Genomic DNA, 72089 nt, shown 5'->3' with positions numbered 1-72089 from the left:
CCCCTTCCACTACCCCTTCTTCATTTCCCAGAGTTAGGTGTCTCTCATGTTTTGTTACCCTCACTGATATTTTCACTCATCTTCTCTCCTTTCCCTTTATTCCCTTTCATTAATTTTTATATTCCCCAAATGAATGAGACCATATAATGCTTGTCCTTTTCCAATAGACTTATGAAATCTCTCTTTTTAAGATTTTATTTATTCACTTGAGAGATAGAGAGTGGAGCAGAAGGAGAGGGGCAAGCAGATTCAGGACTGAGCACAGAGCCTGACAAGGGGCTCCATCTCACAACACTGAGATCATGACCTGAGCTGAAATCAAGAGACAGAAGCTTAACCAAGTGAGCCACAGGTGCCCCCTTCAAAATATTTTATTTTACTGTATTCATCTTTCTACTTCTTACGATGATGTGAGATGTTAAAGTGTCTACATGATGATAAGTGATTTCAATGACACAGGCATCATGATGTATGATAGGCTATTACTCACCTTCTGCCCATTTGTCTGAAGAAGGATCATCTGCTTCTGTACTGCCATCGACTGCAGGTAACCGAACCTATATAAAGCAAAATGTGGAGAAGGGGGAATTCCTATACATCAAGAACAACCAGTTTGTTAGTGTCATGGGTGTAGAAATCCCATCTCATAATTCTGAAGTTTAATTTGGTTTTTTCCAAGGATTTAGCAAAATTTCCAATTTTATTAGACTACCTTTTTATTGTGGAGTGACTTAATCTCTTCCTCTCTTTTTGAAAATTTCCTGGTAGGAGTTGGCATGTACCAACAAATATGATGGCCTCATTTCTTTCCTTAAACCAGTTTTTCATTAGCTTTGTAACAATAAAAACAAATTTCATTTTCACCTTTTATTATATGTGCCATTCATCCATTTTTAGTTTAGTCCTGAAAACCCAGGGGTACCTCTTTATTTTCCACATTACTGACTTTTTTATTGTACCTAATTCATCAGAAAATTTTTGGACCTGCAAAATGGCTTACTGGAGTTGAGATCAGCATGCATTCTACTGAAGCTTACTGGATTTGAAGCATCAGCTATCCAAGATCTCTCTCATGGAGCATCAGCTGAGGGCCCTATATTTTCATATTCCCAACAGTTGGTGTAGTCACGGGGAATAACAGAATAACTAAGCTGGAAGAGATTTTTAAAAATCATTTGATTCCAACCATTTGTGACATAGTCCAATATAATTCTTCCCAATTGCCATTAAACCCGTTTCTAAATTCTCCTGTTTTGTTGATCTTTCCAGTGAAATAGCTCTTGCATATTGCCAACCAATTGCTAAGTTCTCATCTTTATGCTACTCCATTTCTCAGCAGCATTAGACACAATTAACCATTATAACCTTCCTGGGCCACTCTGTTCTCTTGACTTCTCTCCATGACACTCTTCAGTAGCTGCTGCTTCTCATCTTACTTTTCTGGCTCCTTCTTTTATGTCTGATTTCTAAACATTGATGTGCCCTAGGGATCAGGCTTAAGCTCTTTTCTCTTTTCTCCGTAGATAATTTCATCTTGTCCTGTGGCTCTAAATACCATTTACATTCTGTTGACTCTCAAATTTGTGTCTTTAGCGCTGAATATCCAGGAACTCCAAATCATGTGATATGTCTACTTCCATCTATCAATCTAGACATCTAATAGGTATCTGAAATTTTCCATGTACAAAAAAACCAATTGGTTCTCACAATCCTTTTCCTTGCACTGTAGCCTTAGTCAAGCCACACACACAGTGGCAACCTTTGAATTCTTTATATTCCCGTAAATCCCATGTGAATATGCACCAGCAAAACATGTTAACATTACTAGCAAAACTAATCCAAAATTGTAGCAGATTTATTATGTGTAAATTACCCCCTAAGTATATCTCCAAAGAACAGCCACATGACACTCTTTCTCTAGGCCATGAAAAGTAAATGGTGAGTGGAGTGCCAACATCTTTTAGAAATGATTTGTGGAGAATTGTTTTCTCTAAAGCAAGGATATTCATGGTTTTAATTGTTGATGGAAATGAACATATCAACCAAAAATATCAAAGCTACTATAGATTAGTTATGGATACAAAAGTTCAGCAAAAATATGCACAATAGGATTTTGTCTCCATAGAGACACTATAGATGAAAAGGACTCCCTGATTTCTATGAGAATCTCCACGTCCCTAGGTTGTAGAGAACAAAGAAAGATATTTAACTAATAGAAACAAAGTAAGTATGGGTGGCTCAATAGAAATCAGCATTGGAGTGGCAACTAGGATTATCTAATGTACACATTTTTGGTGGTAGCTAAATAATTGATGGGATTCTGACTGAAATAATTGGGCAGCTCCTTGAATAAAGGAAATACTTCAACAATAGCAAGTATGTCCTCTAAATTTCCTCCTAGCCTTCTGTATAGGGACCTGTGACCAATTCCACCAGAACACTATGGTGGGAAAGGAAAATACTAAAAATTCTTGGTGACTTTGGACACTGAATTTCATCTTAAATGAGCATGAATGCCACAAAGGTGCTCAGTTAGAAGAGGAGATTGTAGAAAGTAATAAAGTGAGTGCTGACCTTGGTTCAAATATGCGTTAAACCTAGTACTCATTTCTGTGCTTTTTTTTTTTTTTTTTGAGCGAATGGGTGGGAAATAAATATACTGAATGTTTCGGTTTGAGTCCCAATGGCAAACAGCACACTCAAATCAGGATAATTCTAAAAGTTTTTATTTACTTTTAAACAAAGGGGCTAATTTCAAAGGTGTATGAAGGTTGTAGAGAAACACAAAGTGAGGGAAAGAAGGGCTAGCAACAGTGTGGTTGTTACCATCTCTAGGCTCAAAGGGATAAGGAGAAGGAGGGATTACCAGAAACTGAAGGTAAGATGAGAGTTTAGACGAGAATGCCTTGAGAACAGCAACTTTCTATCAAGGGATGTAGCTAGCGTGACCTGAACTCACAGGGAAGAAACCAGGAAAAGAAATACTGTGACTTCACACCTTTGCAAAGCATCATTAGTGAAAACCAATCCGACATCAGAGGAATCAAAATTTCATGATGTTATCCATACAGGTCAGCCTCCTGGGAAGAGATCAGGATAGAAAATGATGGAAAGTGAATCTGGAGGGGCAATATTGGGCATATTCAAAAACTGACAGACTCCTCACATTGGCCCCCTGCCTTAAGGAGAAAAGGACAGTGTGGAGCAAGGGAAGATTCTAGAGCTTTTTTTTTCTTTACAAAAACAATATATAAAACATAATATCAATACTTTAAAGTTGTAGTTTTGGTGATTCTTATTCACACCCTTAATTAACCATCTGGCTTGTCAGGGGCAGAAGATGGATGCATTTTGGAGATTAATAGATTATCATAAGTGCAGTCAACTGTTGATAAAATTGTGATTTTCTCACTGAAGATTTTATTTCTACCTCTGGTGAATGATAAGCAGATATTGAGCTTAAAAATGATGTTTTGTCTTGTCCAACATAGCTGAAAGACTCCAGAAGTGTGATTACACTGAACAGGGATAGTAATACAAATCATAGTCTAGTCTCAAGGATTTATGCCAAATAGAGCCACAGCCTGCAGAAATCTTGATTATCTCATCATGCTGTAAGTTATCACTTTGGCCGACTGATGACATTAAGCTGACAAGACCTAGAAAGCCAGAATTTGTTTGTGCCTTCAATGCCCACATAGGACAAGTATGAGTAGGAAATCCATGGAAATATAAGTTCCTACAACCTCAGTGGAACTTTTGGGGGACCAGTGAGGCTGTCCTCTCAAAGGGCCAAGTTGCTTCATCATTTATCACTTACTTTAAGAAACACACATGCTTATTAGACCACTTGTTATTTTGATGACAGAGTATAGCTTTGTGCAATTCAAAAAGGCAAAAATTCAATAAATAAATATAAAATATACATTTATCAATATTTTGAGGTAAAACAAAGGATTTCTTTGTGCAAAAAAATAGACTTTGTTTTTCTTTGCTTAGATTACTAACAGTGTTTTTTTTTTAATAACCACATTTAAGTTAAGCTTTTTTAAATTGGGTGAGAACATAGAAGCACTTGCAAAACAATTTAAGTGCAGAGATCTTTACAGACATAGATTTTCCCCCTAGTTTTTATTATTGTCTTACACCTCACTAATAATTTTTAAGAATTTAATTTTATTAAATACTTTCATACATTTGACTTAGTTTTTAAAGAATCAACTTTCTTCTCACATTCATATTTCACTAGTTTACATAATAGTTAATTAACTTAAGCAATTTCAGACAGAGGCACAACATACACAAGTAGGTATCAGAATAAATACAATGCAATTTTGGCAAGCATATAACAACTCAGTTAGTGGACATAAAATTGTATGTGTATATAAGAGCATTTGTTAACTCCACAAATATGTAAAAGTTAAGTGGAGATGGATTAAGAGGGCTTGAGTTTACCATATTCATGTGTGTACTTACTCAAATTATCTAACAGGGGATTTGAAAGACTACTTACTTTTAGTGGGACCAAGACCAAGAGAAGGGTACTGTGTAAGCAGCTTTACTTCTTAGCCCTATGGTTCAATAGATCCAATGGAACTGAAATTGTTTGTGACAGGTCAGGATACTGTATGGGTTCTTAAAGAACCCTATATTTTAGAGGTCCAACCAGCTACCTAGTGGTAGGCTAAATCATTGGACAGCTTCTTTCATTCTCCTGAGAAGAGATATTTATTTTGGATAATAATAAAAAAAAAGACACCAAAATAGACTCCCTAGTGCCAATGTACATATAGGAAAAACATGAAGTGTTGACCTAGGCTATATTAATAGAAAACAGGATGTTGATACACAGTAGGAACAGAGAGGAGTATGAATAAAACCCAGCTGGTTCCCTGGGGAGCCTCATGGTATCTGAAATGGCCAATAGTAGAAACTAAGGAAAGACTACTTTAACTCTCCAAAGTAAAACTACCAGGTCTTAGTAACGAAGATTGATCACTATCTTGAAGGCATCCTAATCTTACCAGCTTGAAAGTACTAAAGAAGTGTAAGCATCACCCCTCCAAAACAATTTAGAAATAGATGTAAGAACAGATGAGATCCTGGCTAGGAGAGTGTAAATATATATTGGGTATATTGGGAAGTCAAAGGTATACATTTTATGGAATATTTTTCATATTTCGCTACCCAACATTCAAACACCTTTTGATTTGAGAGGACTCCAAACTAGGCAGAAAGAAGGTTTTGTTTATTTCTTAGCTTCTATAGAAGATAATGTGGGGTATATAGTCCTACTCCTGGCTTTCTGGCAGTTAAACATAGACTTCAGATCTACTTCAGCTATAGAGATGCTCTAGCTTCAGATATTTAACTTTCAGGTTGCTGGAGAGGAAACATTTTTTTCTGCCTTTCTAAAATTCTTCCAGCTAGTCTAAGAATTAAGTTGACAAGAGACAGATAAATAGGAGAAAAACAAATTTAATTTCGTACATGCAGGAACCCCATATCCATGAAAGGTTTGAAGATGGAAAGGCAAAATGAGGTATATGTGTGATCCTGAGCTAAGGAATGGGATAAGGTCCTGGAACTTCAAAGGGGAGGAGGTCAATTCACAAGGCACTAAAAAAAACCAAATATTTGGTAAGTAAGAGTTCATTCAGCCATACATATGGGCCACTCAGATAAAATTTTTCTCTGGGAATAATTCTGGGAAAGACCCTCAGTTTAGATTCTTCAGTATAGTTAAGGGAGGGGCAAAAGTTTCTCTTGAGTCTACAGGATCTCAGATGCCTTCAGTTCAAAATAGTCCACATGCAAAAGTGGGGCATTTTGGGAATATTTGCTCTGAACCCATTCAAGGTTATGAAGTAAAGACAGGGATAGTTGTTAGTGTTTATTTTTGTGATGATGCCCAGTACTTGAGAGGCCAGCGGTATGGCAGTGAATGTTCAGTTGTTGCGCAGGGAGCATCTGAAAGTCAAGAAGCATCTAATTGCAGTGCTCCTTGACCTCCTATGGCCTTCGCTTACTTTCCAACCTTGCTTATTTGCATACTAGCTGATTCTTTGGGCTTTCTCTAAATCCTTTTATAAATTCCTCCTCTGGAATGGTCGGCCAGAACTAGATTCTTTTGTTTACAACCAAGAACTCTGATTTGGTAGTGTACTGTAAACACATACAAACATATTTTGCCTTTCACAACAGTCATAGATTTAGCACATTTATGTGGCAGGAATTCCAAATAAGCTGAACACTTTTTAAAAGATAATTTAAGCAAGCATAGAATTATAAGTTGATTTGAGATTTTCTTTCCCTTATTAAAGATATTCACCCAATCTATTCATATGCTTGCAAAACAACTACTCAAAACTATCTTTATACATTAGCTACTATTTTTACAAATGTTTGGAATTAATATTTACAAAGTTGGGTTGGAGTTTTCCCCTCTCAATATTCTGCTAGCATTAAATATATCATAATCTCAAAAATAAAAGTAGATCTACTGTTGCCAAAATAGCATATGGTATACATTCTTTTTTTTGGCATGTTGATTTTAAATCAGCCTATTTATTGAGCTACTACAACCTTGTCTTTGATTCTTTGATTTTTATTTGCATTGTTTTATGTCTAGTATATAAAGTTGGACATTGAAAAATGTTTGTTTACATTTCTTCTTCTGCAAATTATCTTTAAAGTTATATATGGAAAATTTTGTATAGGTTACACATATTTCCCCCATTTTATTAGCCTGTTAAACTCATTTTTATAATTTTTGCCATATAATATGAAAATTTTAAATTGTTATTTTAGTGAACACAGCAATCATTTTTTAGTATTTTTCTCCTTTATTTTTGATCTTGGACCTTGGTTACACTGCCACTACTCTTTGTCCCTTAATCACAGGGAAGTAATAACAGCTTCTTGCTGTTGCTATATTTTGCATTATCTTTTTGGTTTTACAGCTATGCCATCACAGGAAAAAATAAATTTCCGTATTAGATTTTCTTTGTTTAAAATTTCTAGATGGGGGGAGTACTTTCAATTAACTGGAAAATCTCGGAAATTTGTTCCTCTAAATAATACAAGAAATGAATTTAACTTGATCATTTTCTTAATTTGAGCAGTTGTTACAAAAAGAGTTAATCATCCAGTGTTATACTGAGAATTAGAAATGCCACTTAAAAAAAGACAACTGAATAAATCTGTTTCTGTACTTTCCATCTATTCCACTAGTGTTTATATGTATGCCCTTTATAGTTTGTTTATAATCTAATAATATCTGGAAGTTTTAAGATTTTCATTATTTGATATGTTTTTCAAAATTATCTTTGTTATTTTTTCCATTTATATTACTTTATTATGTTGTTTCATTATAATATCCTCTCAGAAAAATTACTATTATTTTTGTTAAATTTGATAAAGAATCCTTCAGGATATTTGTAAAAATGGCATTATTGTAGAAAGAACAAACATCTTTATAATAACCTATATTTGTAGCTAGGAACATGATATATTTTTCATTTACTCATTTTGTTTTAAATATTCTAAATTTTGTAAATTTTAATTATATAGGTTTTGCAGTTATTCCTATTTACTGTTTTTAGCTAAAAATCAATAAATTTTATTATATTGTCTACATTTATTAATATTTTAGAAAACATACTGAGAGATATTCGATTTGAAATTTAAAATACAAAAATGTGGAACTTATGTGTAAAATCTAAAAAACAAAACAAAGACACAAAGAAACACATAAACCAAATAAATAGACTCTTAAATGCTGAGAACAAAACCTGGTGGTTGCTACAAGAGTTGTGAGGGAATGGGTGAAATAAAGAGGATTAAGAGGTACAAACTTCTAGTAATGGGATAAATAAGTCACAGAAATGAAAGGTACAATACAGAGAATGTAGTCAGTAATATTGTAATTACGTTGTATAGTGACAGATGGTGTAATGAGTAATGTATAGAATTGTTTCAATATGTTATTCACCCGAAACTAGTATTACATTGTATGTTTTGTTTATTTGTTTTGTTTGTTTGTTTTTAAGATTTTATTTATTTGAGAGAGAGAGTGAGTGAGTGAGTGAGTGAGAGAACAGGAGCAGGGGGAGTAGCAGGGGGAGAGGGAGAAGCAGATTCCCCGCTGAGCAGGGAGCCCAATGTGGACTGGATTCTGAGACTCCAGGATCATGACCTGAGCTGAAGGTAGACAATGGACTGAGCTGCCTCGGTACTCCTGACATTATATGTTAATTGTACTTCAATTGACTTTTTTTTTTTTTTTTTTGAGCTACAGAAGGATATTATATATACATTTGAAAAGAATTTAAGTAAATTCATTAGCAAGTTAAAAATAATACAAATATATTTAAAAGAGCAAACTAACTCTTCTATCTCCCTCATTTAAATTAAGCAATTACTGGGCAGCCCCGGTGGCGCAGCGGTTTAGCACCGCCTGCAGCCCAGGGCGTGATACTGGAAACCCTGGATCAAGTCCCACGTCGGGTTCCCTTCATGGAGCCTGCTTCTCCCTCTGCCTGTGTCTCTGCCTCTCATTCTCTCTCTGTGTTTCTATGAATAAATAAATAAAATCTTTAAAAAAAATAAGCAATTAGCAAGATTTTATTGCATTTGCCTTAGCAATCTCTTTTGTTATTACTGCTATTACTCATATATTAAATCAAATCCCAGACCTACATTGCCCTTGCATACCTCAGTATGCATTCATTGTTAAAAATTATGAGCATTTTCTTAATATATAGTAATGCCATTTTCACACCTAAAAATGGTGTTATGTAATATGCCATCCATACTCAATTACTAGAATTAAAAGAAAAAAGAAAACGAAAACAAAAAGAAGCTTTCAAGAGTTGAAACACACATTGTATTAGTAATCCCTGCTGCTCCTTATGGCCTTTCCTCATGACCTAAAGAAAAAAAAATAAAATAAAATGCCATGTCATTAAAATACAATCTCAAATCTATTCTCTTATCCTTCATAGAAATCTGCGTGTATTAATAGTAATAAAAATTTGTTGAGCCCTTACAAAAATATTAAAAAATTAAATATTATATATATTTAAAGACTTTAATGTCTCAGGCGCAGTTTAGGTAAATGGCAAGATTGAGAAGAAGATACAAAGATTTCCCATTTACTCCTTACCCCCACACATGCATAGCCTCCTCCATTATTAACATCCCCTTCCAGAATGGTACATTGTTGCAAATGATGGACCTATACATCATCACCCAAAGTCCATAATTTATTTACATTATGTTTCATTCTTGGCCTTGTGCATTCTATAGTTTTGGGTGAATGTATAATGACATATATCCACCACAATGGCATCTTATTATATATTTTAAATATACAAAACACATAATTTATTCCCAAGTATGCATGAGCCAGCTCTATCAATTCTAACATTTCTCTATTTTTGACTTAAAATTTAGAAAATGAAAAAAATACATCACGTACTACTGAAACCTCCTACAGACCATTTGTCAATCACATTTTCCTTCCTCCTCTGCTCCCTGAAATAGTAACTCACTTGAATTTGTAGTTTATCAATCCTATGCATAATTCATACCATTACTTTACATGTACTTACTCACAATGAATATATTGTCTTGTGCATTTCCACAGCTTTTATGTGACATCATCTTATATGTGTCATTCGTAATGTGTCATTTTGTGCTTGTTTTCATTTCAAAAGATGTTTTTGCATTTAATGGGTATTATATCTTCATTTATGTTTGTAAATAGCTAAACATTATTATTTTTAAAGTTATTATCTGATTTTTTCTAATAACCTATGTAGCAAATTCATCGTCTGATTTTTATCTTCATGGCTGGCTTTCCTCATGAACATTCTATTTAGTTTGCTGATTTATTTGATTGAATTTTTGTACCTTTTCTCTTTCTCCCTCTTCCCCTACCTGTCAGCCCATTCCCTTTTTTCCTTTCCTTTTATCTCTATCTTCCCTGTAGGGGATCCAGAAAATTGCCATTGCTTTTACCTGGATCTTTGCTTCAGACCAAATCCTATTGTGCCTCATAACAGCATTTCAACCTACCCACCATCCCACAATGACGTATCCATTATTATTGCTTTGGGCTTTTGTAACAGAATCTGTGGAGCAAAGGCCAATGGAACATGCCAACTACAATGGTTTTGTCAAATAGAGATTAATTTTTCTCACATAAGAGAAATTCTGGACACAGGCTATCCGTGAAATCATAGATGTCTAAGCTTTTTCCAACCTTCTATTTCCCTATTGTTAGAATGTGATTTTCATCCTCAAAGACTCCAGAGAGCTCTTATATTTCCGTGCATCCTGAGGGAGAAAGGAAGTGAAAAGAGCAAAGGTCAATACAGCATACCAGCTACACTTGTAAATTAAATATTGCTGGAAATTCCACTAAATATTTTCCATTTATCTTCTTGGCCCCATTATGTGTTTGTGACAACGTTACCTCCACAGGAGTCTGAGAAGGCAAGTATTTTAATTGGACATATTTTTCAGCTGAGAAAAATTGGGAACATCTTAGTAAGGAAGGGGGGGGAGAGGAAACATTGGGTGCTAAACTAGCAGTAATTTGACAGAGATGTTGGGGCTATTGCAGATTTATCCTCCGGGCCAGGGGCAGCCTAGCTGGGTGCCTACCTAGGTGCCTACTCACTTGGCTATGTTCCCATCCTCTCAACTCTTTCAAGCCTATAGCTTCTTCTTCTTCTTTTTTTTTTTTTTTTTAAGATTTTATTTATTTGTTCATGAGACACAGAGAGAGAGAGAGAGAGGCAGAGACACAGGCAAAGGGAGAAGCAGGCTCCACACAGGAAGCCCGATGCAGGACTCGATCCCGGGACTCCAGGATCATGCCCTGGGCAGAAGGCAGGTACTAAACCACTGAGCCACCCAGGGATCCCTTTTTTAAGTTTTTAAAAAAGATTTTATTTTTATTTAAGAGAGAGAGTGTGTGCACCAGCTAGGGGAGGGACAGAGAGAAAGAGAAGCAGACTCCCTGCTGAGCTGAGAGCCTGACAAGGATCTCAACCTGGGGCTTGATCCCAGGATCCTGAGATTATGACCTAAACTGAAGTCAGATGCTTAAACCAACTGAGCCACCTGAGAGCCTTGGACCTACAGTTTCTTCTAAAGGAGAATTGGTAACTCCTGCTGGCAGGAGTTTTACATTTTTTTTTAAAGGATTGTTCAAAAATAAAAGAAGGATATGTGAAAGAGACCCTCAAAACCTAAGATATTTACTATTTGGTCCTTTGTTTCTTTTTTTTTTTAAACACTGACTCTTTTTTTTAAAATATTTTATTTATTTATCCATAAGAGAGGTAGAGACACAGGCAGAGGGAGAAGCAGGTTCCATGCAGGGAGCCTGATATGGGACTCAATCTTGGGATTCCAGGATCACACCCTGAGCCGAAGGCAGACGCTTAACTGCTGAGCCACCCAGGCATCCCCTATTTGGTCCTTTGTAAGAGAATTTTTTGACACTGTTTTAAAGCCCCAAGCTCAGGCTCCTGCAGGCTTTCCCCTCATCTTCCTTTTTAGTTAGCTATAACTACTAGATACGGTGGAATATTTTTATTTTCCTATTACTCTATAGGAATTGTGTTTTCTACTCTTACTTTCTTCTTTAGCTTGGAAGCCCAACATCCCTGTGACTTCATCCCACCCATTATATTATACACACACATCACATCTACACATATGTTATGTTTATATATATATGTATGTGTATACATATATATGTATATATGTAATGACAGTGGATGACTCATGTATCCCAGTTTTGAGTCAATCAGTAGATGGCATTTTGCTGGCTGCAGGAACTGCTTCAGTGGGTTCAGGGAACATAAGCTTAAGCTTTTGGTTAGTTAGGGTGGGCAGTATTCTCTCCAGCTAGACATAAAAGAGGAAATGTAAAGCTCAAATGCTTCTTGCAGACATCCCATGAGCAAGGTGAAGAGTCTTAGAACAAGACTGACATTGCGAGGGACAATGGAAGCAGGTGGAGGAAATAGGTGGAGGAAATAGAGTAAACCGATTACAAGTTCTTTTCTGCCTCTGGATTTATGTCTTTATTTATGTCCTTATTATTATTATCATTATTAAATTTTGCCACTCAGAGTGGTCCATGGACCAGCAAAATTACTATTGTCTGGGAGCTTGTTAGAAGACTCTAAGGCAAAAAAAAAAAAAAAAAAAAAAAGAAGACTCTAAGGCCCCATCCTAGACCAACCCAACAAAATCACAAACTGTATTTCATCAGAATCTCCAAGTGATTAGCAGACATCAAAATTTCAGAAGTATTTCTATAGCAGTGGCTCTCTAGATGTGGTTTGTGGATCCCTGAGGGTTTCTAAGGCCTTTCTGTAGAGTCTGAGAAGTCAAACCTGGTTTCATAATAAGACATAATTTGTCCTATCTACAGTACCCACTGCTATAGTCTTCATATTCTCAGTGAGAGGGAGTTTTTCTCCCTCTTTACTTTATAGTAGACCTACGCACTTTCTGATTTTTTTTAAAGATTTTATTTATTTATTCACAAGAGACACACACACACACACACACACACAGAGGCAGAGACACAGGCAGAGGGAGAAGCAGGCTCCATGCAGGGAGCCTGACGTGGGACCGGATTCTGGGTCCCCAGGATCACGCCCTAGGCTGTAGGCGGCGCTAAACCACTGAGCCACTGGGGCTGCCCACTTTCTGAGTTTTTAGCATAGTTTTCTCTTTCTTCTTATACGAGTGACCAAGTTCATACTGGGAAGAGCCCACTCCTAATCCATGGAGGTTAGGTGTGGATGACCACCTACCTTTACTTAATGCTTTCTTTCTCGGTAAGAAGAGATCATCTAAGTTTGGCCAATTAACAAATTTAGTTTTCCTATCCAGTGACTGATTCAGATTTTGGTATATGATCCATGTTGGTGCATTCAGAAGAAATACCAACACTTGGTTTTTCTGGCAATTTGGGAACAAGAAGCTCTCTTTTTCTTATTTGCTTTTTTTTTTTTTAAGATTTTATTTATTTATTCATGAGAAACAGAGAGAGAGGCAGAGACACAGGCAGAGGGAGAAGCAGGCTCCATGCAGGGAGCCTGATGCAGGACTCGATCCCAAGACCCCGGGATCATGCCCTGAGCCAAAGGCAGAATCAACTGCTGAGCCACACAGGTGTCCCTACCTTATTTGCTTTTTAAAAAGATAGTATTAAAAAAAATAAAAATAAATAAAAATAAAAATAAAATAAAATAAATAAAAAGATAGTATAGGCTAGCATTGCCAGTAGTTCCCTTTGGAGATGGTTTCTCTGTTATAGCCAGGTATAGAATTGAAGTCTAAAATAACTTTGCTTAGAATCATGAAACATATGCTATGTAACTGAAAGCCAAATCTATTTTGTGAAACAAAAGCAACGTATAACATTAACTAAAACCTTAGAAATTTACCAGTTCACGTTCATTTCCTTCCAGGTACTGGTATTGATTTTTACTTGTCTTTGTAATTGATGATATTGAAAACATTATTTTCCCCTCTATTTTCATGAGTTCTTGAGTGAAGTTTAGGTAGGCTTCATGAATATCAAATCCAGATGTTTTGAATTGAAGGTTCTAGCAGCCCTTTTTTTTCTTTTAATTTTCAGTACCTAGCATACTGCTTGCTTCATAGTCATTGCTGAAGTGAAAAAGGAATTTTGAATGCAGCTATTGAAACTGCAAATCCTTCCTTAACTACACTGAATTATTATGTTGTTAATTTTGTAAAGAGTTGAAAACGTTTTTTCAAGGTTAACATTCTATTATCCTACAAGGATCCCCAATTATAATTTGACTTCTAAAGCTTCAAAGAATATTATTAAAAACCTTATAGAAAAATGTTTCCTTAATATATTTATTGTGTACCTAATATATGCTGGGTCTTACCTTGGTTTGAATAAGATACAATCTACAATCTCAATACTCAAAAAAGGTCCTATTTGGTAGATAAGATGAACATAAGCATACTTTTAACTTGTGTTGTAAAAGTAGCAGATGCAAAACACGAAGTGATAAACTTTATCTGTGAAGAGCAGAGAAGTGCATTGAAGTGTGTGACAAGCAGAGCTAGAGGATATTATAGACGAAAGAAAGGCATATTCAAATGCACCAGCATTCGATGCACAAATATTTGAGGGGAACTGTAAACAGTTTAGAATTGTCTGAAAGAGGGATGATAGGAGATGAAACTAAAGAGAAAGGCTGAATCCAGATCAAGATTGTGTTTGTCATATCAAGGAAATTTGATGTTGTTCAGCTGACCACTGCTACTTACTTCTAAGAAAATCCACTTGAAAAACATTCAAATCCCTCCTAAATAATTTGAGATTATAGTATCTTGTATCTTCCTCCTTCTGTGGGAATCATTTATATATACAAATGGGATCCTTTCAAATGTCTTGTGGGGGACAGAGAGGTATTCCAGAAGCAATGGGGAAGTGGATGAGATGATAGACTTGAAAGGTAGGCTTAAGGCAGTGGCTGTGTGAATGGGGAGGTAGATAGGTCTTAAGAATTTGAGGGACGATAGGATCGAAGGAATTCTATAAATCATGGCTTTAATCTAACTTATTTACTTATATTTTAGTGAGAAGAAGGAAGCTTTAAAAATAATTACCCCTTAGGTTTTCATGGATATAAGCAGTGAACTTTAGATCTGATAATAATATGTTACTTAATTTTACAAATTAAAGTATATATACAAAGTATTTTTAGGCTATTTATAGCCCCTTTAGAGAATAATAAACATATTAAATAAAGGGGGAGGGGCTACTGCCTCATGAACTGCAATAGTGAATTTACAGCTTTCCTTGAGACTTTTGATTAAAGATGCCCACTTACTCCTCCACTTCACATTCAATGTCATACTCATATATAATTTTGTTTGTTTTTTGTTTTTTTTCTGTAAGATTTTATTTAGTTATTTATTCATTTAGAGAGAAGGGGGAGGGGCAGAGAGAGAGGGAGAAAGAATCTTAAGCAGACTCCCCTGCTGAGTGCAGAGCCCTACTACTCGGTGGGGCTCCATCTCACAACTCTGAAATCATGACCTGAGCCAAAAATCAAGTAAGGCACTGAACCAACTAAGCCACTCAGGTGCCCTGGTGTATAGTTTTATACTTTCTGAAATTGTCTAATATCTATTGGTTCCAATTTTATACAGAAAATATTAAATTAGTTTTGGTGATCCTGACTGTGACTTTTTCCTAAATTTCTTCTGTCTTTTGTTACCTTCATTGTAATTTGCATTTTTGATTTTATAACTTGGTTAGTTGGAGTAATCCTTCTCAATTTCTTTCTTTCTTTCTTTCTTTCTTTCTTTCTTTCTTTCTTTCTTTCTTTCTTTCTTTCTTTCAGATTTTATTTAGGGACACCTGGGTGACTCAGTGGTTGAGTGTCTGCCTTTGGCTCAGGTCATGATCCCGAGGTCCTGGGATCAAGTCCCACATCAGGATTCCTGAAGGAAGCCTGCTTCTCCCTCTGCCTATGTCTCTGCCACTCTGTGTCTCTCATGAATAAATAAATAAAATCCTTAAAAAGACAGAGAGAGCACAACAGGGGAAGCAACAGAGGGAGAAGCAGGCTCCCTGCTGAATAGGCTGCCCCATGCCAGGCTCAATCCCAGGATCCTGGGACCATGACCTGAGTTGCAGGCAGACACTTAACCAACTGAGCCATTCAGGAACCCTCAATTTCTTTTACATCATGACCATGTTTTTATACATACAATGTATGTATACAGAACATGAAAGGCAATAGATAAGGCTGCTTGCTTTAGGAGACCACAAGCCAGGTGCTGTAGCCTACCATACCTTATCAGGCCACTCAATGTTGGCAGGAATTGCTATCTGCTCATGACCCCATAGGCCATTCACACTGGTTGGAATGCTCTGAGTTGTGGAATGGGACTTAAAGAGCTCATTACTATAGGATGCACACCTGCACTGTTCAGCAAGTATTGTGATAGCACTTGACATATCATGTAACACAAATGCCAACTGGCTCTAGGAACAGTTGCTAGTGGTCCCATAGGTTTATGAAACTCAGGATGACTTAACAATCATTACAGAGAACATGACTGAAAGCATTTATTTTATTGATGAAAGCTCAGTACTGTGTTGAATAGCAGTGGTGAGAGTGGACATCCCTATCTTGTTCCTGATCTTAGGAGAAAGGCTCCCAGTGCTTCCCCATTGAGAATGATATTTGCTGTGGGCTTTTTGGAGATGGCTTTTAAGATGTTGAGGAATGTTCCCTCTATCCCTACACTCTGAAGAGTTTTGATCAGAAATGGATGCTGTATTTTGACAAATGCTTTCTCTGCATCTAATGAGAGGATCATATGGTTCTTGGTTTTTCTCTTGCTGATATGATGAATCGCATTGATTGTTTTACGGGTGTTGAACCAGCCTTGTGTCCCGGGGATAAATCCTACTTGGTCATGGTGAATAATTTTCTTAATGTACTGTTGGATCCTATTGGCCAGTATCTTGTTGAGAATTTTTGCATACATAGTACTGGAAGTCCTAGCCTCAGCAATCAGACAAAAAAAGACATTAAGGGCATTCAAATTGGCAAAGAAGTCAAACTTTCCCTCTTCGCCGATGACATGATACTCTACATAGAAAATCCATAGTCTCCACCCCAAGATTGCTAGAACTCATACAGCAATTTGGTAGCGTGGCAGGATACAAAATCAATGCCCAGAAATTAGTGGCATTTCTATACACTAATAATGAGACTGAAGAAAGAGAAATTAAGGAGTCAATCTCATTTACAATTACACCCAAAAGCATAAGATACCTAGGAATAAACCTAACCAAAGAGGTAAAGGATCTATACCCTAAAAACTATAGAACACTTCTGAAAGAAATTGAGGAAGACACAAAGAGATGGAAAAATATTCCATGCTCATGGATTGGCAGAATTAATATTGTGAAAATGTCAAAGTTACCCAGGGCAATTTACACGTTTAATGCAATCCCTATCAAAATACCATGGACTTTCTTCAGAGAGTTAGAACAAATTATTTTAAGATTCGTGTGGAATCAGAAAAGACCCCGAAGAGCCAGGGGAATTTTAAAAAAGAAAACCATATCTGGGGGCATCACAATGCCAGATTTCAGGTTGTACTACAAAGCTGTGGTCATCAAGACAGTCTGGGACTGGCACAAAAACAGACATATAGATCAATGGAACAGAATAGAGAACCCAGAAGTGGACCCTGAACTTTATGGTCAACTAATATTCGATAAAGGAGGAAAGACTATCCATTGGAAGAAAGACAGTCTCTTCAATAAATGATGCTGGGAAAATTGGACATCCACATGCAGAAGAAGGAAACTAGACCACTCTCTTGCACCATACACAAAGATAAACACAAACTGGATGAAAGATCTAAATGTGAGACAAGATTCCATCAAAATCCTAGAGGAGAACACAGGCAACACCCTTTTTGAACTCAGCCACAGTAACTTCTTGCAAGATACATCCACATCCACGAAGGCAAAAGAAACAAAAACAAAAATGAACTATTGGGACTTCATCAAGATAAGAAGCTTTTGCACAGCAAAGGATACAGTCAACAAAACTAAAAGACAACCTACAGAATGGGAGAAGATATTTGCAAATGACATATCAGATAAAGGGCTAGTTTCCAAGATCTATAAAGAACTTATTAAACTCAACACCAAAGAAACAAACAATCCAATCATGAAATGGGCAAAAGACATGAAGAGAAATCTCACAGAGGAAGACATAGACATGGCCAACAAGCACATGAGAAAATGCTCTGCATCACTTGCCATCAGGGAAATACAAATCAAAACCACAATGAGATACCACCTCACACCAGTGAGAATGGGGCAAATTAACAAGGCAGGAAACAACAAATGTTGGAGAGGATGCGGAGAAAAGGGAACCCTCTTACACTGTTGGTGGGAATGTGAACTGGTGCAGCCACTCTGGAAAACTGTGTGGAGGTTCCTCAAAGAGGTAAAAATAGACCTGCCCTACCACCCAGCAATTGCACTGTTGGGGATTTACCCCAAAGATACAGATGCAATGAAACGCCGGGACACCTGCACCCCGATGTTTGTAGCAGCAATGTCCACAATAGCCAAACTGTGGAAGGAGCCTCGGTGTCCATCGAAAGATGAGTGGATAAAGAAGATGTGGTTTATGTATACAATGGAATATTCCTCAGCCATTAGAAATGACAAATACTCACCATTTGCTTCAACGTGGATGGAACTGGAGGGTATTATGCTGAGTGAAGTAAGTCAATCGGAGAAGGACAAACATTATATGGTCTCATTCATTTGGGGAATATAAATAATAGTGAAAGGGAATATAAGGGAAGGGAGAAGAAATGTGTGAGAAATATCCGAAAGGGAGACAGAACGTAAAGACTGCTAACTCTGGGAAACGAACTAGGGGTGGTAGAAGGGGAGGAGGGCGGGGGTCGGAGTGAATGGGTGACGGGCACTGGGTGTTATTCTGTATGTTGGTAAATTGAACACCAATAAAAAATAAATTAAAAAAAATAAAAGCACTAAAAAAAAAAAGAAAGCTCAGGAACATTTGACAGGACATTGTAAATGCCCAATTCTTTTATTTCATAAATGAGAACATATGAGATTAAAAAAATTGTGTCTTGACTTGAATAGACATTAAATGACTGGACTATAAGCTCTATGAAGTCAGGGAATTTTGTTAACTGCTCTATGCTGTTGTACTGTAGAGATCGTAGCACATGGCAGAAGTTTTCTAAAATTCTGTTTCATGAATGAATGAATTGGCTAGGGTCACTCAGGTAATGAAAGCCAAAATGAGAATTACAATCTTCTATCTCCCAGTTCAATGATTTGATCCACTGTGCCTAAGACTGTATGTCACATTGTTATCAATGCTCTGTGAACAATCCATTATGTGGCACAAAGCACAGAGGGTCATGAACACATCCTAGAACTGAATATTTTAAAGATTTACCTGCTGTTTTGTAACACTTCCTATCCATCATATTTATAAATCAAACATGAAAAATTTGGGTTGCCATAAAACTTATATTTATCTTAATATATTTCTGTAAAGAATGTTAAAAACAACAAAGTTGCTCTTCTATGAGCTTTCACAAAATTTTTTCTCCTTTGGTAGTTTATAGCATTTTGCCAGTTTGCTTGAGTCATCGAATGTATTTAGATTTATCTTTACTTCCTACTAATTAAATAATGAAAAGCAAAACTTTAAATAAAGTAATTACTAATGTATCCTATATGCATTAAAATTAGAGTGAGCACCATCACTGAAAGTTTATATCACTCACACATTCATTAAACATTCATTAACCTCACCTCAGGTATAGGTGTCCTTGTTTACATATTTCAGATTTGCATATATCTGCCCTGAACAAGATTTCAAAAATGTTTATGGCCCTATGACCACCTTAATTATGAATCCCCAGGCAGATGTTTGTGAAATCCTTACCCAATGTGGCTTTTCCCCTCTTCTACCAGGTTTTTATTCAGTTCAGTATACAAGGTGACACTAAGATAGGACAAATGAAGTTTCAGTGTGGGTCCCTCCATCTTCCCCTTGTAATTCCTGACCTGGTAGGTACCAAAGCCAGAAGGGACCTGAGATAAGAATGCTGGGTCATATGGAAAGCTGCTATGTTTCGCCTGACTGATGGGGAAAGGAAAAGGCTTCGATTTTTCACAATCTAAATGACATTCTCTTTCTCTAATGTATGGTCTTAAGCCACTTTTTGAGAATTGTGTTTCACAGAAAGACCCCCAGACCAAAAGATATTTCATTCTTTGATAACGTTTTTGGGAATATTCATATAGAAATGCTACACATGATCCTGGGGTAAGGCGGCCCCACTGGAGGTGTGTAATCTGGCAACTGGCCTTTGGGTTTGGTGTAGATCCTTACTAGTTTCTGTTAGTACCAAATATTTTCCGACAGATCACCAATATTCCAGGTCAGAGATGGATGGACAGTGAGGCACCTTATATATGATACCCAATTCTTCAATGGAGATCTGATCAATCTTATTTAACACATAGATACAAAGGATATAAACTCTGTTTTCTTCCATCGCATCAGCGAGGTCATCTACTGTGCATCACTGTGCAGAGCCATACCGGCATTACTAATTTTATATTCAGCCAGAATGCTATTCATACTTTCAGCATTCAGCTCACTCTGAAGGCAAGTGATAGTGAGATTGATGCCTCCCTTATCCTTCTTTTTAAAACCAATGTTAGGGGTTTGCTGTTCAAGTGAAAGCTAAAGTCTTCCAGCTTGTTTTCAATTATCTTATGTCCCAGTGGTTTCAGGACATCCAGAACAATCAGGATCAAGTTATATTCTCAGGCCACTGCAATGACTTCCTTTACTTTTTCCATTCTTGGCACCTTCATTGATAACTGGGAGATCCAGAATCTGGGTCCTGGCACTTTTGTATCGATGACACCAGGATCTGTGGTGGGATAGTGAACTCAGGCTGTCTTGTTGAAATATACCCCTACCAGGTTACTGAGCAGTGTTGATTTCTCCACAGATGGAAAATCCACAATATATTTGAGCATCCCTATGTCCTGGTCACATCAAAATCTTCTCCTTGCCGGTGACCACCACCTTTTGGAGTAATGAGTTCTCTGCAAAGCTTAGAAAGGCAAGCCTTAATCAGATTTAGGTGGGACATTGTGGCCTTGTTTTTCTTGAGGTTAAGCCATCTCAGCTTTGATCTCTGTGATCCTGATGAAGATGCTGTTCCTGGTGGCAAATCTTGGGGGTTCCATGGTCTCCACATTGTATCCTGTCACACACCTGGCGCAGATTGACCACATCCATCTGGTGCTAATGCAGTGCACAGACGAGATACTTCCTACGTCTAGGGAGAGTTCCACGTGGGAGGTTCCCAGAGACACAGCGTGGAGCCTTCTCCTCTCCACTCCCCTCAGCCAACTCCCCATTTTTTAAGGTTGTTGTTTCATTTCTTCATTAAGGAAGGGGATGCATCATTTACTGTGGACCTTCATGCTGGCCCCTCTGTGCACACAGGTTTGTATTGCTGAACTCTGCACACTGAATAAAACAAAACAGAAAGACAAGTTTGTTGCAAAAGTTTTGACCTGAAAACTGGGAAACTCAAGGCTATGGGAGTTGTGAGTTCTGAGTTGCTCACAGACTAAAGGGTTGTTGTTGTTTTAAGATTTATTTATTTGAGAGAGAGACAGATCTGGTGCATGAGCGTGTGGGGGCAGGGGCAGAGGGAGAGAGAGAATCCTCAAGCCAACTCCTGGAGGAGCAGGGAGCATGAGTGCTGTCTCCATCCCAGGACCCTGAGATCGTGGCCTGAGCCAAAACCAAGAATCTGTTGCCCAACCAACTGAACCACCTGGGTGCCCCCATACTAAAGGGTTTTAATAAGGCAAATGCAGAATATATTTGGCTTTTTCACCTGATTGCCTAGTGGTCTTCTTCTTTATTTGGATCAGGGTAGCCTAGTCAGTAGAACAGGAAATCCAAAGATGAGGTGTAACAGACTTGGTGTTTGGGGATTGGCTTGGCGTCCTTTGCAGATTTCTGAGAAGAGCTGTAAGTTTCTGTAACTAAGATAAATTTGTTTTATTTTTGTTTAATGTAACTGCACTGGCCAACTTAATTTTGTCCTTAACATATAGGGCTCCACTTTTGTTTTAGTTCTATGGTATACACATGTGTATATACACATCTGTAGGAGGCCAGAGCTCTGATGGGTTGAGGAGATCTACCTCTTTTATAAATAAGTGTATTAGGAAGAGGCTGATTCTAACAGATGGGTGGCTGTAGCCTCACCCTAGTGGGAAGCCAGCTCTTTCTGGATGCCTGGGTACAGCTAAAGCACTGAGGGTTGGGTGGGGGTGGGGGTAACTGGATGGTGAGAGGAGCTTAGGAGAACATATCAGCTTCCATCCCTCTCACCCTTTCCTGGACTGGTGGCCAGACCTAGCCCTGCCCCTGAGGCAGGTCACTGGGCTCTATGGGGACAGGATCTGAAGACTCTGAGCGCTCCATGGGACCACTCCTTGAGCTCTTCTCCATGCCATACTTGTCAGAGTCCATGACTCTTCATTTTTCATGATAATTTATATTAATCAAAAAATTTTGGGGGGGAATGAGAAATTGAATCATTGAAATAAGAATTGATAGCAACTTGGCAGAGAGATGTGAATTATACTGCTGTCCCTTTCTTTCTCCTCTAGACTGTAGTGTATAGAAAGCAGGTACTAAAGTGGTAATTAGCAATTGCCACATTATCTGTGATTTTTGAGATATTATGGAAAAAAGGGAAGATTACAGAATTTAGAGTAGAGAAAAACTAACAATTTGGGTTTTTTTAAAAAAGATGTTATTCTGAAAATTGTAGGTTATTAGATTTGTAATTAATACCAGAGAAGAGGGGGCACCTGGATGGCTCAATGGTTGAGCATCTGCCTCTGGCTCAGGTCATGATCCCAGGCTTGTGGGATCAAGTCCTGAAAGGGGCTCCCTGGAGGGAGCCTGCTTATTTCTCTGCTTCTCTCTGTGTCTCTTATGAATAAATTAATGAAATCTTAAAGAAAGTGCTAGAGAACAGTTTCAATTTTGTTGTGAAAGGGACAGTTTATTCACATAAAGAACAGGGTGTATTGATTAGTAGGAGTTACTATGTGGTAATTTAGAATAAATTTTGCCAAAAAAACCCCTTAATTTCAGGATTTGGTAGGGTTTCACTGGTATACCAGAAACAACATAACATGTTCTTAGCTAATCACTTAACAGGTTTTTAAAACATGCTTGAAGGAGAAATAAAAACATGCTGACAAGATGATTCTTGAGAACTTTAAGCTTTTTGTAACAATGTAACAGAAGATTCCTACCTAGAAGTTGCACATTTCCTGTTTGAATATTATTACTGACTTAGAACACAGAGGCACACTTATAATACTAATCGACATTCATCTAGCAGTGTAAAATTAATAGCTAATGTAACTTGGAGTAGAATTAGAATTCAGAAATATCTCTAAGAGTTGGAAACAATGGGCTCAATCTGATTAGAAAGCATTTATATGACATGTCCAGAATAGACAAATTCACAGAGACAGAAAGTAGATGAATGGTTACTAGGGCTGGGGGAAGTGGGGAGTGGGGAGTGATTACTAGTGAATGGTTTCTATTTGGAATGATGAAATGTTTTGGAATTTGCTAAGGATAATGGTTGCATAATTTTGTGAATATACTAAAACCTATGAAATGTACACTTTAAAAGGGTGAATGTTATGGTAAGTGAATTATATCCCGATAAAAAGTTTAAAAAGACATCTATGGCTAATAAACTGGGAATAGAACAAAAACTTATGAAAAACAGAAGGAGAGGATCCCTGGGTGGCTCAGCGGTTTAGCCCCTGCCTTCGGCCCAGGGTGTGATCCTGAGGTCCTGGGATCGAGTCCTGCATTGGGCTCCCTGCATGGAGCCTGCTTCTTCCTCTGCCTGTGTCTCTGCCTCTCTCTCTCTGTGTCTCTCATGAATAAATAAAATCTTAAAAAAAAAGAAAAGAAAAACAGAAGGAAACTGAACACAGCAAGAGTTTTTATTTTGCACAGGTAGCCAGGTAAGACTAGTAAGACTAGTATTCAAAATAACTTATGCATTAAAAGATGGATAAAAGTAAAAGTATATTATCTCCATTATTGTTTAGCAATGTTTTAGATATCCTAACCGGGACGTATGTTTTATATGTTCTAACATGATATATATCATATTTAAATACTGGAAAAGAGAAGGCAATGCTATATTCAGTGCAAATGGTTTGTTTTTCTACATAGAACACACTAAGGATTTAAAATGAAAACATTTATTTTATTTTATTTTATTTTATTATTTTATTTTAGCATAGTTGACACACAATGTTGCATTAGCCTCAGGTGTGCAACACAGTGATTTGACAATTTGACACATTATGCTATGCTCACCACAAGTGTAGCTACCATTTGTCACTGTGCAAAACTATTACAATATCATTGACTACATCTGGTATGTTGCAGCTTTCATCCCCATGACTTATTCATTCAAAATGAAAGTATTTAGGGATGCTTGGGTGGCTCATCAGGATGCCTGGGTGGCTCAGCGGTTGAGCATCTGCCTTCAGCTCAAGGCATGATCCCGGGGTCCTGGGACCGAATCCCGCGTGGGGCTCTCTGCAGGGAGCCTGCTTCTCCCTCTGCCTATGTCTCTGCCTCTCTCTCTGTGTCTCTCATGAATAAATAAACAACATAAAAAAAGAAAGTATTTAAATTTCAAATTGAAAGAATTAAAAAAGGTAGCTGGACAAAAAAGAATTGTTTTTAAAAATCAACAGCTTTTCTGTATGTTATAAACAAACCAACATAACAGAGTGTTAAATGGAAAAGAAAGCTCATTCACAGTAACAATCTAAATAATAAAATACTCAGGAGTTAAATTCATAAGATATGTGCAAGGATGATACTTGACACATCTCAGGGATGGATAATTATAGGAAATTGATTGAAAACAATTTTATGATACAGAGGTTTTCGAGGTAGAGAAGATATTTTTAAGGTAGAGAATCCAAAACTTCTATGAGATTTACAAATGGCTTTAAGAAACAAGAAAGTTCACATATCACTGTCCATGAAGCAGCACTGTCTGTAACAGTGTAATGAGAATACATTGAGAAAGAAGCAGAGGAATAGCTTGATAGACAAATAAGTTGTGAGAGAAAGATAAACAGAAGCCTATAGAAGATCAAAACCTCAAGAACTAGTGTATTAAATATTTGGTTTGTGATAGAAGTGACACCTTAAACAATAGAAAAAATGAATTATTAAACAAAAGATTTTCAAGAAAATTATTTAGAAAAAAAATATTTTCTATTTCTTTCCTGCCCCAAATTTCAGATTTATTAAAGAGTTTCTAAGGGCACCTGGGTGGTTCAGTCAGCTAAGCATCTACCTTCAGCTCAGGTCGTGATCTCAGGGTCCTGGGATTGATCCCTATATCAGACTCCTTGTTTAATGAGGAGTCTGTTTCTCCTTATCCTTCTGCCCCTCTCCCTGCTTGTTTTTGCTCTCACACATGTTCTCTGTCTCAAATAAATAAATAAAATCTTTTAAAAAGTTTATGGAAATTAAATCTTAGAAAAAGTATTCAAAGGAAATATAGGTTAATTTTTACATAATGTATATCTTGAAGAAGAAGGCCTCAAACCATTATTAGAAATGAATATTCTTTTGAATACAGGAAAATATAGGAACTTTACATAGAGTATAACAGACAAATAACAAACTTGGAAAAGCAGTGCAATATATATGACAAGGCTTAATGTCCTCAATACAGAAAACTCTCTAAAACACTTCAAAGAGAGAGATCGAAAGAAAAGTGATCAAAGGCCAAGAAAAGGCAATTTCTAAGAAGAAATTAGAAATTATTAGAAATTAGAAATTAGAAATTAAGAAATTATTTGTAAAATTTGCCTTTTACAAATAACTGGTAGACATATAAAATGTTCAAATGTACTAATAATTGAAGGAATTCAAATTTAAATAACAATAATATAGCACTGGCTAATATTAAAAAGTCTGATAATACCCAGTCTTTAAGTTGGAGTTAGGAAATAGACTTTTCCATTCATGGACTGGTGATTGGGGTCTAAACTGCCATTCTGTTTCTGAACGGCAATTTGCCAGTATCTATCGAAAGCCTTAGAAATGTGGGTGAACTTTGACCTAGTAATCACTGTTCTCAGAATATATCCTAGGGAAATCATTATGTAAATACTCACAAATGTATATTTGAGAAATGTCTATGCAGCATTTTTTATAATGGTGGGAATTTTAAACAGTATCAAGTAGGTTAAATGAATTACGGCTGTGGCAAAAGTAATTTCCCAAAATCGTCATAAAAATATTTCCAGTCCCACATGCTCTTCCTTAACCTTACCCTTCCCCCATTTACAGATGGAGTCTATTTTGCCTCCCCCTGAACCTGGCTAGGACTTTGTGGATCTCTCATTGACTAGAAGATGATGAAAGTGATGTTTAAAGGCAATATGACGTCCATCTGGCTCTCTTTTCGAGTTTTTGTCCCTTGAAACCTTATTTGTTCTGTTTCTATGTCATGAGGAAGCCCAGACTCCATGGCAAGGTCACTTGTAAGTGTTCTAGTGGAAAGTCAGTATTTAATCATGTAAGTGAGTGAGATTTCAGATAAAACCAGCCTCTAGCCTTTGAGCCACTATAGCTGATTCTAAGTAGAGCAGAGACAAGTCGGTTGAGCTCTTCCAAACTCTAGATTTGTAAGCAAAAGAAAGATTGTTGTTTTAAGTCACTACATTTTGAACTGGTTTGTTACATGGCTATAGTACCTTGTACAGTGTTGTTACATCTGAAACTAGAGTATTGTGAAGCCATTTCAAATGAAATATAGATGGATAAATATTTATCTTAAAAATTTTAAAGACATTTACAAAGTTACAACTTGGAAAAACTTCATAAGATCATAGAATATATATAATTACGTTTTGTATGTGTGCACAAAAAAATGCACAGAAATATCCAACAGCTAGCGTATGTATGCATAGAAAAAAAAAGAGGTTGATAAAATATTTACCAAAATGGAAATACTAGTTGTCTTCACATGTTTGGAATAAAGGGGATGACTTATACTTAATTTTTATTCTTGCTCATCTTGCTTGCTGTATTTTCTAATTTTTCTTAAAGTGGATATTGATCATTTGTTCAATAAGGATGAAACAAATTTGGACTTGATCAACTGATGAAGTACAAAATATAGAGGAACCTGGCTCAGAAGCTGTTCATAAGAAAAAGACAGGAGTTTTCATTGATTACAAGTTCAAAATCAGCCAACAGTGTGCTGTAACTGCCAAAATGTTAATGGAAAATTAGGAAGCAATTACAAAACTTGAGAGTCCGAAGCACTAGAGGCATAAGTCCTTATGAGACACACTGAATGGGGGCGCCTGGGTAGCTCAGTCAGTTAAGCCTCTGCCCCAGGTTCAGGTCATGATCTCAGGGTCCTGAGATCCAGCCCCACATCCTGCTCCCTGCTCAGTAGGGAGTCTGCTTCTCCCTCTTATCTCCACTCATGCTATCTCTGTCACTATCTCTGACTCTCTCAAATAAGTAAATAAATATCTTTAAAAAATATGACACACTGAGTAGATTAGACTTTGTGGTATCACAGTTTAAGAAGGACAGCAACCACTTTTCTTTCAGAAGGAACTGATCCTGATGGTGGTAAGACCTGAAATAGGATTATGAGGCACAGTAGAAACATCAGGGACTCCTATTGTGTTAGAGAAGAATAAAACAATGACATATACAGGTATGGAAAAGTGGGATTAAACTTCATCTGGGTGATTTTAGAGAGCAAATATTAAAAAGTGCATGAAAACCTCAAAGAGACAGATTCTGCTCAGTTGGAAAGAATACTTCCAATTAAATTGAGATATTAAAAAATTGACTGAAGAATGTAGTGAGTCCATGTCTCTGATGTTGAGGTTCCTGGATGTCAGGATTTTTAGATCAGATCTCTGTATTTCATGGGTAGGGGTCTACTGAGGTACCACTTAAAGTCTTGTTCTGCCAAAATCTACAAGAGTCTCAGTCATAGGATCAGAGCCTCAAGAATACACACTCCAGACAATATTCTGGAAAGTCACTCCTTAGCATACATTTTTATAACGGGATAGCTCTCTGAATTCCCAGTCTCTGCTAATTACTACAGCTGAGCTAAGTTTGGCAGTGATTTTTCTCAGAATTAAGGACTATTTCTGAAGATGATGTGTGTTTTAATTAAGTCTCCTCATTAAAACTTTCTAGCTTGAATTCAAGCTACTGTTGGTCTCCATGCAGCACATAATAGATATTTGGCCATTTCTTATTTAATCTGATTAATGTAGACAGCTCATCTTAATCACTCAGCCCCACAAAGTGAACTATAAGGCTTTTTTGTCCAGATAGGCTGAGTGTGGTAGATCTGTTTCTTATGTACTTCTTTTAAGTGGAGTTCATGATACACCTGAAAATTCTGGTTACCTGCAGATACAAGATTTTATCAAGTTGTTTGAAGAAAAAAGATAATATTTTCTCCTTTCTCTATGAGCAATTATGAGGAACCAATTTAAATGGAGCTTTTGAAAGAATATTTTTTTATTAAGAAAGGAAGAAGAAAATAAACTCTTATGAGTTTTGTTAATACCCATGCGATTTTCCTACCATGAGACTCTTCGACCCTGAACTGCCCGTCTTGCTCATGTTTAGCTAGCACTGATGGATTTCAGGTGGTCTGTATTTATAATTAAATGTCACCCTACCTTACTTTGCTAAAGCATAGACACAAGTCTCTATAAACACTTGGTATTTCGACCAAATGGTCTTGCTTCCATCACCTCCTTCCATAGTTTTCCTTTGGTCTTGAAAACAGGAGGTGATGAGTGAGTTATGTAATTAAAAGCATATTCTCAGAAAATACATGGTCCTCTTCTCTTGGCTTTCACCCAGATATATTCAAATAACTGGACCCAGCATGTGGCACTGAAAGGGAGATTTTATGGTATCTACAAAATAACCAAATTTGATTTGTTAACTGTACCTAAGATGAACTTAGGCAGTTCCTAATAATATAATTAAAACAAAATCTTACATATTAATAATAGCAGAGAAAGTCTGTATGAAATTCAGGAGAAGATAAAGATACATGAGAGATATTGAAATATTCCACTTCCTAGAAATGATGTCTCTTTAGAATATATCTAATAGAACAACTTAAAGCATTTTCTGTGGAAATTTAAAAAGACAAGTCCCCAGTTAGGATATAAATAATAAGCAAAAAGAAGAAATATATAAATGTATGATATATCTGTCTTTACTAACCATTTAAAAAACCTTATCAGCAAAAAGTCTGAGTGTAGACTGTATTCAAATGATCTGTATTATTTACTATCATTCAAGATATAAACCACTTTCAAATAAAATTATTCCTAGGAATAATATATATTTGGCTAATTTTTGCTTTATGATTTGTAAAAATTCCTGAACTACTTGCCAAATTGTTGAAATTTCCTTTTCCTTGTGAGGAAGATCTATGTAATGGAAGTCTATAGTGATTCAAAGGCCATCTTAGATTATTTAGACATCTTCAGACAGGCCTTTTTCAATCTGCCTGTGAACCCAGAGGAAATCCTCCAAGCAGGCTCAGACCACAAAAAAAGGCTTCTAAATGACTCCTAGAATTGTGAGTTGAATAAATGTTGATGTTTAAATCCAATGAGTAGTACGTTATGTAACAAAAGCCAACTGATATACTTGAGACAGTCCTGGTGTAGACCCGTTGTCATGGAGTAATTATTAGTAATGCCTCCTTTTATCCTCAAAACTATCTTTGTTTGAGTATAAAATCTACTTAACCAAGTAGTATTATCACCTGCTTATTTGCCAAGCATGTTTTACATTTAAAAATGTCATTAGACAGAGTTACTTTCCGGTTTGAACTCCTTAAGTGAAATCCTAGTTTAGAATAAAATTCAAACTCTTTTAGCATCTATAAAGTCTTATTATAATCTGTCTCTCCCTCCACCCACATTCTCAGCTAGACTTCACTCATGTTATTCTCCCTCTGGTTCTACAGTCCAGTGTACTGGCCTCCTATATTGGCTCCACAAACAGATGCAGTTCTTTCTTAAAACAGGGACTGTGTTTTTCTTTCTGCTTGTAAGTTCTTCTGCTTTAGACAAGCTGCTTCTTTTGTGATTTTAAGGCTGTGCTCAATGCTGCAGTTTGAGAAGTCTGCCCTCATCCCTCTACTCAAAGAAGTCCAACCTCAGTCTTAATTACAGTATACTCCGTATTTCCATCATATAATTTATCACAAATGTTATTTAAAAAAATAAGTTAGTCCACTTGATACCATCAGTCTCTCCCAGTAATAAGTAAGTTCCTTGAAAGGATTGCATCTCAAGGTCTTTTAAGAGCACCTGGCGGAGAGGAGATAAATAAATATTTGGTGAATAAATGCTACATGCTCAACTCTGAACTTAGAATGGAGAATCCTGAATTTGAGTGTTTTTTGTTTTGACTAAGTTGCTTACCCTGGTGACACTTGTTTCATCATCTTGAACATATAAAAACGGGATATTAAATGTGATAATAGAAGAGTGCAAGGTCAGCTGGAATGTGTTGGTAAATGTCAGCTATTATTGTTAGCCTTTATCTCTCAAGATGATGTGGCGCTTTTTACATCAGATATATACTTATTTAAAAAATATTTTTGATAAGCATTAAGTACTTTTGTTAAAGTTCAGGGTTGCCTGTACTTATCTCAAAAGTGAAAAAGTACTACCAATCCCATCCCATCCCATCCCATCCCATCCCATCCCATCCCATCCCATCCCATCCCATCCCATCCTGCTTCCTATGAATTATTATTTCTTTGGTGAATCTGATTGAACTGAAGGCAAAACAAGCAGCTGTGGCTCATCTTACTGTAAGTCTTCTGTCATGTATTTCTTGTCCATCAGATTACAGCTTAAAAAAAAAAAAACTTCATTTTGAAACAGACAAGTAGATTAGGTTTTTTTTATGGGTATTTTTCCCTTTTAACTGAAACAATATCTTGAACTGATATCTCATCATACCACCTCAGTATGATGAAAATGATGAGACTTGTTCCTGATTTGATGTTGAATGATTATAAAACTGGAATTATGGGGATCAAAAAAGGTGTTGCCATTTTCAAAGAAATACTTCTGAATATCACTACTTATAGATAGACCACAATATAGCTTTCTATTAATAAATAATAGGGATTAGTGAACAGTTACATATTACAGTGAGAATACATTTCACAGGGGCCTTTTAAAATGAATATATAAAATAACTCAAAGAAAAGGAAACAAACTATATTTTTGTGATATATATTTTTCCTGAAGGCATATTCATAACATTTATAAAATACATATATTTTGTGTTTATAAATTACCCTAAATACTCTCTGTCAAACAGGACTGGCCATGGGCAAGACTGGTATTGACAGTTTTGGCCTTGGCTTTTCTCTCTTCAGTTGGTATCCTTTACCAAGTGGAGCATAAATAACACACATTCAGAATAGGTAATATGTTCTCTCTCTCTCTCTCTCTCTCTCTCTGTTTTTAAACTGGAAGTGTAACATATGCACATAGCAAACTTTTCAGAAAGTACAAATGTGTTTATAGTAAAATATCAATTCTCCTCTATCTCTAGATTCTTAGCTCCCTCTGGAAGTAACGTCTGTGGAGTTTCTTTCATATATCTGTTCTGTGCATATGCATACATATATTATATACGTATGATATTCATCTTAAGCATTAAGAAGAATCTCTTGTCCCTCAAATGGTTCTCTCCTTTGGAACTGTCTTAACCTTTGTTAATCTCAGATGCCTCATCTTTGTAATTAATCCAACTTCAGAGAGTTAATTTGGGATTAACTGGCTATTATTCATGCCCCTGGAAGAGTATGTGGCACAAGGGAGCCATTCTGTGTTAGCTATTATTGTATTCACATTTTTGCCCAAGATCTTGCATCACTGATTGACATAATTACCTCTTAATGGGGGAATTTAAATTTTGAATCCAAATGATTTCATCTCAAAAAAAAAAGTTCAACGGTAGAGACTAAGCTTCACACATAGATAAATTCTTACCAAATTCAAAAGAGGATTAAAGATGCTTTAAGCATGAGCTTAGAATATGCAGTTTACTTACTATAGAGCAAAATTTACCTTTCCTTAGATGCCTTTATTCTAATGGTAAATGTCAGAGGGAAATGAAATAATATAGATGGGGACTTAATTTGTCTTTACTCATTTGTTCATTTATTCATTTAAAAAGGATATGTACTATATACTTACTCTGTATCTGACATAAATATAGGTGAATAATAGGCAAATAAAATAATCACAGTCCTTATTATTGTGGGGTTTCCAGGATGGTGGGGACAAAGTTTATCAGTGAAATAATTATGTATATATCATAACAGAAAGTGAAATGTAAGATGTATTTGTGTGTGTGTGTGTGTGTGTGTTGTGTACAACCTACTCCAGCATTGGGTGTGAAGGAGGCCCTTTCAGTGGAATTTTGAAGGAAAAAGGTTTTGATCTAAGAATTTTATTTCAAGCCAATTTGTCAGTCAGTTCTGAAGGCAACTGAGAGTTATTTTCTGTTACTGAAAGGATTATAAAATATACCTCTCAGATACTTCCCTAAAACATACTGTTGGATGATATATTCCAAGAGGATCTCTTTCTCATTCTTTTTCTTAACAAAGCCCTTCTTCTTCCTGTCTATATAGAAGTCTGCAAAATCAATGTGGAATACTTACACATGTTTTAATTTACTTTATCTGATTTCTTATGAACTAGAGTTTGTGTTAGTTTATGTAACCATGATTTTAGCTTTATTGTGTATTTTTAATAATTATTTTAATTTTGTTGGACTTGTGGTATTTCTATGAAAATAAAAACAATGATTTCAGTCCTCATACCATAATCTATTATTAATAAATAATTATTAATATTATTAATAATCTCATATTACTTATTTTGATAATATAAATGTAAACTCTTTCTGTTAGACAATATGCTGCAACAAACAAATGTGTGCATCTATATAATTTTTCACCTGTGCAAATATATCTTAAAAATGTCATGTTGGGGATCCCTGGGTGGCGCAGCGGTTTAGCGCCTGCCTTTGGCCCAGGGCGCGATCCTTCGAATCCCACGTCGGGCTCCCGGTGCATGGAGCCTGCTTCTCCCTCTGCCTGTGTCTCTGCCTTTCTCTCTCTCTGTGTGACTATCATAAATAAATAAAAATTTTTTAAAAAATGTCATATGTTGGATTGTTGTATCAGAAGTTTCTGTAATTTTAATAGTAATTGACAAATTTTTGTTCATAGTAATTGCATTAATATACATTCCAATCAGCAATTTATGAGGATGCCTGTTTTCCCATCATCTTACTAATGGCGTATTTTTTCAAACTTTCCAGTTTTTGCAAATATGATAAGATAAAGTGGCATCTCAAAGTAGTTTAATTATACTTTTTATTATAGAAGAATTTGAGCATGTTTATGTGTTTAAAAGTTACTTGCATTTTCTTTTCATGACTTCACCTATTTTTCTTTCTTTTTTTTTTTTTAAGATTTTATCTATTTACTCATGAGAAACAGAGAGAGAGAGAGAGAGAGAGAGAGGCAGAGACACAGGCAGAGGGAGAAGCAGGTTCCCCACCGGGAGCCTGATGCGGGACTCGATCTTGGGACCGAATGGCTCAGCTCAGGATCATGTCCTGGGCTGAAGGCAAACCCTAAACCGCTGAGCCACCCAGGGATCCCTATTTTTCATTCTTAAAATGTATTTTTAGCAATTAATATATTCTAGCCAAGAGTAATCCTTTGTCGGTGATAGAATTACAAATAGTTTTCTCAGGTTGCCTTTTGGGGTTAGTTATGGTATTTCTTGACGTACAGAATTTTTTTTTTTAATGTAGTGAAAGTTATCAATCTTTTCTGTGAGGATTCTGGATTTTGAGTGATGGTTAAAACATCCTTTCCTATTCCAGATTTAAATGTACTTCACAAGAACCAAGCGACAGAAAAGACTCATCAAAGACCCTGAAATAACAAGTTTATTGGGCTAAAAGAGATAAAATATGAGCATAAATATCTGACGGAGTATTGTGACACCATCTTGCCCAGAGTTCTTCTATTTCCCCTTGGTGACTTCCTTTACAAAAGACATGGCTTTATTAAGTTTTTTTTTTTTTTTTTTTTTGTGTGACAGAATAACTGGTACAATTTTCATCTTATTTATGGTGAATGTTCTTTGTCTATTGGTAGGTTTTGCTGCTATGTCTCACATTTTTTATAGTATCCTCTAAATAATTGATTAAATAATTGATTTAGGTATACTTAGCATCCCTCCCTGATTTCTGGTGATTTTGTTGGCTTATTCTTATTTTTACATGCTGTCCAAAATTCAAATATTTGTTCTGAGTCAGAACTTCACCATGTGAAATTTTGTGTAGGCTTTTTTTAGTTTATAATTTCTTCCCCCATATTTATGGGGTTTGCATTGTGTGTCAGGGTTTGCACTAAGCTCTGAGTATATAACAATGAACAGGAAAGGCAAGTTTTCTGTTTTCATAGGGCTTATAAGATTAGTAGAGGAAAAAATTAAATAAGTAGATTCAATATGGTGCATGCTAAGTATTATAAGAAATAGAGGATACTATAGAAACACATTTTGATAGCATTAAACATTTATATTCTTCTAATGTGTCTTGCACAAATCCTGTGTTTTGGAGGAGAGCCAAGAATTCTTCCATAAGTAAACATTTGGAGAGTCATGAAATGATTCCTAGAAGAAGGAAGGTTTTAACTGAAATTCAGATCTGAGTGGTCCAGGCTGGTCTAACTGTTCATAACAATATATAGAGATCAGAGAAAGAGCAAAAGAGTATTACATAGCAGGTGAAGGAGTTTCATGCTTTGTTTCCATTTTATTTATCTATCAATAGAGGAGATCTCTGAAACTCTTCATTTTAGAAACACAATTTGGATTTTATCTATTTATTTAAAATATTATATATTTATTTATTTATGAGAGAAGAGAGAGAGCAGAGAAGGGGCAGATGGAAATGGAGAGGCAGAGAATCGCAAGCCGACTCCACGGTAAGCCTGGAGCCCCATATTGGCTTGATCCCAGGACTCTGAAATCATAAGAGCTGAAGCCAAGAGTTTGATACTTAACCAACTGAACCACCAAGGTGCCCCAACAATTTGGATCTTAAATAAGATTTATCAGCGCCCTTAAGACTGTCTTCAGAAAGAGGAATAGCTGAGAAGGGAATTAAAAAATTATTCTCTGTTTGTGAGAAACCTTAGATTAAAAAGCTAATACTCAGAATCAGCAGATTTCAAGTAAAATATAGTCCTTTGGCTGATGTTCCAGTGAGGATTTGGAAAATTCTTTCTTTGGAAGATCCTTGTTGGTTAATGTCCCTGCTGTTATTCTTAATGACTATCCCGTTGTGAACTGTTTCCCAGCAAGATCTTTCTAGTCTTATCTTCTAACACCTTGCCCCAGCTGAACTTTGAAGTTTAAAATACAGGTATTCCCTGCTTTTTCAAAGTTTGTATTCCACCATTTTGCTTTTGTGAAAGACCTACATTAATACCTGCTTTTACTAACCAATGGAAATCTGGAAAGAATTTTTGCTTTTACGAAAAGTGCAAAATGGCATTCATTTTCCATAAAAGCAAAAATGGCGTTCAGCATTTTTGCAGGGAGCAATTACAGTTGACAGTGTAATTACTGACAGTGTAATTACAGTTGACATCATCCCAGCAGCCGAGTGGCGCCACCTGGCTCCTTCCCCGGGAACTACACGCAGCATCTCAGCTGCTATTGCTTTGAACCATGTCTGTGAACATCTGTGTTTATCTCAATTTATTTTCTGCATCTCTTAGCAAGATGTACCCAAGGTATCAGCAAAACCTATAAGAAGTTATTTTGTGGGCCTGGGAATGCTTAATTTTTTTTCCATATACAGTTGATCCTTGAACAACACGGGGTTAGCAGTACTGACCCTCTCGCAGTCGACAGTCTGCATGGAACTTTTGACTTCCCCAAAACTCAAATAATAGGCTGCTATTGACTGATAGCCTTGCTGACAACATACAGTTGATTGACATATATTTGTATATTGTAAGTATTATATCCAGTCTTCTCACAATAAAGTGAGCGAGTGAAAAATGTTAAGAAAATCGTAAGAGGAAATACATTTGTAGTACTTGTACTGTATTTATTGAAAAAATAAAATATACCTATAAGTGGCCCTGCACAGTTCAAAGCCTTGTTCAAGGGTCAACTGTATATTAATGATAGTTGCTTCTTTACATTAGGCCACTTCGGTTTACCGAAAGGTTTCATAGGAACCTATTTTCAGATAGTGGGGGGCCCTATATCTAATGTGATCCAGACTATTGCAAAGCAGCTTTGCGGGGGGGGTGGTGGTCTTCAGGATTCTCCCTTTGAAAGCAACATTTTAGGCCCTTATCTGTGAGTTCCTGCAGCTTCACAACAAAGGCTGCTATTAACCATTTTTTTTTCTTTAATAGTCATCACCTCCATAAGGCTATATTAATTCTTCCAATATTTCTGTTCTGCACTGAAAAATTCTATAAGGAATAACAAAATTTTTTTGTCCAAGAGCTGTCAGCTAATTGCAACTAATATGGTATCCATATGGCAAATTTCCAGCCTGTCAGCTGTGGCACAGCATTGAGGCTGGCTTGCTGGATCCTTCAGTTTGTTTCTGTGTTTAGAGAAAGCACACAAACAGTAACTAACCTATCATATTGATGTCACAAATGTCAAAGTCTTGTTATAATTAAATCCTCTGAGTATTTCCTTTTATGTATGAAAAGGAAAACATATTTGGGCAACTGTAAGTGCATGTTTTCTATTTTTAGAATGGAAGCCACAGCTTGTTTACTTAATTGATTTGGCAAGGAAAAAAACTGTTAGGAGAAAAACACAACAACTAATCTGTGGTCTTTTCTCATTTACCCTGTGTTTCCAAATATAAGCATTTGATCCTTTTTGTGAGGACCTACACCAGGTGAGACTAGAAATTTGCAAATTATAATGAACTGCAAGCAATAGTGTGGATCCTTCTAGAGTGAAGTCAGAATAAGAGAATAGAGGAGTTAAGCTGTTTTTTAAAACTGTGATTCTGTTTTTTTTTTTTTTAAAGTGTTGCAGTAAACAATAGAAACCCAAAGAAGGTGATATTTTATTTTCAGAAACCTAAGTTCCAAATCTCTCTAGGGTAAAACTGGGAAAGCACAGAAAAAATATCAGCAGGGCCAATGAGGTGTACTCTTTTGATTCTGCCAAGTTAGTTTTCTGGTTTTGAGCCTGGTAGGTGTTTAAGGTTACTTGTCTCTTAGATTCCTGTGATATAAGGATATAATTTTCTCTGACTGGCTTCTTCCCTTCCTCCTACCTATCCGCAGTTTTCTGGTGGTTTACTTTATCTAGGCTTTTCTGTTTACATAACATAGTGTGGTGCTAAATGAACTCTGGAACGACTACCTGAGTTCAAATCCTGATTCTAAAATGCAGGTTACTTAATATCTTTTGCTTCAATATCCTCAATCTGAAGATGGGTTGATAATAAATAGAACTAACTTCATGCTGCTGAGAGGAAATTGTATCTACCTACAACCTATCCATCCATCCATACCACAGACAGATGTAATATTCATTATCATTATCATCATTTTCCCTGTGAGATAATGTTCGTCTACTGATCCACAGGGAGGGCTCATGCCTCCTTTACATGAACAACCTCTGAAGATGTAAGTGATGCCCAATATGCAGCAACCTCTCCACAGCTAATTTTGTACCTTTGGCATAGTTATCTGGTGTCTCTGCCTTTTAGGCTTTCTAGTCAACTGTGCCCCCATCCAACCTCGGGAGACACATATTGCTAGCATTGTTATATCCATCAGGTGAATTAATCTTTTCATTATGGTGGTGATGAATTTTACCTGTCAACTTGACTGGGCCGTAGTTATTTGGGCAAACATTATTCTAAGAGTGTCTGTGAGGGTGTTTCGATGAGACTAACATTTCATTTCATTACAGATTGAGTAAAGCATTTGCTTTCCCCCAGTGTGGGTGGCTTTTCTCCAGTCAGTTGAAGGTATGTTTAGAGCAGAAAGGCTGACCTTTCCAGTAGCAATAGGAAACTGTTTCTGCCTAATTGTCTTGGACCTGGAAGATGACGGTCTGTTTTGTTTTGTTTTTTTTTTTATGTTTTTTTCCTGCTGTGGTCTTTCAGAATGGAACTACACTGTTTATCAACTGCAGATCTGGAGACTTGGTATCCTTCAAAATTCAATGAGCTAATTCCTTATAATAAGTCTCTTGATAGATGATAGACAGATAGATAGATAGAGCCTTTTGGTTCTGTTTCTCTGGAGATCCCTGTTGCTTTGGAGAACCCCGAATCATTACGAGATATTTCTCATTTTTCTCCTTACCTTGATATGTATTTTGTCTGATATTACTATTAGCAATTTTTGTTATTGTTTTTTTTGGTAGTCGTGTGGCTACGTATTTTCATCCCTTCTTTCAAATTTCCTGTCTCTTCATATGTAATGTGTATCCATTTTAAGCAGTATTCAGTTTGGTTTTGTTTTTCTAACTAGCCTGACAGTCTTTTAAAGAAATTTGAAGTATTTAATTGATTTAAATTTCATATAATTAGTCTAAGTACTGATGCGTGTGGAATTTAAATCAGCTTTACTGTTTCCCCCCCCTATTTTTCTATTTGGTTTTGTTTATTTTTTCTCCATTCTTATTTTTTTTTGGAGTAATCATATAATTTTAAAAATATTTTTTATCCATTAGCCTTTTAATTATATACTTGTATTTATTATTTTTAAATGAGATCTCTAGAGGCTTCCCCCACAGTCTACTTCTTGTTAATGTTTTAACCATTTCCTGGGCAATACAATAATCATACACATTTTAAGTTCATTTTTCTACCTCCTGACCTTTGTACTATTGTTGTCATGTTGTATATATAAACTTGGAGTGTATATTATATATGTATATTTGTATATATATGCAAGTGCATATATATGTAGGATATGAATATGTGTGTACGTATACACACACACACAAACCCATATACATTCATAGATACGTACACGCACGCATTTCAAACTCTATGAGATGTTATTATTCAGGACAGTCTTCATTTAGATTTACCTTCATTTCTACATTTCCCAAACTTATTTATCCTTTTGCATTATGCTTCTACTTCCTGAAGGACTACTTTATCATATCTTTTAGTACAGTTGTCCTTGAAATGACTTTTCTCAGATGCTGTTTATTTGAAAATTTCCTTATCACAATATCGTTTTAAAGATGTCTTCACAAAAAAAAAAAATAATAAATACCTAAAAATAAAGATGTCTTCACTGGCTGAAAGAATCTAGGTTGGAGTTTATTTTTTTTTCCCGTACTTTAAATCTATCACTTCACTGCCTTCTGACTCGCAACATGTTGCTCAGTGATCTGTCAGTCTCATTGTCACTCCTTTGAAGGTAATAGGTCCTTTTTGCCCTTTTATCTTCTTTTAAGTTTTTCTCTTTTCTTTTTCAGCAGGTAGACAGCTCATGTGCATAGGTTGTTTTTTCTTTATCCTCTTTCATGCATGCTAAGTATTTTCAATGTTCTCATTCTCTGTTACAGATTTAAATTTTTTTCCAACTTTGTACTTCAGACTGCTAATTTTTTTCCTGATCTATTTCCTAGTTACTAATCTTCTTTTGTGTGGTGTCTAAGCATTTACTAAAATATCTATTAAGTTTATAATTTAATTCATTGTATACTTTCTAGAATTCTCAGTAGATTGCTTGTAATAAAATCAGTTTTCTAGTAAAGTTCCATATCTTATCTATTTTCCTGGACACGTTAACTATAGTTATTTTAAAGTCCTTGTCTGATTCTTACAGTATATAAATGGAATACCTTTTTCTATTGCCTGGCTTTTGGGGTGTGTGTGTGTGTGTGTGTGTGTGTGTGATTTGGTGAATGCTACTATTTTGTAGGAAAAGTTCTAGAGGTACTAGGTGATGTTTTCTTCCTCCAGAGAGGATTTAATTTCCTTCTAGTAGGCAAAGAAATCACCTTTATCCATATATGGATTGAAACAATTTCAGAATTTTTGAGTGCTGTGCTGATTCCAGTTTGTCTTTACAAACAACTGTAGCCCTTCGGGAATCCCAACTGAAAGCCCTAAATATTTACCATAGGCCATCCTTGAATGGTCTATGGTAATAGAGAATCTTGAACTCGCAATTATAACCTAGAGGAATGGGCCTGCTATAGCTCTCAAAATCTGTGCTTTTGAGAGTTTTAACAAAAGCTTTTCTTATTTTCTTGATTTTTTTTTCCTGCCTGCTCAGATTAGTTCTAATCAAATGTTTCAAGGGAAAATGTGGGGAAGAAGTATGTTACACTTATTTCTTAGTGCTTCCTATTTTTCTAGATCTTGGTCTTTCAAATAATGGCTGCCTTGTGATCCTGTTGCCAGCTGGATTCTCAATCGACTATAAATGTGAGAAGATTCATATAAATTTTTAATTCCACCTACCCCACAGGCAACATTATAGACAAATCACCAGGTAAGCTCTCTTTAAGAAATTATTATATTTAGAAGGAAAAAACTGATACACTAGCTAGCTATTCATGGACAAAAATAAATGCATAATGTCCTATACCCGAACCTTGGAGTTGTTTTACTCTATTGAAAACAATAGTAAAAATTTGGATATCAACCCTTAGGATAGTTTTTCTTAAAGTAAAATTAGTATTAGCTACTGAGTGTCTACTCTATGACACCATGGCCCTGCATATTTTTCTTAGAACTTATCTGTCACGCAAGTACTATGTGCAATGTATATTATTTGTATTTTTACATAAAAGGAACAGAAGCTCAGAGAATTTAAATCATTTGCTCAAGGTCACACAGGAAGTGACAGAACTGTTTCTTATTTGTTTTGTTTTGTTTTTTAAAGAGAGTGTGGGGGAGGGGAGAGGCAAGGGACAGATAGGGGAGAGAGAACCTTAAGCAGGCTCTACGCTGGGGCTCCATTTCAAGACCCTGATATCATGACCTGAGCCAAAATCAAGTTGAATGCTTAACTGACTGAGCCACCTAGGCGACCTAATAGAACTGAGTTTTGATTCTAACTCTATAATCTATTTCCTTTATTCACGTGATTTTGCTAACTAACTATAACAATCTTTAGTCATTTCTAATTTATAAATAATTTCAGTATAATGAAGCTTATAGTCATACTTGTGCATTATATATTTAGATATAAATGAGGATGTTTGGAAAAAAATTTTAAATGTTATATTTTAGATTAGGAAATATGTTACTATGAAATTTCAAAGTAGATTTTGAAGTCCTGCTCAGGCTGCTGTCTCCTTATTGTGTGTTCTTATGCAAATCCTCTAAGCTTTCAGAACATCAGTTTCTAAATATTTAAATGTGAAGATATTAACTACTTCATAGAATTTTTCTGAGGACTAAATGACTTATGTGCATGTGAAAATTTTTGGAAAACTTAATGTCTTAGTTTCCTAATTGACTTTTTATTTTTTATTGTGATTTTTGTTATTATACATTTATTTTTTTTATTTATTTATTTTTTGTTATTATACATTTAAAATCAAAAGGCCAATGACTTTGTAGGGGATCTTCTCCCATCAGAGCTTAGATAAATGTTGACCTAAGAGTTGTATTATCACACTTTTAATAGAAGCAACTATTCAACTTCCTTTTTAGGTTCAATGCCCTACATAGTTTAGACCGAGGCTTTTTCTACTCTGGAATGAATAGGGTTCAAATGTCTAGAAAGTTTTCACAAAGTTGAGTTACATGATTTACAGACTGCTTTAAATTTATGACCCAAGAAATACTATTGCTATATAAACACTAAAAAGTGGTCAGTAACACAAATTTATTAGAGAAAGCTGATCAAAAACTACTCTTATCTTCTTCCTTAATGCAATGATGGATTTATTAGATAAGGGAATACTGGGGATCAATGTGCTATATATTCTAAATTCAATAAATTGTTTGATGAAATGTCACATAGCACAGTACCAAAAACATCAATTTTAAAATACCAGGACTTAAATGGTATTTATTTAAAAGGCAAGCAGGGTTAGAAGGCATAATGATCAGATATAAAGTTCCGTTATGTTTGTTTGTTGTAGCCTGCCTACCTTCTGTACTTTCTGCATATTATATGCACCTTTATTATGACATCACTTTAGTGAGTTATAGTTATTTGTCATGTTGTCTTCCTCACTATATTACAAGATCTTTCAGTTCAGAGAACCATATTTATTCATCTTTGGATCCTCAATGCCTGATAAAATGCCTGGCATAGATTAGAAATTCTTTTATTGTTACCTGAAAATGGTCCATTTCATAATTAGTAAAAGATAATAATTTTAATCTTAAACTAGGTCAAAATTCTCAAACTTTCCCAAGTTTGCAAGTTCCCATGTAGGAAAGATTGAAAATACTTCTCTGAGAAAAGAAATATTGTACATGAAAAGATCTGGTTTAAAATGTTTTTCCTTACGTAAAGAGAAGCCAACAGAACAGAAGTCACTATGGACAACAGGGAGGGATCTTCATTTCTCCATCCGTAAAATAGGTGATTGAAGAGTCAGTGCTTCCAAAGTACTTTATTTTGCTTTGAAAATACTTCTATGAGGTCAACCTTTCCCATTGTAGTATCATAGGTACAATGCTCAGGGACAGGAATGTAGAAGTGGATTTCTCACAACCAGCCCATTCTGTCAGTGTGGGGAATCTGCTAAGAATTTAGATAAGGTACGGGGCACCTGGGTGGCTCAGTGGTTGAGCATCTGCCTTTGGCTCAGGTCATGATCCCAGGTCCTGGGATCAAGTCCCACATCTGGCTCCCCTTAGGGAGCCTGCTTCTCCCTCTGCCTGTGTCTCTCATGAATAAATAAATAAAATCTTAAAAAAAATTAGTAAGATAGGAGCTTACCTGAAAGGAGCCATTGTAAATCTGACCACAGGAAATGTGCTATTATCTGTTTAAATGAAAAAGATATGCATTTGCAACAAAATATTGTTGTCTTCTTGGTATGGGACTTCCTTAAAGTTAAAAGTTCTGTTATACAACAATTAATTGATCCAGAAGGGTTTATGGTGGATAAATGTATTTAATAAAGCCTATCAATATAATTTAGTATTAATTGGAAAGTTGCTTCAAATATAATAGCTTCAGGCATATAACTAACTTGACTGCCAGCTGACAACAATTTATTGTGTATTTTAGGAAACATTAGTAGCTCCCTGCTGAGAATATAAATAGGAAGAAAGTACAGGAGCCATGGGGCTAGGTGAATATACAATATAACCTCTTTATGAGACAATTTTGGAGAATTCTGAAAAAAACTAATATAAAGAAAACCTTCAGTAGTCTTTCTGAAAGCAGATGTTTTGTGCTGAGAAATTAAGCACACAAAAATAATTGTATGAACTTTAGTAATCTTGCACATCAGAAATATGCATTTGAAATATTTCATTTTTTGTCTACTTATTGAAACTTCTTTCCTAAAACTAATTGTAAGACAAAATTCTTCCTGTTTTGAAATACGGAAAGTAAAACAAAAAATGCAGATGTTGCTTTTTAAAAAAATTGTCTTTAATTATAAATTTTCATTAATCTTTTCTACATTCTCAATATAGAGTTAAAATATGGAAAATGTGGAATTTAAAATATAGATAAAGAAAATGCAGATATTTATCTACCAAAGTATAAGAAATAGTCCAAAACTCAAAAAAGAAGTCATAACAAACTTTCAATGTAAAGTTGAGATGAGGTATTTGCAGATACATTTCACATACAGTGGGTATGTGTGTGTGTGGGGGGGAGGATTATGGAAATCCTTAACTAACATGTTGCTTAAAATTGTCACCAAATAGTAACTAGCTCAGATCCTTATTGGTGTAGAAGACTTAAAGTGGTAGGTCTTTGAAAAATTGATTCAGGGACCATAAATAACAAATAAGAATTTTTGCTCATCGAAACTAATTTTAAACAGGCACTGAAACATCTACAATTTTATAACTCGTTGAATGAAAGCTAATTGTGTTATATATTAATAGAAAAGCTTAGGTGAGTGGTAATTTAAGAGAAACACATCTAGTTTTTCCCAATATAGAGGTAAGAACTGAAAGGCCAAATTAGGGTTTACTTTCTGCATACTGGATTTTCTTGCAAAGCTTGAGGTGAGGGAAGGCTGACTTCAATTGAGAAGGCTTCTATGCATTGGTTATCAAAATAGCTGTTCAGTAATATGGACTTTGGAGCACAGTAGGAAAAAAGTAGAAGAAAAAGTGAAAGAAAAGTGGTAGGGGTTACAGCATAGGGAATATAGTCAATGGTGTTGCAGTAGCATTGTACGGTGACAGATGGTAGCTACACTTGCAGGGAGCATAGCATAATGTATAGCCTTGTCTGATCACTATGTTGTACACCTGAAACTAATGTAACATTGTGTATCAACTGTGCTTCAATGTAAAAAAAAAGAATTGATTTTAAAAAGAGAGAGTAGTGGTAGGAAAAGAAAAATGAGAGGGGAAGAGTAACAAATGAAAAAATGTGAGCATTAAATAGGAGCCCTTTGAAGCAGATTGTGTATATTAATAAGTAGCTTTTACACCTTCTGAGAAACCTAAAATAGAGCTTTAGCTTCCCATGGAATTTATGTTATTTATTTTCTCTTCAACTTCAGCCACCATTATTGAGTCCTCTTATTCACCGTTGGTGCTCCAGACTGTCACATTGTAGGGTCTCCTACAAGAGATCAACCAAACTTCCTCTTTACAAAGTATGTGTATGTAGGAAATGTATATATATCAAGTACCCATTATATACTCTGCATTTGTGCTCTTTTTTCCCCCCAGATTTTATTTAAGTTCTAGTGCTCTTTTAAAATTCTCATATTTTACAAATAAAAAAATCAAATTTGGAAAAAGGTGATCCAAATTCAACTCCAAAGTTTATTACTCTCTACTCTGATGTTTGCTTAGTTGTTAAAGGTAAATGGATAATATTTAAAAATAAGAAATAAATTTCTGCATAAGGAATGAATATTAACCTTGTTCAGAAGGTTAACATGGTAAGTCTATAATTGTAAGAGAGGACACGTAGAGAATGTTGCGAGTTACTCAAGCAGTGACAAATTTTCTTAGAATAAGTTTGACAGTGACAGTTGTGTCTGAGCTGAATATAGAAAAATTCTCAGAAGCATTTTATAAGTGAGATTAGGATGTAGATGTGTTCAATTTACCCACTTAAAGTCAAACATAGTTTCTCATTTCCCCCTCAGTTAAAATTCTGAGAAGCATGGAACATTGTGTCACTCTTACCCTCCCTTTACATGGTAGAAGACAAAGTAATAATAAACAATAGGTATTAAATTAGCATTTTCTTAATTACATTCATAACTGTAGCAACTATATTCTTTTGAATTTAGTGACTGTGTATAGTCTAATTCTGAAATAGCATAACTATTTAAATTACAGTTTTCTACACCAGTTTAAGTAATCACCTAGCAATTTTAATAATCTTCATTAAATGGTGAAGCAGCTAAAGTTAGTCTTTAGTGATACTCAAAAATCTACCTTATTTTAGCTTCTTCATATTCGAAGTGTTACACTATTTTGTCAATTCACATTTTAACATCTCTGACATTGAAATGTAACTTTAAGTCAATGTGATAAAAAAATCATTATTACTGTCATGGCAAATTGGCATTTTTTTCCTTAGTGGTAGGTACACACAAAAAAATGGTGTATTTTACAACTAATGATATCTTAGATTTAGTGAAATTAAACATAAGGCAATAAAGGCATAAGGGCAATATATCCCTGTAGAGATTTCTAAATGTCCAATGATATTTAGATGAAGATCTTTAGACATTACTTCTTTTAGGGATACACATATGTTTAAAAATCTTCTAAAATGAAAAAAAAATAAAATAAAATAACTTTGGGACTCCAAAGGATGATTTGCTAATGGCAGATTTGGAATTATAGTGACAGATGCTGGCAGGTATATTTTCAGTCACAGTTTATTTCTGGCACCACTGATATCTGTTCCACTTGCTCCAATCTTAGTTTTTGACCCTTGTGAGTCATGTGACCATGGCCAAACACTTAACCTCTTTTAATCTCAACTTCCTCCTCTGTAAAATGGAAATATAAGATCTAACTCATAGAACTGTAAACTACATGAGATGGCAGATGTAAAACTAGCATAGTTCCCAGCACATAAACATTAACTTTTTTTTTGAAGAATGGCCTTGACATAAACTTCATTTTGAAAATTGAAATTTGTCACAGGTGGTAAAAATTATTCCGATTGCTGGCTTAGTCTGACTGCGGACTGGAATGACAGTGTGTTTGAACTAGAATCTGTTAAGGCAGAGTCTTGGGATTGAATATCCTCTGCTCACTTCAGTACATGATTAGCAGGATACAACAGGATGAAGGATGGGAAGAAAAAAACTCCTGTTATGAAGTGATTATATTCATCAATCAAAGGTCTATGCCTGATTCTAAAACAGAAGGTGTGAGGGTCATATTGGGAATATCGCACTGTGATATGAGCAATGCAATTAAGTAACAAAATACTTTGGGGCACCTGGGTGGCTCAGCGGTTGAGCGTCTGACTTCCACTCTGGGTGTGATCCCAGGATCGAGTCCTGCGTTGGGCTCTCTGCAAGGAGCCTGCTTCTCCCTCTGCCTATGTCTCTGTCTCTGTCTCTGTCTCTGCCTTCTTTCTGTCTCTCTCATGAGTGAATAAATAAATAAAATCTTTTTAAATAAATAAATAAATAACAAAATACTTTTTACAGGTTTTTACACCCGATGGCTTTAGGCATAATCCCTGTATAGGTATAAAGGTAACTACTTATAAATTCAGTCCAGTTATCTCTTCAAACTCTCTATCTCAGAGTTTGAAATCCCCATCATTAGAGTTACTTTGGTTAACTACATGATCTCTAGATGGACATTGTATATATGCACAACTATCACGCAGAAGGGGAGAGATATTTTGATTTATTAGCATATATTAGTGTGTCAGATTAGATAGGGAAGAAAATAGAAAACAAACCAAATAAGTTTGATGAAGATGAGAGAATTTTAGATATTCTTAGGAGAACAGCAGAATAACAGTCGGAAAACAAGGCAAATAATCTGTCCAGATGGGAGGCTTTAGGAGCTTTGTTATTAGGAAAAACATAAAATTATAGTTTTGCAAAAAACTATAGAAATATGCTGATATTTCACTGCTGTCTCCAGTTACTGGCACAGAACGTAGCAAGGAATAAGCCCTGAATAAGTATTTTTTGAATAAAAGAATGAGTGAATGAATGAGACATTTTTAAATGAAATATATTTTTACTGTCTGTATATAGTTAAAGTATCACAGAGTATAAAGTGAATTACATCTTTATGTGCTTGTATAAGGCAAGAACATCACAGAACATAGACAAATCATGTTAGATCAGGCTTTTGTTGATTTTTATTAAAAGGATTTTATTTATCTATTCATGAGAGACACAGAGAAGGGAGAGACACAGGCAGAGGGAGAAACAGGCTCCACGCCGGGAGCCTGATATGGGACTCGATCCCGGGACTCCAGGATCATGCCCTGGGCTGAAGGCAGGTGCTAAACTACCGAGCCACCCAGGGATTCCCTTTTTTGTTGACTTTTAAAAAATGTAAGATGATTTATAAAAATCTAATCCTACGCAGTGAAGAAGTGACTTAATTAAGATGGCAGGTTCTCAAGTGTGTGGACCATGCCTGTTTTCATCTTTATAATCCCAGTGTTTATCATAATGCAAAATATGATAGGTATTCAATAGATGTTAGCTAAATAAATGGGATTCTAATACATACAGTTAATTGTCCAAAAGCTTTGTGCATATTTTGTCTAATAAGCCAGAAAATTGACTGTATATTTACCATGTGGGCATAGTCAATGGCACGCCTCTCTCATCTATTGATGGGTTATAATTTGGTTCATTTAATTGTGTTTATGTTTTACTGTGTTGTATTTTCTTTGTGAGAATGCTTGTTCTTCTGCCAAATTTTTGCTTAGCCACATTTACATGTGTACTGACAAATTAATATATTTCAGTGGCCTTATGTTTCTGTTGAACAGCCATGAGATGTTTTATTTGCAGCATCTGTGTATTTTAAAATATCATTCTGCCTAGGAGATGCCAATTTTTCATGTAAACGAAGATGAAAAATTAGAATAAAGCATTGGTAAAATAAAAGTGAATCTATATAGTTTCCTGAAAATATGTCCCTTCTTGAATTTTCTGATTTAGTTCCATAGGGGGAAGGGGTGAGGGATAGAGAAATTGGAATGTGCTAATTGATTTTAGTCTTTGAATTTATTTTTTATTTTTTATTTTTTTTAAGATTTTATTTATTTATTCATGATAGAGAGAGAGGGAGAGAGAGAGAGAGAGAAAGAGAGGCAGAGACACAGCCAGAGGGAGAAGCACACTCCATGCCTGGAGCCCAATGTGGGACTTGATCCCTGGTCTCCAGGATCAGGCCCTGGGCTAAAGGCAGGCACTAAACTGCTGAGCCACCCAGGGATCCCTAGTCTTTGAATTTACAGATACCTTATATCCATCCCTATTTCGAGACTTTGAATTCTATCAGGGTGGTACAACTCAGAATCTGGGAAAGATACCCCAGCTTCAAAAAACTTCCGCACACCACCCATATTGATTTAATTCATTACCTTCCACTCTCCTGACAGTGGAGAATTCTCAATTTCTTAATATTTATAAATACTTGTCTGTGATCTGAAAATCTTTAAAAATAGCAATTAACCACATATTGTTATTGAGCCTTCTCAAGGATATTGCTTCTTTTTTTATTATCTTGTTTCCAAATTCATTTGAAATGTATCCAGTAAATTTAAGGAAAGAAATAATGAGAAGAGCTTAAAAAATTAGAGTGAATTGGTGAATATCTAACTGGGAAATCTGAGTTAACAAACTTCCCTTTAACCTAGTTATGTCCTCTTAGTTAAAAACTCTCAGACTTTTCTCTTAAGTTGTTCTACAGGAGGAAAATGTTGTTGCATGACTGAGAAATAGTGCTTTTCAAATTATCAGAGAACAAGGGTGCCTGGGTAGTTCAGTTGATTAAGCATCTGACTTCAGATCATGATCCCAGGGTCCTGGACTCCCTGATCAGTGGGGAGTCTGCTTCTCCCTCTTCCCCTCCCCTGCTCTCTCTCTCTCTCTGTCTCTCTCTCAAACAAACAAACAAACAAACAAGCAATTAATTACAGGACAAAGACATTTTTGGCAAAGTCAGTCAGCAAAACATTCCTTTAGATTATTGACTGGACCCCATACTTACCTGCTCGTATTTTTTTATTCTGCAAAAGCCAAGACAAATTAAGTGGCAAGAGCAACATTGTTATCTAAAACTGCTATTAGTTGAGGGGTGTTTTTGAGAAGAAAATTGTTCAGTTATTAATTGCATCAGGGACCTAAGATGGTCATTGCTGTAGCAAATCTATTCACAATATTATAATAGATGATCCTTGATCTATGCAAATTTAGAGAACAAGGGGATTAGACATCATCTTTTTATAGGATATGTGGGGTATGACTGACATTGCAAAATATAATATTATGAAAAAGTTTGGTATTATCACAATTATTGAGAATCTAAACTACATATGGTTCTGGATTTTAAATAAATTTAGAGATAGGAAAAAACGGGAGTGATAACTCCAGTGTCTAGACAAGTGTCAATTACACAGTGATCAATATATATTTGCTGAATGAGTGAAATTCATAATAGAGTATTTTTGGTAGGTTATAAACATTGTAGACAGATGTAATGGGCATTGAAAAACCAACATTCTTTATCCTTCATATGCTGTAGTCTGTAGGAACCTTTTTTTTTTTTTAACACTTGGCTCTTTTTTGTCTGAATATTAATGAAAAATGAAATAGAGACATATTCGATATATCTACAGTGATTTCAGTGCTAATATTTTGATATTAGGCAATTTGGGGGCCAATATTCTTTTTTTCTCTAGGGAAGATGGGTCAGTTCTAATGGTGATTAGTTTAGAAGGTTTCTTTGATTACAAATGAGACATAGTGGGAGGAGAGAGAAAGAGAGAGAAAGAGAGAGAGAGAGAAATAAATGAAGTTATCTGTTTACAAAACCAGTATTATCAGGATATTTTTGTCTAATCTATCTTGCTGAGAGTAATTTACCTCACTATTCCAAATTCATTATTCCCAAAGCTTACAAATATCCAGGATATATATGTGCACCAAATTTGAGCCTGACTTCTCTGAAAATCAAGGATCAAAACTGATGTTTGTGGAAGTTGCAGTCATACATAATTAGTCATTGATTTTTTTTTGGATGCCCTTAAATGAATGTTTTCCAATTAAAGTGGAATGATTGGAAGGTAGAGCATGGGTTAGGTATGTATCAGAAAGACTCAGCAATTTGAGAATTTTGCAAAAATGCCTGGGTGATTGTGATGAATGTCCCTTGGGTGAGCCCAACAGGGGAGATTTGCATATGATGGTGTGTTTTTGCTGTCTTTTTCAAATTACAATGCCCCACTCACAATCCATTCTGATTTCAAAGACATCATTCAAAGGTGAGAGGATTTTTTATTATATTAAGCTTTTAATTTTAATTCCAGTGTATTTAACATACAGGGTCGTATTAGTTTCAGGTGTACAATATAGTGATTCAATAATCCTATACCTTGCTCAGTGCTCATTATGATAAGTGTACTCTTAGTGTCCTTTACCTATTTCACTCATCCTCCCACCTATCTCTCTTGTAAACATCCGTATGTTCTCTATAGTTAAGAGTTTCTTTCATGGTTTGTCAAGAGAGACAGAGAGAGAGAGAGAGAGAGAGAGAGAGAGAGAGAGAGAGAGAGAAAGTTGTTTCACTCCATTTCTCTCTCTTTCCCTCATTTATATTTTATTGCTTATTATTTGTATCTTTCTGAGCACTATAAGCATTACATGGGGCACCCTCTATATACATACTCCCTAAGTATCTAACAGCAAAGGTTGAAATGTTACTAAAACATATTAAGTGAAGTTGTTTTCTAGGTGACATTTAAAATATAAGTATTCCTCTTATAAATCTAGACAACCATTTATATCAGGGCCTAATTTTACCACTTTAGGATCTCACGTACCTAACATGTTACAGGTTTTCATTAGATATTTGCTAAATAAAAAAACTGTGAGCAAATATTTCCTTCTTGTTTAATTTTGTGCTGGGGTAAGGTAGGAAAATATCTATTTGTATGGACATTGCAGAGATGCTTCTCTATCACTGAAGCTATTTTACTATGGAAATGTTCCAGTTAACAAGTATTTCCTGTGTCCACTCTTTCCTTAACCCCAGACTAGGTGTTGTTAGATTAGCAAGGAGAGCCTGTGAAGCATGTTATTTTTTTTCACTGTCTCCAAGTAAAATCTGTAATAAAACTTAAGCCATACTTGAGTCATTTCAGGGAAAAACTATTCAAAAGGACAGTTCTATATTTTCAGGCGACTTAGCAGATTAGATGCCTTTGGGTTCTTTGCATGACTGAGTTAAAGAGCTAGAATGTATATAAAAGTTTAGTGAATTGTGTTTGCAGTTTCACTGAATAGCCATAGGTAAAACTGGACTTTTGGGGTATCAGGTGTGACCACTGAAGTGGTTGCTTGTGATTGAATTGCAACTCCATTGAAAAACATCTCTTGTTTTTCATGCACAAGTTGCTAGTATGGCATTTATGCATTACAGTTTGGTTTTGCTGTTTGTCCATGTAAGACTCTCTTCATTTGTATCACCCTCAAATGAAAAATTAAACTAGGAAATAAGACTGACTTGTTTTGAAGAAGGAAGCTAATGCCTAATTAAACAAAACTTCTCTACCTATGACAAATTCCAAGCCATTATTTTTTGGTAGAAAATTTTCCTTAAAAATCAAAGCTTTTAAATTTATTATACTGATAAGCTAGCTCTGTTAAAATAATCAATAGGAAACATTTTTTATTAACCACTGCAAGTATTTAAGGATGTCGATAAAAGTGAAAATTTTGAAGGCATAAATTCCCTAATTACCGTTGAAATCCAAATTAACATGAAATTATTAAAGTCTAAATAACATTTGCCCATGTATCATCTGGGACACATTTTCTCCTGGCTGTGCTTCCTACCACTACTGGATGAATAGTCAATAATTATTATTCGGTATCACACATTTCATAGAAACTGTCAGAACATGCAATTAGTCAGGAATGATAAAATGGCAATAAAAGAGTTAGGAATAATGAATTGGCAATATAAGTCATCAATGTGTGATACATACATTTCTTAAAATGTTTTATAGCCTACTGGTTATTAAATGTAATCATGACTGGTAAAAGCAGATGAAATTTGATTTAGGGACTCAAATGTTTAACTCTCACTTGAAAGTAGACCACATTTGTTTGATTTTCTTGGCTCTCACCGTACAGTAAGCCACTGCAGAATTCTCTGTACAGAGATCTTCTTGAGATCTGGGACCATTGTTTGAAAGCATTTATTACAGAAAGTTGTACAAATGCCTCAGCTATAATACGATTTCACAGCATGAATGCCATGAACAGTAAGCCTCCAGAGAAATGATAAAATGTTTGCAACAGCTGAGCTCTAAGGTTAGAGTTTAAGACAGAATTGATTATAGAACTTTAACTTTTGATAGAACTTTTAACTTTTCAGCATACAACCTAAGTGGTCAAAGAATGCTAAATACACTGACTTGCTTTTTTAGTTCCTGCAAATAAACATGAGTAACAACCAAAAGGTGACCATAAATATCCTTATTACCACTGGTACCTTTCATATTTTATTTTGTGAAGTCACCCGTATAGATATATAGTAGTACCCCTTATACATCAGGAGATAGTACTGAACCCTATATACATTATGCTTTTTCCTATACATAACATGCCTATGGTAAAATTTAATTTATAAATTAGGTACAGTAAGAGATTAACAATAATAGCTAATAATAAAAGAGTTGTAACAATGTACTGTAATAAGAGTTATGTGAATGTGGTCTCTCTCTCTCTCAAAATACCTTACTGCAGTATTCTCACCTTTCTTGTGATGATGCTGTGAGATGATAAAAAGCCTATGTGAGGAGATGAAGCAAGGTGAATGACACAGGCACTGTGACTTAGCATTAGGCTGCTATTGACCTTCTGATGTCACATCAGAAGGAGAATCATCTGCTTTTGGACCATGGCTGAGCATGGGTTTACCGTGGGAAGTGAAACTGCTGTTTAGAGGGTACTACTGCATAGCTGTAATTCAGAGTGTGCTGCCTCTAAAAACAGGCCACGGCAATTCTCATTTTGAAAAATGCTCAAGCTTACCAGTCATAATAACTTAAATCGTTAATTAGTAAGAAGTAATGATCTGTTATGCTCCATTTCACCTTTGATTGTTGAAATCACACCCTAGAGGTAACTACATTATGGCGATGGATGAAGTATTTAGAAAATTTCTGTGATCCAGAGCTGCTGGGATGCAGAAGAATATTTTACAGGTGTGTAACTAAAAAAAGAGTAGTTTAACATAATATTTTTATTCTGTAATTCATATTACACTGACTAGAGGAAGAGAACTGCTCATTTATGAATTTTTGAAGGTGATGACATGTGACATATATCTGATACGGGAGAATGAATTTAATATCCATAATTGTCAACATTCATGTTTCATTCTCATACTTGGTAATATTATACTGACATTACAGAAGAGTGGTATAGAACCTGCTGTAATGTAGCAGATTTTTTAATGGCTTTCATTTTATTTAATTAATCAGCATTTTGTGGCTTTCATCTTACATTATTTTTATTAAAGTATAATTGGCATATGACATATTAGTTTTAGATTATACCATAATAATTTAATATTTACATCCATTGTAAAATGACCACCATAATAAGTCTAAATGCCATCTGTCACCATATATAATTACAAATGTTTTTTTTAGATGAGAATTTTCAAGATCTACTCTCTTAGCAACTTTCAAATATACAATACAATATTATTGACTATAGTCACCATGCTATGCATTCGACCACCCATAACTTGTTTTAGTTGGAGGTTTGTACCTCTTGATCCTTTTCAGTCATTTTGCCCAATTCCTATCCTCCTCTTTTCTGGAAATCACCAATCTGTTCCTTGTATCTATGGGTTTTGTTTTTGTTTGTTAATTTGTTTTGTTTTTCCGATTTCACATATAAGTAAAATCATATTATATTTGTCTTTTGCTACACAGCTTATTTCACTAAGCATAATATCCTCAAGATACATCCATATTGTCACAAATGGCAAGTTTCATTCTCTTTTATGGCTGAGTGGTATTCCATATATCACATATACACAATATCTTCTGTATCCAATGATCCACAAATAAACATTTAGGTTATTTTCATATCCAAGCTATTATAGGTAATGCTGTAATGAATATGGGAATACATATATCTTTTCAAATGAGTTTTCATTTTCTTTGGATAAATATCCAGCAGTGGAATTGATGGATCATATGTTAGTTCAACTTTATGAAGAACCTCTATACTGTCTTTTTAGTGGCTGCATGAATTTACATTCTCATCAACAGCGCATCCCTTCTCTCTATGTCCTTGCCAGTTTGTTATTTTTTTTGATACTAGCCATTCTGACAGGCATACGATGATATCTCATTGTGGTTTTGATTTGCATTTTCCTGATGGTTAGTGATATTGAGCCTTTCTTCAACATTAGCTATTGTTGACTGTTAGCTATTGTTGGCTATTTGCCTGTTGGCTATTGTTGGCTATTTGTATGTCTTTTTTGAAAAATGTCTAGTTAGATCTTCTGCGCATTTTAAAATTTGATTGTTTTTGTTATTAAGTTGTATGAGTTCCTTATATATTTTAGATATTACCTCATTATTGGATATGTGACATATATTGTAAATATCTTCTCCCATTCAGTAGGTAGCTTTTCATTTAGTTTCGATGGTTTCCTTTACTGTGCAGAAGCTTTTTTAGTTTGATATAGTGCCTTCTTTTTCTTTTTTTTTTGGTTCTGTTGTCCTTGGAGGCAGGTCCAAAAAATCATTGCCAAGACTGATGTCAAAGAGCTTAATGTCTATGTTTTCTTCTAAGAATTTAATGGTTTCAGGCCTTGCATACAAGTCTTTAATCTATTTTGAGTTACTTTTTGTGTATGGTGTAATGTAGTGGTCCAGTTTCATTCTTTTGAATATAGCTGTCATTTTTCCAACACCACTTAGTGAAGAGATACTATCACATATTGTCTCTTTCTTCATAAACTAATTGATCATATATTAATAAGTTTATTTCTGGTATCCCTATTCTGCTCCATTGATCTATGTGTATGTTTTTATTCCAGTACCACACTGTTTTAATTATAGCTTTGTAATATAGTTTGAAATCAGGATGTGTGATACTTCCAGCTTTGTTCTTTCTCAGTATCACTTTGGCTATTCAGGATATTTTATGATGCTGCATGAATTTTTTAATTGTTTTTTTCTATTTCTGTGAAAAATGTCATTGAAATTTTGATAGGGATTGTATTGAATCTATAGATTACTTTGGGTAATATGTACATTTTAGCAACATTAGTTCTTCCAATCTTGAGTAAAAATATCTTTCCATTTATTTGTTTCATTGGTTTATCATACAGTTTCCAGTGTATAGGTCTTTCACCTTTTTGGTAAAATTTATACTTAGGTACTTTATTCTTTTTGATATAATTGTAAATGAAATTGTTTCTCAATATCTCTGTAGTTATCAGTATATAAAAATGTGACAAATTTTTGTATATTGATTTTGTACCTTACAACTGTACTGATATTTTCTAGCATTTTTTTGAAGTAGTCTTTGGAGTTTTATATCTATACATGCATGTTGTCCGCAAATAGTGATAGTTTTAGTTCTTCCTTTCCAATTGGGACGTCTATTTTTACCTACATAATTACTCTGGTTAGAACTTTCAATACAGTGTTGGATGAAAGTGGTGAAAGTGGACATTCTTGTCTTGTTCCTGATCCTAGAGGAAAAGCTTTAAGTTTTTCACCATTGACTTTGATATTAGCTGTGGGTTTCTGTTATTAGCTTTTTATTTCATGTATCTCATATGCCCTTATTATGTACAGTTATGTTCCTTCTATACCCAGTTTGTTGAGAGTTTTTATAAACAGATGTTGAATTTTCTTAAATGATTTTTCTGTATCCATTGAGATGATCATGATTTTTATCTTTCATTTTGTTAATGTGGTACATCACATTGATTGATTGATTGATTGATTGATTGATGGATTTTTAACCATCCTTGTATTCCTGGAGTAAATCCCACTTGATCATGTGGTATGATCCTTTTAAAGCATTTCTCTCTTTAGGTCTGTTAATATTTGCTTTATGCATTTAACTGTTTTTATGATGGGTGCATAAATATTTACAAATGGTATATCTTCTTGTTGGATTGTCACCTTTATCATTATGCAATGCACATCTTTATCTTTTATTATAGTCTTTGTCTCAATGCCTATTTTTTCTGATATAGGTATAGCTATCCCAGCTTTTGATTTTCATTACATAGAATATCTTTTTCCATTCCTTCACTTTCAGTGTGTGTATGACCTTACATTAAAGTAAGTCTCCTTAGGCAGCTGATAGATGGGCCTGTTTTTTTTTTTTTTTAATCCATTTTGCTAGTCTGTCTTTTAATTAGAGAATTTAGTCCATTTATATTTATATCCTTCAAATCACTGATTTTCCTCTTTCTTTTCACCTAGTTTTCTGTTAAACCCCTGTAGTGTATTTTTCAGTTCAGCTATTGCATTCTTCAGCTTTGTAACTTATTTTTGGTACTCTTTTATATTTTATTTCTCTTTTTGAAGTTCTCACTGCATTTATCCATTCTTCTCCCAAGTTTGGTGAACATCTTAATGACCATCACTTTGAACTCTTTATCAGGTAAATTACTTATATCCATTTCATTAAGGATTTTTCCTGAGGTCTTATCTTGTTTTTCATTTGGAACATATCCCCCAGTTTCCTCATTTTCTTGACTCTCTGTATTTGTTTTGATTTTTAGTAAAACAGCTATCTCCTTCAGGTCTAAAAGAGGGGATTGTATAGGAGATGAGACTTACTTTAACCTCTGCCCTAGCTCTTCATTGTCTCTCAAACCTTTGTGATTGTCTAAGCAGCTTGATTTAGGTTTGAAAGGTCCTAATCGTTGAGAGTGTGTTAAGATCCGTGAGTGTTATGGAGGGAGAGATCCAGTCAGCACCTAGTTTCAGGGTCATTGAAAGTTAGTCCCTGAGGCAGCAGCTTTTAAGTTATGCAAATATATACAGTTCTGTGGAACCACAGTTGTAAATTCTGCTGGCCACCAGACTAGGCAATCTGGAGTTGTCCCCTTCAGAACATTTGCAAAAATTGGGGTTCTAGACAAGTTTCTTTTTGTAAGGTATCAGTGAGCTATAGCAAGGCCAATGGATATGTACTCCAAGAGCATTTCTGTGGCCTCTTGATGGTAAACCTGAAGCCTGCCCCTCAAGCTGAAGATCTTGCACAGTGGACCTTTTTCACAGGAAAACTGGGGATTGTCTGCTGTCTATGCAGTGATTGGGGAGTGGTAGCCTGCCAAGAACTGTCTTTCCAATTGTTTCAGACCTGTGGGGCCCAGAAATGTAATCCCTCAGCTACTAGAACCGGGTACTCAATGTGTGGGCTGTATAAGCTTGCCAGCTTTGGCAGGGGCATGGGAATCATGGCGGCAAGGGCACTTGTCTGTTGGCTTTGGTGGGACTGTGGGGTTGATATGAGGGCAGAATGTGACCACCAGCATTAACAGGTCAGAGGGAGAGTGCAAAAATGGTGCCTTCCATCACCTCCATCCCTGCAGAGAGTCCCAACAGGCTCCTGAGTCTTTGGCAGATGCTTTAAGGTTAGCAAATGAATATCCTTCACATATGGATAGGTGCATTTCAAACTTGCTTTTGCAATGGGTCCCAGGGTGAGTGAGTCTGTGTGCAAGCTCTTTGAGAATGGAATCTCTGTTCCCTACAGCCTTATGGTTCTCCTGGATGTAAGCCCCATTGGTTTTCAAAGCCAGATATTTTGGAGGTTCATCTTTACTGTGTAGATCCGAAGGACTAGAGTATGTGATGAGAGGCACAAACTCCTTGTGCCTCAGTGAGCAGCTTCATATTTGTGAGATCTCTTCAAATTATGGGTTGCCATACTAAGGGTGAGGATTTTGTTAAGACTGAGTCTCTGACTTTCCTATTCATCTTGACGTGGCCTTTTCTTTTCTTTTTTGAGACAGTGCATGCACATGCGTGAAAGAATGGGGGAGGAGCAGAGGGAAAGGGAGAAAGAATATTAAGCCAGTCAATGTGGAGCCTGATGTGGGGCTTCATCTCATGACTGGATCATGACCTGAGCTGAAATCAAGAGCTGGTTGCTCCCGACTGAGCCACCTAGTTGTCCCCTAATGTGACCTTTTCATCCTTTGTTATGGAGAAGCTGTTCAGCTAGTTTTTAGGTCTTTTTTCAGAGGGAACTGTTCCATATGTAGCTGTAGATTTGTTGTGTCTGTGGGACGGGGTGAGTTCAGGATCTTCCTGTGCTGCCCTCTTGAACCTTATCCAACAGATTTTTAAAGGAGTATATTTCAAATTTCTATATGAGTAATGAATTAGAAATTGGCTTTGAGTTCAACTTGGTTGGCAGCTATTATTTGGTACATAGATCCCATGAGAGAGTAGAATGCATTTATATAATAGCTACTCTGAATTCTACATAGCACTACATGGTCATATTAAAGATAATTCTTAGGCTTTCCACCCATATCAAAAAATTTCTGAGGGTTTATTTTCACATTTATGTTGTAAGGCTGGAGCCTTACAGCACTACTGTGGAGAATGCAGAATTCAGGATAAAGTGGATGTGTTTTTGATCCTAACCAAGGGGATTTATTACTGGAAATACCAACAGGATCTCATTGTACCAAGGTTTTATTTATAATAGAGTCCCATGGCATGGATCCTGTGGATAGTATTACAAGATAGTTCCAGGTCTCTAGGATAAAGAAAGGCAATTACATATAAAAGAAAAGCAATCTCTTTTAAGTGGGGTGTTTGATTATACATAGTAATGTCTTAGGAAAGTTGATTGAGTTAAGATATCCTGAGCACTGTACTTGATAAATATTTGTTACACATTAACAACTTTGAGGTGTTTCAGGCCATATAGTACATTCAAAATTCTGTTTCTGAGAGAGCCAAGAGGGTGGTATTATAAGGCTTCCCAATTATTTTCTATGCTGCAATCTCAAAAGGTTAGCCTTTTACTTTAAAAACATATAACATTCACTCACTATTCATGACACAGCTATTGTTCATGAATCTGAGTTATTATTCATTTATATTTCATTTTATTTTTAGCCTTTAATACCTCTTGTTTTCATTAACTGGTGTGTAAAGTGCTATTTTATTTTATAGAACCTGACCCTATGTCATTCATTCAATATGGGATAATCCTGAAATTCTTTGAGCCTGATTTTCTTCATTTGAAATATAATAATAGTAATAATAATAGTTATTAGTCTAGTTTTAATAATAGTTTTATTCTCAAGATAGAATGAATTACAATAAAAAACAATTACCTAGCACATAGTAGATGCTATTTTGTTGTAGAATCTATTACCTTTATAGGTTATTTTCACGCTTTTATAAAATTCAGTTATGTTCTCTTTCAAATTTACTTTTTTGAGATTGATGAATCCCATTTCATCATAAGAAAAATTTTAGACATTCTCGATTTTAGTTACCTTTTCTTTTACCTTCTTTGAACTCTATATTGTCTTTCTTCAGGAATGGCATTGGAATTGTACCCGAGTTTAGATTTTTAATCAACTTATAATCAGCTTCTTCTAATTTTTTATTTTCATCCCAAAGGGAAAGTGAATTCTGGTAGAAATTAGAGGTAATGAAGAATTGCTGACTCATCATTTAACTGCTTCTCTTGCCATGTAAGATTTGGAGTGGGAAAGGAACAGTGTCTGTGATGGTTCATGGTTGTACCTTAATCATCAGCATTAGTCTATCCTGCATTGTGACAGATAAGCAAAAAGAGGTGAGAAATTGTTACCCTATTAACCTTTACATAATACCATTTTTTCTCCATGCCACTTTCATGCCTACATGTCCTTGAGAGTTTCTTATGGACTGCAGCAGGGTTTTCAAGAATTTCCACTCAAGTGGCAAATGAGAAGGGACTGAAAAGTCTTGAGGGCAAAAGATTTAACTATCCTCTTCAAATCTTATTTTGTATTTCTAAAATTCAACCTGACGGATGCGAGCGGAGCCAGGGTCCAGAGCAGAGGCCAAACCCAGGATCTGACAAGACGGCGGGGCTGCCCCGCAGGATTATCAAGGAAACCCAGCGTTTGCTGGCAGAACCAGTTCCTGGCATTAGAGCAGAACCAGATGAGAGCAACGCCCGTTATTTTCATGTGGTCATTGCTGGCCCCCAGGGTTCCCCCTTTGAGGGAGGGACTTTTAAACTGGAACTATTCCTTCCAGAAGAATGCCCGATAGCAGCCCCTAAAGTACGTTTCATGACCAAAATTTATCATCCTAATGTAGACAAGTTGGGAAGAATATGTTTAGATGTTTTGAAAGATAAGTGGTCCCCAGCACTGCAGATCCGCACAGTTCTGCTATCGATCCAGGCTTTAAGTGCTCCCAACCCAGATGATCCGTTAGCAAATGATGAAGCGGAGCAGTGGAAGACCAACGACGCCCAAGCCATAGAAACAGCGAGAGCGTGGACTAGGCTATATGCCATGAATAATATTTAAAATCGATCTGATCATCAAGTGTGCATCACTTCTCCTGTTCTGCCAAGACTTCTTCCTTTTTTGTTTGCATTTAATGGACACAGTCTTAGAAACATTACAGAATAAAAGCCCAGACATCTTCAGTCCTCTGGTGATTAAATGCACATTAGCAAATCCATGTCTTGTCCTGATTCACTGTTGTAAAGCACGAGCAGAGGCTAGAAGCACCATCTGGATTGTGAAACGTTTAAAAGCAGTGGGCCCCCCCCCCCCCCAAAAAAAAAGCAGTGGCCCCTCTCTGCTTTTATTCATTTCCCCCATCATGGCTTAAGTATAAAGCACTGTGAATGAAGGTAGTTGTCAGGGTTAGCTGCAGGGGTGTGGGTGTTTTTCTTTATTATTATTTTTGAGGGGGAGAGGTAGTTTTATTTTAATTTTATGGGCTCCTTTCCCCCTTTTTATGGTGATCTAATTGCATCGGTTAAAAGCAGCTAACCAGTTCTTTAGAATATGCTCTCTAGCCAAGTCTAACTTTATTTAGACGCTGTAGATGGACAAGCTTGATTGTTTGAACCAAAATGGGAACATTAAACAAACATCACAGCCCTCACTAATAACATTGTGACTTTGCTGTCAAGTGTAGAATCCTTCCTTCAAGAAAAAGCTTGTGACCATTTTGTATGGCTTGTCTGGAAACTTCTGTAAATCTTATGTTTTAGTAAAATATTTTTGTAATTCTAAAAAAAAAATTAAAAAATAAAATTCAACCTGTCATTCTTTTCTACATACTGTTTATATTTGAATATTTAAATAATTTAAAATACTTCCTGATTAAATAGCCTGACATGTCATTCCAAATCTTGAAGAAATTTTGATGTCTAGAAGGTGTGCCATACTAGTCCTATGCATCCGAGCATCCCTGGCACCACCATATTTTCCTGGAGATATGAGTACCCTGGCTTGAGAAGTCAGATCAAGTTCAGACTCTTGTATTGGAATTTCATGATACTCTGCAATCCATCCTTAACTCTCTTCGACAGTCTATCTTTCATAAATTCCCTATACAAATGTGATATTACAGCAACACCGTTGAACTTATTCTCACACAGACTCATTTCTCCTGCTTTCCCATCTTTGTTTACAACTTACTTCCTTATCAATAACTTCTTCCCTGCTTTCCTCTCTGCCTATAAGAAGTTGATTAATTTTTAATATCAATTTCATACTCATCTTTTCTTTAAATACTTTTAAACTTGAAACAGTCTTTTCCATGACTGATTTCTCATAATTTACCAATAAGTTGCACTATGGTTTTTAAATACTTATTATTTGTTTTGAACAAAATTCTGTTCCATATCCTGCTCCTTCTTTCAAAGCTTTGTGTTTAGCAGTGACGAAGACTTTCTTTTTGACCAAATTTTAGTCTGGCTCCTTGGAGCCCACTTGTCAGCTAGGTCTCATTCTCGGTCTCATCCATCTTTAGCCTACCTAGTCTAGTGGTAGCAATAATTCTGCTAAGTCAGTTTATTGAGAATCTGCTAATCCTTGATATCTGATCATCGTGGCCTGTCCTCAGCAAGAAACCTGTGAAGTGGGTTTGGCAAGAATTCCTCTACATTTAATGTCTTCTCTTCATATTTTTCATTCATTGGCTCCCTCACTCTGTTTGTTGACTATATAAATCCCAGCTGTCTTTGTGGTATTGAGTTGAGTCCCAGTCTCTTTCCCCTATTGTGGTTGTCTTGACATCTATCACACTAGTCCCCAATAAAGTCTTCCTTACCATTTTAAAGTGTTCAAATCTTTTTTTTTTTTTTTTTAATAACAAGAAGTGCTAATCAAGTTAACCTACATCCTGGACTATAAGGTATGGTATAACATAATTTAACCAGTCAATATTTTTTAACTGCAGTTTTCTTAATGGAGTTATATGGGTATGAGCCCTAAGCTGCTTAGGACCATTTCCTGCTATCACCAGATGAAGAAGCTGACATCAGACAATGAATATCATACAGACAGAAACAGAATCCAAGTTTAGTTGCCTTTAAGTCCTTCTTTATAGTCATCCTTAAAATCAGCTCTCCTGGTGCCCTTCCTAGTTGTGAAAGCAAATAATTTCTCTTCCTTCTTTCCTTCCTTTCATTGCCTTTCTTTCTTTTTTCTTTCTTTCCTTCTCTCTTCCTTTTTTCTTTCTTCTTTCTTTCTTTTGCTTTACATTCAACGAGATTTCAGATTCTTAAAGCTAAACTGTCCTGACTGATATATTTACTCATACAGTACTTTTCACCTATTCTATTACTAATTTGTAATCTTAATTTCTCAATTATACTATGTATAATTATATACCTTGTATAACTCCACAAAACATAGGCTTTTAATATTTACTGACTTTTCTCATTTTTTATGTTCTTGAAAAGTCAAGAATTACAATTTGTCAATTTTTAGAAGTTCTATGTTCTAAATAGTAAATTATTATTTAATAAAATGTATAAAATAAATAAATTTATTATTTAAAACATAGAACATATGGATTAATATGAAGGTAAACTTGTCTATAATTTCAATATGCAGAGGTGACCCATGAATAATCAATATATATCCATCTGTCATTTCCCATGGGATCATAATATAAATATTACTTTGTTTTATTTTCATTTTATTTTTTTCTCAACAATATATTGTGAACCTCATTCCATGACTTAATAGCATCATTTTATCATATAAAGACACTGGAGTTTAATATACTAAAAATATATTTTAAAATCTCCTATTTTAAGGCATCTAGATTACTTCCAAAGATTCCCTATGTTTAACACAAACAAACCAAAAATGGCTCAGATTTTTAAGTATTCTTTTTTACATGTTTCTCACATGCTTCACCATTTCCTGAGGAGATATATACATTTAAAAAAACTTTTGGTGCCTATTGCCAAAGAATCTTTCAGAAATATGGTATAAATATGTATCATAAAGTAGTGAATTAACAGCCTTAATTTTTTTCTCAAATTGTATCTAAAAATTCTAGCTTTGTTGTTTTTAGCTTCTAGTGCATTGTGTATGGGGATAAATATTTTTTTTATTTATTTAACTTTTTCTTTGTTCAATTCTTATCCTTTATTTACAAAATTTTATTGATCTCAATTTTCTATTGTGATTGCTGTCTTTTCTTACTGATGCATTAGAACTATTAACATATTAAGGAGGTTAGAATTTATCACTGATGATGGTTATAATCATTATAACCATCTTTTTCTTTTATACATTAAGAAATTTTGTTCAGTTTTTTTGTTTGCATTTTAGTTTTTGGTAAGATATTTAGAAAAGCAGTCCATTTTTGATGCTTCACTCTTTTATTCCTGTTAAGGCTGGCCTGTTTGTATATTTTGGGTCTATGTATGTAGAACTTTGGATTATATATACGTATATGTATTTAAATAACTCTACTTTTTAAAAATTATGATCTGAGCACATTTTGCATTTTATATTTGTACTTATTTTATATCACATACAGAATATGTTATATATAAAGTTACATATTATATGTAAAAGGCATATAGTATATATAACTGTATTTTACAATTTTGCTTAATGGAATTTATGCCACGTTGTAGAAATTTGACCATAACTTTAAACTTGGAAAAGGTTAGAAGTCAAGGTTAACAAGTAGAAAATTAATATAACACTAAAATGTTAAGAATGTCCTGTAGAATGCAATTCTAGACATTTGTTACAATGGATCAATTTTTCATTAAATTCTTTAAATGATTTCAATACTTTCTTGGTACAAAACCAACTGCCCTTCTTAATATTTGCCAGAAGATGGCGCTATATTAATAAACTAAGATCTCTATACTTCGGGAATTGCAGATAAATTTTGTCAAAGTATTAAAAATAAAAAGAATCCTAGGGCTTGACAAATAAATCTCTAATGATATGCTCACCTTATCCTTAATGTCTGTATCTTAAATGAAAAGTTTTCTATGTGTTTGGAGGGGAGGGCTTAACCATATTTTACTCAGTGTAATTTTTTTTTTTTTTTTACATTTCCACTCTTCTTTCTTTTCAAGTTATAAGATACATTTGGGTATTAAAAGGCAACTAATTGCGGATTTAAAACTAAAATTATAGAATAGATTTGAAATCATGTGAAATCTTGTGCTTACGGAACATATACCTCCCCACACAACTATTTCTGTGTTTAGATTGCAAAAAATTGACTGAAAGAAACCAAAGTCAAAGCTTAACAATTGTGATGACTCCATGAGACTAACCACAAAATAGAGCTTCTATATTTATATTTATTTACATTTAATAACAGTCCACTAAAATTTAGCTTAGGGGAATGTTTGCACTGTATTTTACTTATGTGAGGACTCTGTCATTCATCAGAGGTTCTGTAACAGAGCAAGCATTTCTTTAACCACTGCTTTCATTTAATGCCATTAAACATAGGTGTCTTTTTAAAGGGAGTTAATTAGTATAAATTGAAATACCTCAATATGTGCTAATAATGGAACCTTTGTTTAGGATAAAAGAAAATGAACCTTAATAAAACCCTTTCTTTCTGTATTGCTCCTGGCTCCAGAATTTTCTAATGAGTAGCAACGGGAGCTCAGCAACCACTATGTGGTTTCTTAACCTGACAGTAATTGTGCCTAATAAGTAGTCCAGAGTATTCAGCAGAAGTTCTATTGAGGTATTCAGTATTACCTAGCTAATTCATACTATGGACTGGGAAACAAATTGTATGCATTAAGATTGTCCATGAGGCCCTGGTTCAGGAGAAAGATCTATGGAGATAATGTAAAACTTTATTAATGAGCACAAATAGTATCAGTAATTGTTTTATTTTGTTGTGTCTTTGGTATGTGCCTTCTGAATCCACATAAATACATAGATCAATGATGTCTCACTCTTCTTTATAATATGTAGCTCAATAATTATCTACTAACTATACCGAGTTCCTTCTATGGGCAGAGTGTCTTCAAAGTGTTCAGAACTGAAAGGGACATTAAAAAAGAAATAAAATCAATGATTTTTGGTAACAGTCATTTAATTAGGGAGATAGAAAAACATATTCATGCAGAAAATAGTAAGAAAAAGTTTATAGTATTAGGTAATATAGTGTAAAATGATTGTGGGATTAATTAGTGCCTTTCTTGATTTTTGACTAATGCTTTTATTAGACTCTGAAGAAAAAGTCTAAATATATTGTTTCATGCTCATCATAGTCCTACTATATAGATATTACCATCTTCTCTTCTTGATAAATGAAGAAGCTAAGTCCTATAGAGGTTGACTGATTTTCCCACTCATATAGTTAATAGGCCATGGGACAGGATGTGGACTCATCTGCTCCATGTCCAGAGCCTGAGCTCTCTCCAACATGCCAAACCCTTTCAGCATACTCCTGGCACCCAGCTTAGCCCCACACTCATTTTGTCTGCCTTCTAATGTGAAATTTTAGGTCACCTGTCTTAACTCTCTTCAAATAAAAAATCCCACAGAAGATTTTTTGGAGTCAGAGTTGAGATTGATTTCTGTGATTCATTTGTCACTGTGAAAAGAGATTAGAGCTGAAAGAAAAGTGACTCATATGATGGCTCATGTTCACTGCTGCATGACTGGCAGCTTCTAAAACAGAAAAACAGACTTTTCCTTTCCTTTGGGGGTAAGCAACACAAGGACATTTCATTCAGTCAAGCTGATGACAATTTTGCTTTAAATTGGATACCCTAATTCTCCCAGGATCACTGTATAGTAATATTCCTGTGTCCATAAAATTTCAAGATAATCCTTTCCAAAGGGAAATTCATTCTCCTTTTGCAACTGTTTACATTGTTTGATTCTCTTAATAATTGTCACAATTATCTTACATATTTAGGCCTTTAGCAAAGAGAAGTTGCTTTCTGAAAGCTCTGGAAGCAGAACAGTTAAATATTTTTTAATGTGAGTTGTCCTATTCCCTCTCAACCTACTACTTAGATCAGTTCTAAATTGTCCTCGGAATGTCTGTGTCCTTTGAAACTCTTTAGAATTTATTACTATGCTAACTGAAAAAAAAAAAAAAAAAGAGGACTGCCCAAGTGGCTCAGTTGGTTAAACATCTGCCTTCAGTTCAGGTCATGATCCCAGGGTCCCTGTTCAGCAGAGAGTCTACTTCTCCCTCTCCCTTTGCCCCTCCACCCCTCTCTGCTGTCCCTCTCTCTCTCTGTCTCAAATAAATAAAAAAAATCTTTTTTAAAAAAGGATATATCTTTCCTAGAAAGTGTTTTCCCTTATTTGCACTTGGATTACTGACTTTGATTCCTGGTTCTTAGTAAATGGATCCCTAAACAGTCTGGGGGAGTAATTCATGATTACCCTAGAATTTCATCTCTAAGTCGTTGATAAAACTATTTATTAATCAAGCTTGAGTCAACAGTGCTAAGGCTTTGTGAATTAGGAATAAATCTATACTAGAAGACAGTGTCATAGAGACATTGAAATAAGCCCTTAGAGTCAGAAAATCCTGAGCAGGAATTGCAGTGAGAGCTCAGATAAGTTACTTAAATTCCCTCAGCTTTGATTTCTTCTGACTTGATTCTTCAAAGCCTTCTTATAAAAATTAAATGAAATTACATGTGCATGTATACTATATTGTTATATATACATATATTATTATATTTATTTATTTTTAAAGATTTTATTAATTTGAGAGAGAGAGTGAGCAAGAGAGAGAGAGCATGAGTGGGAAGAAGGGCAGAGGGAGAGGGAGAAGCTGACTCCCCACTGAGCAAGGAGCCTGACTTGGGGCTCAATCTCAGGACCCCAGGATCATGACCTGATTTAAAGGCAGATGCTAAACTGACTGAGCCACCCACATGCCCCTATGTACTTTTATTATTTAGCACACTACCTGACACTTAGTAAGTCCTTAAGTGATAATTTAAATTACTGTATCTTGCTTTTTTCTTTCATGGTTTTTAAGTCCTTATTCACAAACCAGACATTTTTTCTCTACTCCTTCTACCAAAGATGCATTCAGATTCTTAATTTCAGAGAGAATGACAATAGTCTATTGCCACAATAATTCTCTGTAACAAGCAAGTAACATCCTATTGACATACAACAATAAACACTTGCTTTTGCTTACAAGTCCATGGTTTGGTGGTTTTGCTGATCTGGGCAAGGCTGTGCCCATTTCCACTATGTCTGTGGACCTCAGCAAATCAGCTGGTGGCTAGCTTATTTAGGATTTTCTCAGCTGACTTAACTACTCTCTGATCCAAATGACCTCTCATCCTCCAGCAGACCAGGAGCTGGTTTGGGCTGGTTCTTTTCCAAGAAGCAGCATGAGGAGATATGTAAGATTATTAAGGTCTAGGCTTGGAACTGGCACACCATCACCTCTGCTGTATTCTTCTGTCCATAGTGTCTACCTTCTAAAAAAGGAGATGCAAAATTATAGGGCAAAGGATGTGGATTTATGAAAAGGCAAAGAATGGGGTTTATTTTCACAATTAACTTACCATAAAGATAAGGTGGCTAAGAACAAAAGAGACTTCAAAAAGTTACTAATCTGTTTTTGACAATTTTTGTATGTGTTGCTTTCAACTTCTTATGATTTTCATCTTCACAGCTGACATCAGTGCAGAATACTATTTTATGCAAATAATAATAATAATAACTAACCATTATTGACTCTATACTAAGTGCTAGGCACATTGGTATTTTATATTCCCTTTTTAATTTAAATTTCACAACTACCCTTCAAGGAAGATATTGTTATTTTATTATTATATCTCTATTTTGGAAGATAGCAAATCTTAGAGAAATAAATAATTTTATTTATGGTCAGGATGCTAATAAGCAGCAGAGCCAGAGTCTGAATTCAGGTTGGTTGGAGTATAGAATTTGCATTGCAATACTCCTTTCTCCTCTCTTCCATCAATCCTATTTATTGACTCTTGAATGCATTAGCCAAAATAAAGAAACAAATGCTGAACAGTTAGGTGATTTTTACTTCGTTTTAAATACAAATGAATTAATTCATGCCAGAAGCTATGGTTTTGGGACATACCTCTTTTATATATAAGTATTACAAGAGACAAACTAGAGAATACCTTGGAGGCCCTCTTTTCATCTTCAGTGTAGCTGAACTTAACACTTTCAGAGCCTGTATTCTAATTGGTAGCCATGTTCTTGTAGCAGAATGAACCAATTAACTAAGTTTCCATCCAGCTTCTTGCTAAAATGTCAGGACTAAAACAGGATTCATTTAAAGGCATATAATAATAAATGGGGTCCATCTAAAACAAGACACCCTAGGCTGTATTCCTAGTTAGAAGATTGAAATGATCTCTATCCCAGAAATTGTAACATGTTCTCAGTATTTGCATGGTTTTATTAGATGTTCTGATGTCTAATATCACCTGAGTCACTGAGACATTTTTTGGAAAGTTTTCTGCTACATGAAATAACCTTCACATAGATTAAAACTAATTGGCTTGGATGCATATAAACTATACAAATTGGCAGGATAACTGTTAAACTAGATCTCTCCTAAACCTCAGAATCTCCCTTGGTTTCACTCTTTCTTTTGCTTCTGCCATTCCCCACTTCTGCCCCTTTCCCTGGACCAATTTTCCAATACATGTTTGTAAGTCTGTAGATGAAATCTTTTCCATTTTCCCTCTTTTTCCCATGATCCTGCTGCTGCCCTGGTCCTGACTCGTCATCTTTCTTTTGGAATGCAGAACAACCTTCTAACAGATTTTCTTATCTGTAGGGTCTTTTTCATCCACACCAATTCCGGTTAACATTTCAAGATAAATATCCCCAAATCATTTTAACATAGCCTTAAATACTCTTATTATCAATCTCTCTCATCTCTCTAGAATTGTCTTTCAGATTATTGGATGTGTTGGAGACATCTGTGTATTTGATGGAAAAATCTCCATCTCTCTCCAATCATTTTTAAGTGAGAATTGGACAGGGTTGGGATGTAGAACTAGGAAAGAGAAGTATGGCCTGACATGTCATTCTAATAATCTGTACAGGGTACCGACTGCCACTGACAATTCTGATCAGGTGTACAGGGTACTGATGAGGGGATCAGATGGCTACTTTAGGTCAGGGAAGCTGGAGACTAAATCCAGGGGAATAGGTTAACATTTGGAAGGCAAGGACCAGAAAATGTAGTTCTATGAAGGAACCATGCAATGGTCTGGGTTGGGGTCCACTTGAGAGGCACTAGGGAGATGGTACCAAAGCTGAGCTCTCCAAAACCCATTAAAAACTATGCTATAGAATGTTAAATAACATGAGGGAAATAAGATCATCATGTTTTATTATGAACATAACAGCATATTAAACAACTGTGTTTTTGTAAAAAATGCAATGTATATGTGTATACATGAAGGATCCTGTTAGGCTATACACAAAAATGCTCTTAGTGATTATCATTGAGGGTGAGATTACTAAAGTTATTTATTTTCTTTGTGTTCTTATACTTTAAGACATTCTTTAATGTTGATTTTGCAATCAGAATAAAACCTATACATTTTATTTTTTAAAGTATTAACTAATATGCTTTATATTTACTTTTATTAATGAAATATGAAATTTTTTCTTTTTGTGCTTATCTAGGGATGATTTATATGAGGTCTATATTATTTTAAAATATATCTATATATTGCTAGTATTTATGTGAATAAAGTCACTATTAACACAATACATTTTAGCAGTATTAACATATGACATTTATTTAAATAGTAACATCAAGTTGGGAATTCTTCACAGAAAAACAAAGATATGGCAAGGAAAAAGAGGCTACAAAGGAAGTCATAATCACTCTGCTGAGGGCTTCTTAAGCTAACCTCCCAAGTCTTCCATCAATATCTGAAAAATCAATCTTTTTCTCTCAGATTTCTTCCCTGTCTTAAAGCTAAGACTAGCTTTAAACTGGATGAGTTTGGAGGTTTGGGAGGATTACCTTATCAGGATAGGTTTATCTAGTTGGTGATATGTGAAATTTTGCAAAAATATATTGGTAAACTTACAATTCTGAAAATAGAAATGTTTGATGTTTATTAACTTAATGAGAGGTTACTTAACTCTGTTTATGCTATTAAGATATTCATACAGGTAAATTTTCTGAAATAAGTGCAGTCATTTGCAGTACATTCTACTCAGTGGTCATTTTCTATGCCTCTAGAGAAGCTGTATAAACCAGAAAACAATAGCAATGTAATTTTATCAGGTTGTGATATAGTTTCATCCATAGGTGCATCAGGCTTTGAAACAAGGTCCAATCTGATCTTGCATGGAGTGCACACTTACTTGCAGCACTGCTTTTGGGGGTTTATAAAAGGAATCTGGAGGTCAGAATGTAAAATTTAGAAGCAGCAAGACAAAGCACTGTAGCTGAGGATGCTATTCAGCATTACTGACAGTTAAGAAAGTTTCAAGATAACTATCAGATATGCAAAGCTATAGAAACCACAGCTACTGATGATACCTTCATATCAAAATATTTTCAAATAGATTTGAGATCCAAGCCTATATTTCTTTGAAATTCTATCTGATTTAAATTACTCTTTTGAATAGGACTTTTTTTAAAAAGGAGGCCAAAGTAATGGATGTAAACTCTAACCAGGTTAAACTAAGATATAACTGAACATTATTATGAAATTGAAGTAAAAATACTGATTTGGTACTTAAGAAGACTTTATTAATTTCTGGTAGTATCTTATCACCCCTGGTAACATACCACAATAAAGTAATCATACATGTAATTATGCTAAATACATAAAATGCTGGGTAAGTTCACTTATTTGTTATTTTTCAATATCAAAACACAAATAAAAGAAAATAAAATATGTTTTATTGTAAATATATCAAAGAATATAGTTAATTTTTCTGGAATTTCTTTGAAAATTCCATCATTGAAGTGCTATAAATAGGGAAATATTTTTTTAAATTTTTATTTATTTGTGATAGTCACACAGAGACAGAGAGAGAGGCAGAGACACACACAGGCAGAGGGAGAAGCAGGCTCCATGCACCAGGAGCCCGACGTGGGATTCAATCCCGGGTCTCCAGGATCGTGCCCTGGGCCAAAGGCAGGCGCCAAACCGCTGCGCCACCCAGGGATCCCTAAATAGGGAAATAATTATGGGTATTTAAACAAAATACAGATATTTTTACATTTTATTATAAATGAGCATAGTTCTCTAGATATCTGACCCACTGAAGACATTATGCCATGATAGTCAAATAAGTCTTTAAGCTAATAAAAAATAATAAAATCTTTGTTCTTACCCACAAGGTGAGATCCAGTAATCCTTCCCA

At 35.3% G+C, this 72089-nt stretch overlaps 1 protein-coding gene, 1 long non-coding RNA gene and 1 pseudogene across 2 annotated transcripts; 2 read left to right on the top strand and 1 right to left on the bottom strand.

The window, feature by feature from the left end:
- Nucleotides 1-19635: 19635 nt before the first annotated feature.
- Nucleotides 19636-20875, bottom strand: LOC112674793 (developmentally-regulated GTP-binding protein 1-like; annotated as a pseudogene).
- A 19370-nt stretch (nucleotides 20876-40245) lies between these two features.
- Nucleotides 40246-53439, top strand: LOC125752434 (uncharacterized). The gene is made up of 3 exons (XR_007401937.1): nucleotides 40246-40377; nucleotides 44546-44641; nucleotides 53352-53439. It is a non-coding gene; the product is annotated as an uncharacterized LOC125752434 (long non-coding RNA).
- A 6659-nt stretch (nucleotides 53440-60098) lies between these two features.
- Nucleotides 60099-60898, top strand: LOC112674795 (ubiquitin-conjugating enzyme E2 N-like). The gene has a single exon (XM_025471174.3). It carries the CDS (start codon nucleotides 60099-60101, stop codon nucleotides 60774-60776), a length of 678 nt encoding a protein of 225 aa, XP_025326959.1. The 3' UTR covers nucleotides 60777-60898.
- Nucleotides 60899-72089: the final 11191 nt, after the last annotated feature.

Source organism: Canis lupus, chromosome 14, assembly GCF_003254725.2.
Source record: "Canis lupus dingo isolate Sandy chromosome 14, ASM325472v2, whole genome shotgun sequence".
NCBI lineage: Eukaryota > Metazoa > Chordata > Mammalia > Carnivora > Canidae > Canis > Canis lupus.
The sequence above is the reverse complement of the archived record's forward strand: the minus strand, read 5'-3'. Positions and strand labels throughout refer to the sequence as shown.

Bases quoted from the DNA above. Each gene is read 5' to 3' on its own strand.
- LOC112674795 (XM_025471174.3), top strand. From the start codon at position 60,099: ATGCCACTTTCATGCCTACATGTCCTTGAGAGTTTCTTATGGACTGCA.